Below are 72,089 nucleotides of genomic sequence, written 5' to 3' on the forward strand. Positions count from 1 at the left end.
CCGCTAGATTTCTTTGTACATCTAACATAATCACCCATTATTCAAAGTGCGTAGGTGATACATGATCATTTAGAGTGTGCGCTTCTACATTCTTGTTCCCAGATTATCCTCAACAGGAATGGTATCCCTTCGTTCACTCAGAAAATTCTCTGCTGTTAGAGCTAGTGAAGCATGTGGGGTGACCTCAGTTGCTTTTAGTATGAGTTCGGTGTCCTGATCCTGTTCTGGCTACTCCATCTCCATATTCATCTGTTCTAATATCGGTTCATCCTGCGGAAAAGGTTCCTCTTCCTACGACTGCTCACACGTTTCATCCTCTGTTGCTAGTTCAAATTCTTCAAGCTATATCGGTGTGTCTTTTGTTGTTTGTGCACTTACACGTCCTCCTTTTCCTATTCCTATTCATGTTGCACTTCCTTCTCTCGTCTATGCAAATCTTGTTCTTCTTTGAGCTTCTAATCTACTTCCTAGAACTTCCTTTCTGCTTCTTCTAGTCTTTTCTTCTCCCTCTTTCTTTGCACTACTCTCCTGTTGCACTGTCGCCTGTTTTCATCTATCTCCAAAGATACTCTTTCAACAAGTGGGTCTTCCTTAAACATGTAGCTATGCTTCGTCTCTATGATTTTGGTAATATTCCTCTTGCCTTTGTCTTGCAGAGGTTTGTTTCTTGTTGTTGCTTTTGTTGTTGCTCCATGTGGTGCCGCTTCCTTAAGTTCTGCTAGCTACTCTACTGCCATGCTGACCAGTTCATTGAACCTAAAGGATTTATAACAATATATCCATGGGTATTCCTCTGGCTAATGACATTCCTTGTGCATCAAAGAATAGTACACTCTCGCACAGTAGTCTCTACATAAGCCATGTGTATCATACAAATTGAAAATTTTGGTGCCGAACTTAAACTTCTTGAAGTCCTTGACCTCGACATCAACTTCTTTCACATTGTCGATCACCTATAACCCAATCCACAAAGGAATCATAGGCCATGTTTCCTTCTTCTTTCTATGAAATCCAACTGATAATCCTGTCGAGATGTGGTATGCAACCTCCTTCATGACTAGCTTGTCCTTAGTGAACCACGACAGCACATGTAGAGCCTTCTCTGTGGCATACATTATGACGAAGGTGCCATTGGCTGAGGCGTAGAAATTTGCAATGTTTGACAACTCCTCCATTCCTGCCTCGGACATACAAGGCGGATCTTGTTCAAAGATCATCGTGTATAGAGGGGCGATGAAATGGTTAGATAGTCTATCCATGACTCCTCGATAACTATAGTCTGATAGCAACTTGCAGTATATGTTCACAACATTCTTTGAGGGTGTGCATGCCCAACCCATGCCAGGAAACTGATCATGGGCATAGATTGCATCGAGCAGGTAGGAAGACATGAAGAATCCTGCTTGTTGATCCTTAGGCAAACTCCTTGCATTGCATACATGCAATTTCAACTATAGAGCCAACATGTTAGACCAGTTGAAAGGGTTTCCTTCACTTATGAGTTGATCCAACATAGCAACCCAACTCTGTAGGAAGGTCTCCATACTCCCTTCGCCATACAAGCATAATACAAAGATGACAAAGAATTCGTAAGCCTTCCTAAGTGTCTTTGTCTTGTATATCTAGTTGGGTGTCGTCCTGAACTTTGATGGCTCCCTTACCCAACACTTCAACATATCTCTTCAGTTTGTGCTACTTTTGGGAGTGTAGAATGGTGCATCCATATTAATCACTTTTGTGGGAAATGGGACATCTGCTGATAATATTTCATCCTGTTAGCGTTCCGTAATTTGAAGAAAAAACCATGGTGGCAACATCAAAACCACTTTCAATTTTAGGATCTAGCCCTCCTAAACATAGGGAGGGATCTTTCTGTGAGATTTAGATTTGTTTACTGGGAATTTAAGGCTAGTTATTGGGCTCAGAGTTTGATTTTGAAAATGGTTTGGTTGGAACAGCAAGAGGAATCCATTAGGTAATGGAGTTAATAAAACTAAGTGGATTTGTATCAGACATTAAAAAGAGTAATCATATGGAAATTTAGTTACATTTACTGGATCTTTTAAAGCGAATCATGAATTGGAGAAAAAGTGTGTTTCAGTAGTGATTGAAAACTGCTTAAGAATTTTTCAATAAAACCTCAGAAGAAAATATACAGATTGTAAAAACAGTCCAAATAAGGTGTTCAATAACATATCTTATTTTTTGCATCTCCCCTTTTACAACTAAATTTGATATGAGAAACATACATAGAATAATAGTGGAAACAACAATTACAATAAGAAAAGCATCACCAGTAAAGTGTAGCACAAGAATCCTCTGAAAAGTCTTTGTATTAATGATCAGTCCATTTGAGCTCAATGAACAGCTTGACATTGGAACAGAGATTTCTTCATAGAAACCCAAACCCTTTATTACCTCAAATGATGAAGTATTTATACAAATTCGAAACTAAAATATCTTGATAAAAATCTCACGATCTTTTTACAAATATCCTAATTTTTTTTTACAAAAATAGAAATGAAATGTACGATATTAAAAACTAATGTATCTACTTCCCACTATCATTATGGAATTTTTTTGACAAAGAAGATAAATTCGAATTTTGTTGCAACTCTTAGTTGACGAGGTGGGTAACTATCTTTGACCATTTTCCTCCCGAAATTCTGCAAAATAGGGTCCAGTCATCCATTTGTATATCTCAATCCGAGATAGCTTTGTAAAACATGAGACACATTATTGTAGATAAATATGTTCTTAAGATAAATGTCTCTCAATTTCCCAAAATTTAGCTCTAGCTGTTCATAATATTATCTCCGGAAACATGACTGAAACAGTACTTTACAAAGTCCAAAAATAGGCTATAAAGATGTAAATGTATCTCTGATTCTGTAATATATATGTAAATTATTAAGAATTTTATTTTATTGTGGCATTTTAGGAACACAAACCTCATCCATTTTCCCAAGAATCATCTCTGATTGGCCACAATATGTTATGCAAAAGTATGACTAAACAAGAAAATTTGGGAAAATATGTTTGTAAAGCTTCATCTGTATATCCTAAACCATAATAGTTATTATAAGATTGAGAGAGGTTTTTGTACAAGAGGATGTTGGCAGAAAACACCTCTTTTAGTTCTTGCAAATTCGTCCTCATTGGTTTGGAAACCCTGTTTGAAATCAATGTGGAGTATAGGAAAGAGCATAGTTTCAACTAATCGTGAGACAAATGAATGACATGGATGCTAGAGGTGACATGGATGTCAGGGAATGGAGGGTATCATAACCAGCAGTGCATGGGAAATATTGTGGGAAAGGAGAGTGGTAAGTAGGAAGGTGGTAAGCAGTTTTCAGAGGGGGGTCGAAGTGGTAGGAGGTAACGTGGGGGGGGGGGGGGGGGGGGGGGTGGTGGTGGTCGCAAAATGTAGGGGAGCGAGCATGTAGCCATGCGACCCAGTGGGGAATACAACCTTTTCAGACTCTCCCCCAGTGGTAAGGCTAGGATGGAGAGGGGGGGCCAAAATGGATGAGGTCCATTGATCAAGAGCAGGATTACATCCTGATGCCTTCTATGTTGTTATACTTTAACCATAAGTGACAAAAGATCTTTGTCCGCTTATGCCTTTTGATTCTTGATTTGAACTTAGGATAAAGGTTTAGAAATATAAAATATGTGCAATAATTTATCTATTCGTTGATTTCTGCTTTTTAGATTGTCACTAAAACTTTGGATAAAATGGCATATAAGCATATTTTTTTATTTTCTCAAGGTTTTCACCATTTTTGAAAATAATTTACAACACGGAATATTATTTACAACATCTGAAATATCATAATGATGAGTTATAATAAAGAAATCCTTTAACTTTTATAGGACCCTAACAGTGCCTGTATCTACGGATGGAACTTCCAGGTGAAGTGTCAAGAACACTGTAGACTAGTAGCCTGATCTATTGGGTTGATCCCAAAACCTGCAACATGTTCTGCGATAAAACCTCTGCTACTGAAAAACTCTCAAACTGAAATCAAAACCATTCTGCACAAAGAAATCTGAAACACACTGAACTGAAACTGAAACTGGAAAGAATGCTTGGAAAAATTCTCAAAGTACTGAGCTTATTTGCACACTGCTACCTACCCTACACTATTGAAAATCATGCTGACTGAAATAGTACAAAAATGCCAATGAAGCCAGTCAAGTAGTTGCTGAAACAAGTGGACTGCTTGACTGCCTGTTAGAAAAAAAAATGGATAGCTTGACCTTTTGTCCCCAAAATCAAGGCTGTAATATGTAATGGAAACTACAGGATCAATTAAGGCATGATTAACTAGTTTACTTTGCAGGCCTTCAATGACCAGTAGATCATGGATGATCTCATCTATTATATCATCAAGGTTGAACCTTGATTCTAATATATTTTTTTATCAATTTGCAAATTAAAAGGCAATAGAGACTCCTCTTGTTTTGGGGATGGAATATTTTCCAAGAATTTTTGAGGATCTTGGAAACTATTGGACTGAATTTGAAGATCCAAAAGTTCAATATCCTTCTCAAATCTTTCAAAAGCTAACTCAAGATAACAAATTTTACTTTCAAATGGATAATTTCTTGATTTTAAACGATGAAACATGTTCATTAAAAAGGCTTCATCAATTTGAAATTTTGCTAACTTGTTCCTGATTCCTTTTAAGGCTTCACAAGATTGAAGGTTTTCCACACACCCTGTCATCTTGTTTAGCCATAAATCTTATGTGTAGTGAAGTTGCCATGAATTCTCTAAAATCTGGATTCTTTGACAGTGAAGTCACCCTGAAAACTTTGAAGCTTTGGATACTTTGAACATGGAGCCGCCAGGCGAATAATTTAGCCTTCTTGTGTCTGATCAATGTTCACCATCAGCAATCAGATCTGGAACTTGATACACTTTTCTAAGGAAGATAAAATGTCATCCCCAGTATGGTCACCACTATGTTAGCATTCCGTAATTTCAAGGCCGAAGAACAAACCATGGACGAGTCATCAAAACCACTTTCGAGTTTAGGATCTATCCCTCCTAAACTCAGAGAGGGATTTCTTTGTGAGATTTAGCTTTGTTTACTAGGAATTTCAGGCTAGTTATTGGGCTCAAAATTTGAATTTGAAAATGGTTTGGTTGGAACAGCAAGGGGAATCCACTGGGCAATGGAGCCAATAAAAGTAAGTGGATATGTATCAGTGTTTAAAAGGATTAGTCACACGAAAATCTAGTTATATTTACTGGATCCTTTAAAGTAAATTATGAAATGGAGAAAAAGTGTGTTTTAGTAGGGATTGAAAATCATTTAAGAATTTTTCAATCAGACTTTAGAAGAAAACATAGAGATTGTAAAAATAGTCCAAATAAGGTGTTCAATAACATATCTTATTTTTTAAATCTCTTGTTTTACAATTAGATTTCAGATGAGAAACATACATAGAATAACACTGGAAACAATAGTTACAATAAGAAAAAACATTATGAGTAAAGTGTAGCACAAGAATCATGTGAAAAGTCTTTGTATTAATGATCAATCCATTTGAGCTCAATGAAGAAATTTACATTGGAGACTAGATTTCTTCGTAGAAACCCCAATACTTTCTTACTTAAAATGATGAAGTATTTATACAAATTCTAATCTAAAATATCTAAGTAGTTTCCAGAGGGGGGTCAGAGTTGTAGGCAGTATCGTGAGAGGAGGTGCGAAATGTAGTGGAGCAGACACGTAGCCATGGACCTGGTGGTGAATACCAGCTTTTTAGACAACGCCCAACGCCCCCCCCCCCCCCCCCCCCCTTTTCCCCACCCCAACCCACCAAGTGGTAAAGCTAGGATGGAGATGGGGGGGGGGGGGGGAAGCAGATGAGGTCCATTGATTAAGAGCAGGACGACATCCCGATGCCTTCATTGTTGTTGTACTTTAACCATAAGCGAAAAAAGAGCTTTTTCCACGTGTGCCTTTTGATTCTTTCTTTGAACTTAAGGTAAAGGTTTAGATATATAAAATATGTCCCATACTTTATCCATTCATGCCTTTCTGTTTTTTATATTATCACTAAAACTTTGGATAAAATGGCATATAAGCATATTTTTTTATTTTCTCAAGGTTTTGACCTTTTTTTAAAATAATTTACAACATGGAATATTATTTGCAACATATGGAATATAATAATGATTAGCTATAATCAAGCAATCTTACAAAAATTATAGGACCCTAACACATATCGAAGGAAGCAAACTCTACTCCACTGGCACTGCTCAATATCGTCATCTCGGGATCAATGTGTGAGACAATCCAGTGGATCACTTCTGCACATCGGAAGGTGGGATACCTACATGCAACCTTGTACAATTCCGACTTATGAATATTGACATAGACTTGAGGGTCCCCTAGATTCTCCTTAAAACTACCTACAAATATAGTTTTGGTGTCTTTCCATGTGATCTTGATGTGTTTCTCAATGAATAGGTGTGTGCCTGTGTACACGGGAAATCTCATAGACCCCTGCTCAACCACGTCTCCGACACTTCTTTCAACTGTCTCTTTTGATCCAACTATATTGGAGGCCATGATACCTGTACTGCTGAGAAGTTGCTCAAAAACCTATGGTACCTAGAGATAGAGAAGACACTCAGGGAAAGACAATGTCAACTAAAAACTTGTAGCAGCTTGAGAATCAATCGGACAACAAACAAGTGACTTTTGAGCAAGATTGCACAACATTGGCTCTAAGAGGTTGGGAGACTATCAACTGTAACTACACATTATGCAGTCTTAGCTACTAGTGAGGTTCACTACTGATTGGAACTGTGTAATGCGCAATCTGGTGAGGCTCACTATTGATTGCAATTGTAGGATGCTCAAATCAATTAGGTTGGATTGCTAACTGGAACTGCGTAATGCGAAGTTCTAGTGGGCAGGGCTGGGGAACTGCCTCCCAAGATTTCACAAAGCGGAGCTAGGAGCCAGTGTGGGTAGCCTCTGCAGAATTCCGAGAGGCAAGGTAGAGTCTTGATTGCTAAGAGTGCATAGTGCATGTTGGGAGAAGCAAGATCTAGGCCAAGACAACTCGTATCTTCCCAATGGAAACCTGAAAACAAAAAGGAATGAATGTGTGTGCAAAGAAGGTGCAAATATGAGTGAATCAACATGCATCTAATTTAGCCAAGTGCAAAAATCAATGAAATAGCAAAACCATGAAGCTCATGAAGTGAGTCATCGCAATGACGACTGTTAGTGTAGAAAAAATCTTATGCTAGAGACACTAAGGAAAGGTAATGAAAAAGTTGAAACAACACTTCTAAAAGTTAAAACGCATTGAAACACCAATGATCATTCAATAAAACAAAGGAAATAACACTGATACAAGACCAAAATAAAAAGCGACAGAAAAAGCAGCAAAAGGCATGAAAAGTAAAACTTACCCAGAAACATTGTGTTGACTGTGCTGAAGGTTCCTATATGCCTCACGAATGCCAAAGTGCCAAGACCAAACGTGAAGAATGAGCTTTGAGGCATCGTTCAAATACATTTGGTGAAATTAGGGTTTATGATGCGCATGTCACAAATCTAGGAAAAAGTGACACTTGGCAGGGACTTTCTAAAATCGACTTTTCATGTAACTCGCATTGCTAAAAATATATCCCTAAAATCTAGGGATTCTTTTTCACTTTTTATTTTTTATTTTTGGGAAACTTTTCTTGGCATGAAAGGGAGGATTGCGCAGTTCTGGAGGGAACTAAACAACCTACCAACATATGCAACAGATAGTCACTGAGGGAAAATTTATGTTATTTCTGGGTTGACTAGCCCTAGCTAGCTAGCTAGCTCTATGTAATTTTTTAGAGTAGTCCTGCTGTCGAGTTCTGTGCATTTTTGCAGAGAGGTGCAACTGGCCTTGGTTGCTTTGCACATTTCTGGAGAGTAGTGTCGGTTGGCCTAGTCTTCTCATTTCTCGAGAGCAGTGGTGACTGGCCTACTCTGCACAATTTTGAGAGCAAGGCTGGTTGGCCTACTCTGGACAATTTTTGAGTACAGGGCAGCGGTTGGGCTTCTCTATGCAATTCCTAAGGACAAGACAGACTGCCCTCCAGGATTTCGCAGTGTTGCCTGACAACCAATTGACCGGATGTGAACCAAGTGTTGGGTCAGCTTGTGCTTGGCCGACTAGACAAGTGAGTGAACGCAAGCTCTTAAGCGTCAGATGCAATCAAATAAATACAAGTACTTGATCAATGCAAGATAACTTCTATGATCTCGTGAGGGAGGCTAAAAAATTAAGCAAAGGAAAATTTTTTGAAGTGTTATTTTTGCTGCATCTCTGTATTTATTGTTATATTTGTAATATGTTGTGTTCCTCTTTAAATCTAGATCAAGATCCGATCACTATTTTTATTTAGACATGGGGATTTCATAATACAACATACTAGATATCGTTTTTGCGATTAATTGCTTAGATTAAATCATTAAACTATCAACATATGCATGAAAAATAGTCTCAAATAACCAAAATTTTCATGATTTTAGATACCCATATAACACTCATTGCATCGAGCGATTCTCATAGAGGCGAAGAAGTGGGATTGATACGAGTGAAATAAAGCACATAGCATCAATCATCGTCTTTACTGCTTGCACCTAATAATTAGGACTTCTAAATAGGTCTCCCATTGCAAGACTCCTTTGACTCAAGCATGCTTAACTATGTAGTTTTTCCCATAATCAACCCACTTAGCTTGCTACCCATTTTCAAAATATTATCAAGTATTATGCCATATAAATTATTCAATTAGATCTCTTGCAATTTAATGATTAACTTTACTCAACCCATGCTTAAATGAAAATAGTTCTCTCTTTTATATGTAAAATTAATGAAAACTAGAGATATCTAAATAAACTCACTTATACATTTAATAAATAATTTTACAAATACTTTCTTTTCAAATATCATTTTGATAAAACTAAGCATAAAAATAGTTATTTCCTTATTAGTCCCTGCCATCTGGCAATGGCCAGGGACTATAGTAATCGGAATGGGTCATTTTAGCATTAGTTTGTGTGATCTTTTATGACTTATATGACTTATAGCTTAATGTTTTTTTTGAGTCGAGTTTTTATAGCCAATGAAATTCCAGTTTCAATTTGCATCGTCTTATTTGGCCTCATACCGAGGCATATGAGGCCAGAGCTTATGGTAAAATAGATATTAAAGCACCATTTGAAACGGTATGAATTAATGTTAGCATTAAATCTTAAACATATTATGCTAAAGCACATATACCACTGCTATAATACAATAGCATATGTACCCTTGCTACAGCGTGTACGCCTGCCACCGCATGTACCACCGTTACATGTATCCCTGCTACAGCATGTACACCTGCGACCTCATGTGCCACCGTTACATGTACGCCTGCCACCACATCTATGCCTTTTGTGGGCATGTAACAGGTATTTCTTTGGTTAAAGCGCTGCAATAAAATTCAAATTCATTCACTTGAATGGGTAGAGAACTCACCAGATTAACCAGGCACCAGGCGCAGGGCGAGAGCAGCCATCGATTCCATAACAATTCTTCATTACCAGGGAGGAAGCTCCCATGGTTGTAATTTTTTAACTGGGCTGAGAGCCAATGCGTTGATAGCAGATTTGTGTCTCTCAAGCATTGCAACCAGAGAATGCTTTATCCTGTGTAAGCAAAACCATCTGCCGAAACCACAAGCGCATTGATGGCATCATTGTGGGCTCTGAAAGATTCAACTTGGCATGTAACACGTATTTCTTTGCTTAAAGCACCGCAATAAAATTCAAATTCATTCACTTGAATGGGTAGAGAACTCACCGGATTAACCAGGCACCAGCTTAGGGGATTGATGCTAGACTGCTATCTGAAGAAATACTAAATTCTGATTGCAGGCTTGTCACAAGCCTTTTGCTGTAATCAGACTGTGAGGCGTAATCTTCAGAAGTAGACTAACCGCGAATTGGGGCTCCTGAGCTTCTGCGCCGCTTGCTGCGAGCCCGCCCGGACACTGCCCTCTGTGACCTGGGAGTCTCCTTTATAGGCGGTATTTCAGGGATTATCGCTTCATCGGTTGCGTACTGGTTCTGCTACTACTGGTGCTGCTGGACTGCTATAACCATGGAAAAGCTGAGTCAGGTTTCGTTTCTAGTACTTAGTAATATATGTCTTGTGAGATACACCACGTGTCACATTACATGCCACCATGCCAGCAAACCACGTGGTATCTGCATGTACTGGCCATGTGCATGAAGATGCCGACTTGGCCGCCCTAGAATAGGCTCTGCAACGGACATATATGCTCTGGGAAATGGAATTTTCTGTTGTGGTATAGGCTCTACAACTAGGCAATGGATGTTCCATTAAATAATTACATTTTCCCTGCTATGCAGATTTTAGATTTTCCCTGCTATTCAAATTTTAGATTTGTTGTGCAAGTTCATATTTTAGATTTGCTATGAAGGTACAAGATAAGGTTTTAACAAAAGTAAGCTCTAGTCACTCAACATCCTTTTTCCTGCCATTCTGGAGCAACAAAGAACATGTGAACAACAGGTAAACAACAAACATAACATTTTTTAAGTGCTTCGGATGCACTTATATGCCTTTCTATAAGTTCTTCGGCTATATTTCATGGTATAGAAATTGATTAAATATATAAACATACATGTAGCTACAGACAGGTATAGAGCCTGCTTTTTATTCAACTTAAGCTTCCTCCTCAGCTCAGTCTGCATCCCGGCTCTATCTGCATCACCATATACAGGTAAACTTACTATTATTTTTTTATTGCATCACCATATAGGAAATCTTGATTATTCTCATAGTAGCCAACTCATTAAGGATTCAGGTAGATATATCAATAATCAAAATTCATAATAGAATTCATATTTCCTAAATGTAGGGTTCAAAAGGAGGAATTTAGATGTCCTAAAAGTTGTAGTGTATATTAAAAATAGGAAAGCAGTTTACCACGTAACAAAGCGCTCAAATGTGTCAATAAAAAGGTATTTTTTCTGGAATTTTACCCGAGGAAAACTAATTTGTATTTCAATATCTTCAGAAAAAACAAACACACAGAATACTTTCCTTCAACAACAAATCACATGAGTGTCTAATCCTCCTACAAGATTAGAATGAAAATCTGGGCCAATATTACAATTTACAGTTACAACATAGTGATAAATGTGAAGTCTATCCCAGAATGTGGACATATAAAGGTTATGTTTATAATGCATTTAATTCCAGTATGCATAACTGAATCAAGAACCCAACATGGAAGGCGATACTTTGGGGAGAAACAATACCATCCTTATTCTTATCATACTTTTCCATCTGGTGCATTATATCCCTAAGAGCTTGTTCGACATGCCAATATTTAAGCAACTCCAGGAGACTCAGAAACCCATTGGCAAGGTTGACATCCACTTTAGGAAACAATGTAATTAACCTGTAGGAGACATTAAAGTGATCATCTTCATTGACATAATCCTATGCATTCATGTAATCTTCCCATTTCGGCTGAGACTCGGCTGCAGGAGCCAACTTATGCTCCCACTGTTGTTGCTCTAGATAATGCCTTTCCCATTCTCTGTCATCCCTGCGACATTCAATTTCTATGATCAAGGAATTTCCCTTGCAGATGACGGTGGGCTAACTCGTATCTTTCAACAATGGTTATCTCTCCAACGACTGACCCATATTCCAGAAGATGCATTGATTGATCGAATTGATTGTTTCACTCGATAATAGATTCCGAGAAAATTCTATCCACCTGTTTCAACGACCTATATTTGGCCTTCATCGAACGTGACAGAAAAGCCTCCCAATCTGGACATTTGGTATGCATGCACCCCATATCCGGAAGAAGGCATTTGATATGCATGTAGGTTAGCGCTCTTGGCATGAGAGATACGTGGCTGTGTTGAGGCTTTTTTATAAAACACGTGTATCAGTGACCATTTCATGCGTTGATATAACGTTGGTTAGATATAACATGGCCTAGACTATGTGTAATCTTGTTCATTATTATTCATAGCGATAGGCAATATGATAAAGTTAATGAGAGTGCAGTATAATTCGATATATAGGACAACAGATACACCAACAGCTAACGCAGGCAACCATGTTATAAAACCACTAAATAATGCCCCACTAGAAATGCCATCATACTCCATTGACATGTTCCTCGCTTAGGATTATTGAATCACGTCATATCAGTGTGATGGCGAATTGCACTGGGCGCGCGAAATGCGATGGTTCCTGTGGCAACCCAAATGGCAACAGATTGGATACCATAAAGTTGTCGCGCATAAGACAAGCGCTGGAGTATGTGAATAGCAAGCCCGTGGCAAGCGAAAGGGTATAACAAGTACGACGATGACACATACACAAAAGGTGGTTTACAGGCCGTTATCCATTTTCCCGAAAACAAACTTAATTGTGCAGGTTTTAGAAAGTAACGCCCCCTTAAATCATGTCTTTGGCATAGTTTCCTAGCTTTCAATGAAAATTACATGCAACAATTATTGAACGTATACGTAACTCTAAATGTTTCAAGGAAATGACATATAACGTTGGATCAAAATAAAGTACATTGTTAAGGATTCTCTTGAGGGGCCACTGTAAGGGACCCGTGGAAGACTAACGATTAGAGACTGTAACAAACTTCAGAGATCAAGATGAGTTGACACTCGATGATATTTCAAACGTTCATACAATGGTGATAGGAGTCGCACAAAGCTTTCCATTTGTTTTTTTGTAAGGAAACCTTTCAAAGGGATTGAAAAATTGAATAATTGATCCGATACTTGTCACTTAGTTTATTAGAGTGTATAACGAGCTTTAGTACTAAACACGTGATCCCGAGCAGGATTAGCAGTTTGTTAACTATGTTGACCATGTCATAAGCTATGTTGAATAATAATATTTCGCAACGGGCCATTTGCATGTTATAAGTTTTAGGGACATTTGAACCAATCTATGAAATGACATAAATTCACGACTATGTTACACGCCTGGATAACAGAGAACTCAATTTATCGACCATGATAACGTTTTCTTAGTAACACGTAAATCATGTTCTGGTAATGAAACTAACCACTCTTGTCTTACCATGATTACGCATTAAGTAAAAGCATGTACGCACTGTCTACTATCAAGAGCGTAGTAATATAACCCATTAATTTCTATTCGTGAAGAGCTGCTAGCCAGAAATCAAGCTATTACGTGTGATTGAATTAACTGTAAAACAGATTGCTTAAAGAACGAGAAGAATATTTAATCACCTGAAAAGTCACATGCATCACTATTCCTTACAATGTAAATCATGGAAACAATAAGAATTTACAACCTGGAATCAATACCAAACAATACCATGTTAATATTCTGATGGTTGATGGCGTCTGCGAGGGCAACATTTCTTCCCAAGCATCTCTCTGCGGGACTGGGACTGCATTCTTGGCAAGCATGCAGAAGAACTGTTCCTCTAAGGGCATTAAATTTCACTGTACTATTCCTCTACAGGAAACTCCAGCTGCCTCAAAAGTAACTTGTAAATCCTTCCAGGTTAAGGCATTGTAAAGCCTTCCACGGGTAGGGACTTGCTGCGATGCAGCTTCCCTTGTTTTATTCTACACATTGTAATTATTTATCCTTTAGCATCACAATAAATAAGCCACAACAATCTATCATATGAATGTCAAATTTTTCCAAATAATTTACTTAATTACTTTGGTTATGGATAATTACGAAATGAATTTATATATAATCATATTTTAAATTTGAGTGTTAATTTTTTTTTGCATTATGAGAACGTTTTCCATTCAATTGATTATATATTAACAAATCCTCGATGGGGGTGATAATACTAGAACTGATTTCTCGCAGAGGTATTAACGACAACGGCGTTAAATATGGTGTCGAAAATCTCTCATAACTCCATTTTTCCAATCGTCATTATAATTTACATGCACGTTTTTTTGTATGGGCAAAGGATCGGTGACCCTGAGTGTTAGAGACACTTCGCCTTACATGAAATGTGCGTTACGTCTCCACACTCCATGTACTTTAGATCACCTACCGAGGTCGCCTCAAATAAATTAGGTATTTGCAAATGGTGTTTGGAGCTTTCATTTGCTTTGGGGTCATGGGTAAGGTCATTTCTTCTGTTTTCTTAGATATAGTGTGCTCCTTCCATGGTGAATTGGTTGCAGGAAGAGAACTCTTTGATAGGTAGGTAATGCTCATTTATAAGTTCATTATGCAACATTTCTTTCAGATGGTTGAGCTATGTTTTAAAGTGTAGCCTTGGCCCTTGTTGTGTAGGTTGTATGGCATTCACCTCATTCATCGTACTTGTCTCATCATGTATGCAATTTATTATATATGCTTTAAGCTGCTCAGAAGGTGGCGAAAAGGTGGTCATTCTATTGTGGTGGTGGTCGTTCGTCACCTAGAGGCTCATGTGTCTCTATACAAATGGTGCCTAAAGGATATGGTCTTAAGAGAATTTTAAGGTTAGTTATCATTTAATACCCTCAATTGGTTGCACTAGGACTCTGCCAAGGTTGTTCTCCTCGCTCGGTTTTACATTGTTTTGTTGTCATTTGCAGTCACAACCTCAGGAGTAGTCAAGTCTTTTTCTTTTTCAGTGTTCTTTTTTATTTTTTTACACAACTCGGGGATTGGTGCATTCTTCAAATTGGACGTGGTTTTACCCTTGATATCTATCCAAACCTCTAACCCCAATGGGACTTCATTTAAATTTCAATTGCTTGTTTGTGGGGTTTGGTACTTCGACACCATTTCCAATTGGTTCTAAAACTAATAGTGGTCTTTCTCAATCTTTGCTTTTGTAAATTGTGTAAATTCTAGTTACTTCACGTTCACAAATATTTATCGTCTTTGGGTAGCTTGTAAAATCATTAGATTGGTCTTAGGATGGGTATCAATTACTCCTTCTCTGCTTCCCTACATATTCCTTTTATTCTACATTTAAGTTTTCTTTCTAAATCTTGGTGGGATTGCACTCTTGGCATGTCACTTGTGAGGTTGTTATTTGTTTCTATGTGTCTGTTATGAAGTGGTTTGTTTGCAAGTACTACATGGCTCCATGCCAAAGATTACCCGTCTGGTGGGGTGGTGCCCCTGAACCGTCTTCCTCAAGGCATAGGCATCTTTTTGGGTGGGAATCGACGGCGAATTATTTTGATGTTACCCCTCTTGAGGTTAGATAGGAAATTCTAAATATGGAAGCTAAGGAATTTGGAGATCGCAAATATCTCTTTGATTCAGAGATAGGTGGAGGCAATTTAAAATGGGTGTCAGATCCAGGAAAATTTTCGAGAAGGAGAATTTATTTTCTTCACTCCATCACCAACTTTGTCAAATGGAGATGCTGCTCAACATGGTCATCCGTGGAAAGGAAAGGATAACTACAAACTCTTTGCTAGCTAAGAGAAGATTAAGGTAATATTACAGAATATCAGATATAATCTTGATGATATAGTGGTAAGGCTGAGTCGTTTGGAAGGTTTTATAGTTTCAGATTTAGACACTGATTCAAATGACCATCGGTGATCATTATCACTTCGTCTCTCAACACTATTCATGTAAACTATGATCTGCCTATGAGCACCACCTATGCAAACTCTTCTATGCATTTGTCGGTCACCATATTGGACTAAAATGTCCACCAAGCATGTAGTTTTAATCTTGAAGTTTGAAAGAATTTACTTTATATAGTTATGGTAGTTTATCTTACCATTTTTGTATGGTTTTTGTAGGTCTATAGTCCATAGTCATATCATTTTTTGTATGTCTAAGAACCATAGTCTTCTTAATATGTTGTGAGGTAGTTACTTTTTGATAAGTTTGTTGATGGTAGTCTACTCTATGGATCTTGCATTACTAGTGGACTCATAATTCTCGAGGTCTGATGGAATGAAAGCCCTCACTGTAACATCTTTTGTAAATTTTTTTGCTATCAATAAAAATACATGGATGAAATTTACAAGAAAAAAAATTATATCTCAATATAAAAATAAAAAACAAAGTAATTGTGAAGAGAGGAAAGTATATTTAAAGTAATTTCTAAGATTTATGGAAGAGATGTTGTAAGGTTATATTATGTGGTGTAAACATTTTGAGTAGAAAAGATAATTAAAAATGCAATTAAACAAAAATAAAATAAAATTAATAATATAGTTATTAATTAAAACATTTTGACAAAGTAAAACTACATAAAAGTAGAAATAAAATAAATAATTATAATTACTAATTATTATTATTAATTAAACCAATTTTGATCCATCTTAACTCTTCATCTACCAAATTCTAAAAGGAATCAAATCTCAAATTTCTTCCAATCTAAACCCATTTTAAAGTGAAAAGAGATTTAATCTCTAAAAACAACCTAAATTAAGAGTATAAATAGGTATATGAAAATGTAAAACACCTAATTCGCAATTACTCATTTATAATTAGTGTCATATCCACCATCAATGTAAGTGACTGGTTTTATGAAATCTTGCAATGTTATCAGGTGCCCTATCATTCATCGACGTTTGGAAGATGACGTTCTGCTAGAGTACTGAAAAATCTTGATTGTCATGGTCTGTCATGAAACCATGACCAGAGCGAAAAAGATCATGCTTCCAAATGGTACATACTACAGACTATGACCACCATTTGTATGGTCTGAGATGAAACCGTGACCATATCGAAAAAAATCTTGCTTCGAGATGGTACAGACTATGAGAAGTACTAACACCGGCCTGTCATGTTGAATTATTGAGCGCATATGCTTTTATGGTATCATGTGCGGCAGAAGTCATTGAAGTTGGGAAGAGGACGTGCGTCTGAAAACAGTAATGAAGAAGGACCTGAACGAGAAAAAACTTTTTTCAAGATGGGACATGACGAAAGAAATCACCATGGCCTGCCAATTGAATTATTAAGCGTGTATGCTTTTCGTTTGTCTTTCCATATGCTTTTTCGTTTGTTTGTATTATATCCTATGTTAATTCACTTTGGCATAAATGGCGTTGGGCAGAAATGGAATATAAAGCACAATAGCGTGCTTTCATATTCAATCTTATTGTCATCACTCTCCTGAACAAATGGCAAAGTCCGATGGCAACTGGACTAATATGAGAGCATGTGCCTCGAAAATAAGGAAGAAACAATGATGGATGGCATCATGGTCATCACTCTCAACAAATGGCAAAATCCGATAGGAAGTGGACTAAAATGAGAGCATGTGCCTTTCAAGACAAGGACGAAACAATGATGGATGGTACGATTTTGTGCCTTAAAAATAAGGAAGAAACAATGTTGTATTGTATGATTTGTGAGGAAAACTCAACATCGAATTATCCTAGAGTATATGTTTACTCAATTATATTATGATTTTTAAAAATAAACATTTTCAGTAATATATTTGATATTTTTTCTTTATTTGAGATTTTTTTTTTTTAATTTTAACTTTATTTTAATATATATATTTAGTTCTATAGATGTTTAAAAACAAAATTATTTTTTAAATTTATTCAGAAAATATTAATGTAAATTAATTTTAAATTCAAATTTATTATGTGATGATAAATATAATTTTTTAAATAATAAAATATTGAGGAAGGATTTACATATTAATGGATGACTGAATATTATGATATATTTAAATTTAACATTAATCTACCTTAATTTTATAACTATGTGGTAAAAGCTTGAGAGGATTTAATGGTTAAGAGTATTTTTTTACTTACATAGTTCAATTCATGTTATAAGGTAGGTTCCTTGTACTACAAACAAAAGGTTTTCATACACCAATTAGGCACAATTAGTTTTGTCTTTGTGAGACAAACAAATGGGTCTTATAACTATGCAGTTTTCCCCTACAATCAAACCCACTTAACTTAAAAGAGAATCAAAGAAATAAAAATCAATAACCTGCACTAGAAAGGAATCAAGATAAAGCTTACAAAAGAGCTGAACCATCGAGAAGATTACCTCCATCTAGGTATTCTAGAATACTCCTTGGTTATTTTTATTCATGTACTAACTTTGGGCACATTTTTAAGGATTGAAGAGCTTATAACATGAATAGATATCCAAGGCATTATCGAAAACTGTTGGCTTTTAGGGCCTGATCTAGGTATGGAGTTAATTAGCCAATCAAATATTGGTACTACTGGCTCTTTCGACAATAGTCCATGGAGCGCGGACTGAGGTATCACCTGAAGTAGTATGGGGGGGTGCTCGAACCAGGTTTCTGCACCCTTCAGATGTCTCAAGGGTTGATTTGGTCCAACTGTGAGTCTCTTCGCCTTTGCGTAGCCCTAACGAGGGGTTGTGGGGCTTTCACGCTACTGGAGCAACGATCTACACTATTTCCCTAAGTCACACCCAAGATCTTACTTATCTTCTTATAACAGTTAGTTATCTTCACGTAACTAGATACCTTACATTATATTTACTTATTCAACACATTCATACGAGTTCACACTGTAAATAAACAGTAAAATTGTAGTTCATACCCAATAATACATAAAATAGGAAAAGATACATGGAAATATGGTAAAACTTCTCTTTTATTAATTCTTCCGAGTGTTACAGACTCAATCTGCCTTGCGAACTCAGCTGCAGGGGTCCCCACACTCAGCTGTGGACTAGTAGGCCTCTGTGCACTTAGCTGTAGAGCCTTCTCCTATTCTATGACCCAAAGACATGATCCTACACTTCGACTCAATGCTTCTATTCCTTTTTTATCAATCCATGTTTAGCTTATTAGTTGCTTTCTACACTTAGAGTGTTGCTCAATTTATACAATCCCATGGTCCATGGACCATGTGTAGATCTTTCAAGCCGACATTAAATTACAAAAAAAATGGCGGACAACCCTATAAATATTACAACTTCGCGCTCCGTGCACACAAATCATGAAGTCTTTACAATGGACTTAGTCAAAACTTGGGCTTTAAGCTCGAAAACATGTTTTGGGGGGATGCCATGCCCAACAGACGTCCAACACAAACATCATGGCTCGCCCTCGAGTCACTCTGTCAGTGCAAAGATATTTATGTAAAGACCCTCCAACTCTGCTCAAACAGCTGCAAGGTTGGCAGCGCACTGAACGACTATCTACTGAATCTCCTGTACACATTGTTCCAAGACCGCGGTGTTGGAACTGCTTCCCTGGATCTGTTCCTGCATCCCCTACATCTGTTGATAGTCCTGTGCCTTCTTTTCGCTCCCTGAGGCATGATGACTATGCTTTTGTCAGCTAATCAGATAGCTGGGCCACCGGTGTAGGGCTTCAGCTGACTGCCATTCAATTTGCCTGGGAGAGGTTCTCCATTTAGCTTGACTAGTTGCACCATGCCTCTGTCTGTAACTTCCTTAACAATGTATAGGCCCAGCCAATGCATCTAGAACTTCCCCAGGAATTTATCAAACTTACTATCATATAGTAACACTAAATCATTTACCTTGAAGGTGCACAACTTAATATGTCAATCATGCCAGGCCTTTTTGCGCTACTTTTGTACCTGCTGATGGAAGCCAGCCATAAACCATTCCTCTTCGAGTTCCTGCAGCTGTGTGAGCCTTTCCTCCAGGGCTCCATGGTCCGTCATACCTGTGATCACTGTTATGTTTAGACTAGGCACAATATAATCAATTAGCATGACAACTTCCACTCCATAGACCAACCGGAAAAGTTTCTGTCCCGTCAATTTCTTACGTTGTCCTATAAGCCCATAGTACTACAGGCACGTGTAGGTCCTAATCACTCCACTATGCATTACAGGCTTTGGTCAACCCAGTCTCCAGTATTTTGTTAAATGCTTCTATTGTCCCATTGGCTTGGGGTGATACGGTGTACTTTTTTGATGATACATCTGAAACTCTTCTGTCAATGCGCTGATTGTTTCGTTCAATAAATGTGTACCAAGATTGCTCATCAGGATCTTCGGACATCCAAATCATGTCAATAGGTGTTCAAACAAAAAATTCATGGTTGTGGTGTTCGTGCAATCTTTTACGAGTTGTGCCTCTGCCCAATGAGTCAGGTACTCTGTCACAGTGATAATGTATCTCGTGCCCATCATTCCCTGAGGTTTTATAGGTCCTATGAAGTCGATCACCCACTTTTCAAAGGGCTACAACATCATCTGCAGATTCAAAGGCATCTTGTCCCTCCGTGACAACTTACCTTTCTTTGACATACATCACAAGCCTTGCAATGTGCTTTTGAATCTTGAAGAAGGGTTTCCCGCCACAACCCTGTGCGGAGGATCTCCTGCACGGTTGTTCGCCCTACATCATGTCCTCCTGCAGTGCCCTCATGTGTGTCTGCAAGGATTTGGCTTTGTTCAAATTCAAGTACATACCTTCGCAGTATTTCATCATTGCCCATCCTATATAGGTGCCTCGCAATGACAGAAAATGTTGAAAAGTGTGCAACAAGAAATGCTTGTTGAGAGTGCAACAAGATGATGGAGCTTAGTGAAAAGAGTCGCCTTCACTAAGTGGGCCCGCAGGCTATTTTTGGCGCAAGTCTATTTTTAGACTATGTCTATTTTTAGACATATGGATCATGTCTATGGATGATTGATCAAGTTGGGAAAAATAGATGGACTTCTATTTTTGATGAAAGTGTGAGTGATCACAGTGTGAGTGATTACAGTGTGAGTGATCACAGTGTGAGTGATCAAAGTCAAAAATAGAAAAGTCAAATATTATTATCTCACAATAATATTTGGACTATAAACTTAATCTTATTCTCTTGGAGCACTTCAGTTTGAGCTACGGAAGTGGCACATGCAGCTGTCAGAAGGAAATTCGTTTTTCTTATGAGTCAGTTGAGTTGTTGCATGCATGACTTCAGTTAGAACTCAAGTGAGTTGAGTTTAGTGGACTGGAGGTACAGTTGATGGAGTTGTGTTCAGTTTAGCTTTGTTAAACTGGTTGTATTTAGTCTAACTGATCAATAGACTAAAGATGAGTTGGGTGAATTAGTTATTAATTAATTCACAAGTTATTAACTCATAATGCAACTATAGAATACATCAGTTAACTTAGTTGCATGTCAGTGCATGTTCAGTTCAGCAGGGACAGGTGTTAGAGGATCAGATTGCTATCAGTTGTGACTATAGCTGTGCATGATGATTTGCACAATCAAAGGATTGAGTATGCCAATGAGTTTGCTCACGTATCTTCATGATATTATAGCTGTTGCTCACGTCCAACATAGTGTGAGTGACTATTTTGCAGGTGAAAAACGAGTTTGGGAAGCTATTTCTCATCAGTTCTTGAGCAGGTATTGAGCAGTGGAGGCAGGCAAGCAGCGAGGGAGATTTGGAGATCAAATCTGAGCTGTATTGTGTGTAACAGGTGGAGATACTTGTGAGAAGTATTATGCTTTGTAATGTTACATGATTCAATCAATATAATATACAGATAGTTGGGGTTTTTAGCGAGATGCTTTCCCCGGGATACATACTGTGTTTATGAGTTTGATTGATGCTTCTATGTGTGCCTGTGAATGTTTCTGCTTCTGTAAATTGATGATCAACGTAGAGGAGATTATGTATTATACATGTTCCGCTTAAATTGTATGATCAGGATAATCTCTGTTGAATATGTGTCATATTATTCAAAATTTCTACATGGTATCAGAGCTAGATGATTTGTAGAAAAAGTTTCTACATGGTATCGGAGCGAGCTAGATAATTGTAGAAAAAGTTTCTACATGGTATCGGAGCAGCTTGATTTGTAGAAGAGATTTTTACAGGACATCAAGCGAGGATTGATCATCAGATCTATTATTCAGGAAGTGTTTACATTATATTTCTCTAGGCAAGGCCTGTAATCGGGCCAGGTAGCCTCTGGATTCATCCTTCCTTTGGAAGGTGAAATATCCGGTGAAAGCCCATACAGTCAATCTCTGTACGAGAAATATTTTGTTCTCACGAATTCTAGATCAGAAGCGGTTGAGTTGTGTGCTGGTGGAATTCGTTTATTCCAAAGCAAGAGATAAACTCAGAAACATTCAGTGTGAGAATGGAGACAATATGCCCAGGTATCTCACGAAGTTCATCCAATGCCGGGATGAGCTAGGAAGTGTGGGGGTGATTGTCGGATGAGGATGGTGAGTCTAGGACTCCTTGACCTTCCTAAGAGTTGGCATAGCTACCAGGACTCGGTGAATGGAAGGGAGAAACTGCCAAATTGGGAACGACTATGGTCGGATTTGATGCAAGAGGAGATTAGACGGAGCACTAGAGACAGTTCTTCATCCATGCAGGATGAGGAGAACTATGCCTTAGCGAGTAAGGTGAAGAAGGGGAAGGAGAAGGTTTCTCTTTCCAAATCTTGTTCTTCCAGTGATGGGAAGAAGGTTGACAAGTCGAAGGTGAGATGCTTTCGTTGTCATGAGATTGGTTCATGGGTCAGGAACCTGTATGGTCTTGAGATTCAAGATGCATGCAAAGCCTTGAGTAGCGAGGCAACTGATGGAGACTTGGTGGTTGAGAGGGAGCGTATATTACCTCTCAACATGCAGAGCCAGAAGAAGTCTCAGACGATTGTGGAGGAGCCACAATTGGTGCAGCAGCTTCAGGAGGTTGTGGAGCAGCCACAACAAGGGAAGCTGAGAGGAGATCGAGTAGAGACATCTACTCATCCAGAGACCTCCAGTAGGGGGAAACTTCAAGCCAGGTGGGCTGAGGGATCGCATGCATCCATACCTCCAGGTAGGAGGTGGGGTGATGTGGATTGATTGTCCCAAGGAGGAGGGGCAAGATCCTTGAGGTACCCAACCTCTTGGATGAGACCTTGCTACGGGAGCCCCGATGCATGGTAGCAGGAACTGACTGATTGGGTAGAGACAAATGCGGATGGAGCGGCAGAGAGAGCGACAGTGCAGGGAATCCCAGGACAGCGCATAGCTAGCAGGCTATAGCAATGCGAGAGGCACAAGTGTTTTGCACAATGCTAGGTGGCACAGAGAGGTGTGCAATGGTGCGAGATGCATGGAGATGTTGCAGTAGCGCAGATGTCAGAGAGGGAGCACTTGTCAGCAGCAGGTAGAGCTTCAGCATCAGAGGATGTTTCTATCCCAACAGGGAGGTCAGTTGGGAGGTGCAGTGCGGATGCAATGCTGGGAGATAGAACCAGCAGCAGCACGGATGCAGTCAGAGATCAAAGTGACAGAGGCTAGAGCAGTCAGATACTGAAGAGCACATAGATGCAGAGTTTCAGTTGACAGAGGCAATAGCAGTCAGAGACTTTGATGACAGAGCAAGTGGACCGGCCAAATGTGTTGCATGGAGAACATTCCAGAGTTACAGGATCGGGTTTGAGAGGAAGCCTTTCTTGTTGAGAGGGAGTGTTGAAAAGTGTGCAACAAGAAATGCTTGTTGAGAGTGCAACAAGATGATGGAGCTTAGTGAAAAGAGTCGCCTTCACTAAGTGGGCCCGCAGGCTATTTTTGGCGCAAGTCTATTTTTAGACTATGTCTATTTTTAGACATATGGATCATGTCTATGGATGATTGATCGAGTTGGGAAAAATAGATGGACTTCTATTTTTGATGAAAGTGTGAGTGATCACAGTGTGAGTGATTACAGTGTGAGTGATCACAGTGTGAGTGATCAAAGTCAAAAATAGAAAAGTCAAATATTATTATCTCACAATAATATTTGGACTATAAACTTAATCTTATTCTCTTGGAGCACTTCAGTTTGAGCTACGGAAGTGGCACATGCAGCTGTCAGAAGGAAATTCGTTTTTCTTATGAGTCAGTTGAGTTGTTGCATGCATGACTTCAGTTAGAACTCAAGTGAGTTGAGTTTAGTGGACTGGAGGTACAGTTGATGGAGTTGTGTTCAGTTTAGCTTTGTTAAACTGGTTGTATTTAGTCTAACTGATCAATAGACTAAAGATGAGTTGGGTGAATTAGTTATTAATTAATTCACAAGTTATTAACTCATAATGCAACTATAGAATACATCAGTTAACTTAGTTGCATGTCAGTGCATGTTCAGTTCAGCAGGGACAGGTGTTAGAGGATCAGATTGCTATCAGTTGTGACTATAGCTGTGCATGATGATTTGCACAATCAAAGGATTGAGTATGCCAATGAGTTTGCTCACGTATCTTCATGATATTATAGCTGTTGCTCACGTCCAACATAGTGTGAGTGACTATTTTGCAGGTGAAAAACGAGTTTGGGAAGCTATTTCTCATCAGTTCTTGAGCAGGTATTGAGCAGTGGAGGCAGGCAAGCAGCGGGGGAGATTTGGAGATCAAATCTGAGCTGTATTGTGTGTAACAGGTGGAGATACTTGTGAGAAGTATTATGCTTTGTAATGTTACATGATTCAATCAATATAATATACAGATAGTTGGGGTTTTTAGCGAGATGCTTTCCCCGGGATACATACTGTGTTTATGAGTTTGATTGATGCTTCTATGTGTGCTTGTGAATGTTTCTGCTTCTGTAAATTGATGATCAACGTAGAGGAGATTATGTATTATACATGTTCCGCTTAAATTGTATGATCAGGATAATCTCTGTTGAATATGTGTCATATTATTCAAAATTTCTACAGAAAATTCTATCTTGTGCACGACCAATTCCTTCTTCTTCTAGATGGAGTATTCTTTTGGCAAAGCTCCTGTCGTTAGAAAGTGGATTATATCTCCAAAGTTTCCATCCACTATGCGCACAAAAAAGAGTTGTGTGTCAGGTAATCCTTCCTCCAAACTAGGATGTTCCTCTCCCATCTCAATGTGTGACAAGTGATCCGTTCCCGTGTTTAGGCGTCATGGCTTCAAAACAACCTCAAAATCATATTCTTGGAACAATAAGAGCCACCTGCATATGCGCCACCCCTAAGCATATTCTTGTTTACCAAGTGTTTCAACGTGGAGTTATTTGTATACATCTTGAAGTGTACCCCTAGCAGATAGTGCCGATATTTTTGGAGCGCGTACGCTATAGTCAATCCCTCGCATACAATGGTGGAATAGCTCTTTTCTGCTTTAAACAATCCGTGACTCACAAATGTGATAAGGTGATCCAAACCCTCTCCACGCTTCTGTGTTAGTACCGCTCCTAACATTACACATGATGCGTCAACATGGACATGAAACTCCTTGTCTCATTTCGGGAAGACTAGGATCAATGCAGAGGGAAATTTTTCTTTTAGTACATCTAGGCTCTTCATGCAGTCACCATTCTAGTAGAGCACGACATCTTTTTTCAACAACTTCTCCATCGGCGTGGTGATCTGGGCATAGCTTTTGATGAGCTTCCTGTAATACCCCATATGTCCCAATGTAGAGCGCAACTATTTGACACTTCACTGTGCTTCCAAATTTAGAATCACTGCAATCTTTGTGGGATCTACCATAAATCCCTATTTGCAAACCACATGTCCCAACAAGTTCCCAAAGGGAATGAGGAACGTACACCTCTTGAGGTTCAACGTGATTTGGTGTCATCAGCAGGTATCCAACATCAAGTGTAAGCTCTCTACATGGTTCTTAACCAATCCAAATATAGTCCAATCATGAAGATAAACCTCTAGGAACTTGTGGATATATTCCTTGAATGCTGCAACAACTATGCGCGAAAAAATGGTCGTTGCATTCGTCAACCCAAATGGAATAATAGTGTATTGAAAGCAGCCCCATTTAGTTGTGAAGGTTATCTTACTCCTATCTTCCGACCTGATTTTGATCTAGAGGTACCCTGAGAATCCATTCATGAAAGAATATGCTTCCTGCCCACTGACATTTTCCAATACTTTGTCTGTGATTGAAGTTGGGAATGGGTCACGTACACATGCGTCATTCAATTTTCTGAGGACCACGCCTATTCTTTTCTTGCCCTTCTGCTTCTTTTCCTGCACTACCATAGTGCTTACCCAATCGGATTCTTCCACCGGATCAATGATTCCAGCTGCAAGCATCTTGTCTAGCTCTATGAAGACCTTTTCATTGTACTTCGGATTCAAGCAATAAGGCCTTTGCATAACTAGCTTCACGTCGGGCTTTAATGTGATCCACATCATTACTAAATCTTTGGTTATTCCTTTTAAGTCTATGATGTTGGTTAGGAAGAGGTCCTAGTACTCGCAGAGTAACTCAGAGACCTTATCCATCGTCGCGTCATCCAAGTAGTCATCGATCGTTCCATACTTTGGTTCAACTTCCATACCAATGTTCACATGATTTGTCTTTACCGACGTGGTTATCTCAGGGTCTTCAATCAGTGGCCCTTGAACCTCACAATAGCCTTCAGTTCCTGGAATGATAACTTTTCGCGGGTCCTCGTCGTCTTCTTCAGTTTTTATGTTATAACACTCCACCGCGCAACTCAACTGAGTTAGCCAGTCAGGATGAATCAATTCTGTTGGATCCTGGGGTATTTTAATGATAGCTTATTTTATTGCTTGTAGCGCGTCATCAATAGTATTCCAAAAATGATCCTCAAACGTGAAGGTTAACATGAACCCTTCGTGCAAGATATCCCATTCACTCATGCCATGGCGAAGCTCCATCTCTATATACCAGTTCATGGGTATGAAATCTAGGCTATGATAGAACAAGTGCACCCACTCAGGTTGTGTCTCTTCCGCATAGACCTTTTTCCACTTGGTGAGGTTCACGCACGGATCATCATGTCTGTCATACTTGTCTGTTAGTCGCATTTGAGGCTTCCCAAGCCGTATGCACATCATTTTCTTGCATTCGCACCAGTCCTCAAAGCTTCCTTAGTGTGCCCCACCACCTCGCAGGTGTAGCACACAGTATCCATTTCAAAGCCTCGAAATGTTGTTGTTCTAGCACTTCTCTTTCGAATCTGTTCAGGAAAGCATATACCTTGCTTAACCCATCATAATTAGGTAGATCCCTTACTTTTTTTGAAATTTATTTAGTTTCATCTCTGTTGTTGCTCCCTACCAACAGGCCTAGATAATACCATGATCGAGTCATGTAGGGACACAATCATCACTCTATTGCCAACGAGCCTGTTCAATACCCTAGAGGAGTTACTTGCATCACCTCTCTGCACAAGAAGCCTTTCTCTTCTTTCACCTTGTTTATTTTCTTCATTTTTTTATATTTTCAAAGAACTGTGCATAGGCACTTATTTATTTTAGAGGTGAGAGGCATCCTAACTTATTGAGAGAAGAAGAGGTTGTCCCTTCAGAGAATTATGCTATATATACCTCTAACAATACTTTTTAAGGTTTTTCGCCTCACCTTACTCTAATTGACTAAGCCAATAATGGTTAAACCAAAGTAATAGATTAGAGTAGGAGGTACTAGTTAAGAGTGCAAGCGTTGTGTTTTCACCAAGACTCACTCTAAAAAAAAACATATTTTCCATTAGGGTGTCAGCGACTGAAGACAACAAGATCTTCATAAAGAGAGAGAGAAATAGATAGCCAAGTGTTGATAGATTTACAAGTCCCCTTATATTTTACCCTGCTTATCTTGAGAGCCACACACGGTCTCATGCAAAACTAAACCTATGGGTGCAAGATGAGAAAATAAATAGGAAAGCAAAGGACATAAGTAAATGAAAGAAAAGAAAACAAACAAGCAATGTAAACAAAGAAATCATGGAAACAAATAGAAAAAAGAAAGCAAACACTACTCCTACTCCTAAACTAAACAGTGCATGGGCCTCCTCATGTAAAGTGATATTTCCAATGCAGCCGTCATCGCATTTGTTGACCCATGTTGGTGAAGGTGTGGTTTATGAGAAAGGTAAGCATGTAAACCGACAAATAAGAAATATATAATAGTGAAGAATAGCATGCTTCAAGTTAAAAAATATCCACATAAAATAAAAGAATAAAAGCTTAAGATAAGAATTCTACGAACATATCATGGTTATGCATCACACTATGCACGGACGATCAACAAGCACACTCTTTTGACTGAGACAAATGAGAAAACATAGGAAATAATTACAACTTATGTTTAGCAAGAGTGCTTGTTGTATATGATTCCTCCAATGCATGAGCGATGGGATCATGTGGCTTAGGTGGAGGATGTGAATTCTGTGAACTAGTTTTAACTTCAATGTAAACAAGAGAGTGATGAGTACCCTTTGGTGTTTCATCAAATTTATGATATGAAGTGAAATAGACCTCAAAACTGTGAGGGCCTGACATAACCATCAACTCGAGATGAATTGTCTCAATAACTTGTGGGGTTTCACTTCATCACAGGAGTCTTATAAAGGTCAACAACGATTGAATTGACATCGTGATTGAATGAAGCAGTAAAGAGGCCAAGATATCCATGATCATAAAATTTGAAAAATTCATCGACATCCTCATCATGTGATGAATCATATAGAGGGGTTGATGAGAAGAAAGAATGTTCACCCCCTACATTTCTGGAAATGAGAGATGAAATATGGAGTGGATTTTCAAACATACATGTGTCCTCTCCACTATGCAATGACATACTGACATCCAGTGTATTCTGTGAATGATCAGAAGTAGATGCATCGGGAATGAATTATCACACGAAAAATTAACAATGGCAGAATCACCAAAGATGTTAGGGAAAAGAAGATGAGGTGCAGAAAGAAGGATGTCATCCTTCACCGTGGTTTCTTCTTCAAATTCCCACACACACTCATCATAAAATATAGCACAGCTTGGAACCTCAACACGAACTCTTTCAACAACTTGATCCTCATGAACAACAAGTAGGGAGTCTAGAACGAGAGAGAAAAACACATTTCAATCTGGAGGATCAACAAAACGCGGGGAGTGAGGTTGAGGGAACAAGTTCATGTGACAACCAACATCCTTGAAAGCCAAATCTACGCATAAATTGAGAGCAGGTGGGGTGGGAGAATGAGACAGTTCAACATATGGATGTGCACCTTCTCCAACCTCACACTAAGGGACTAGAGATATTAGATGAGATGAGGACGGACAATCACTTGTGACAACAACCTTGTCTGCCTTGGATTTAACATCTCTAACATTGAGGTATGTTGGGATGGGTTTGAATGATTCTAACACTTGTGGATTTTCAGATATGTGAAGAAGATAGCGAAATCTTTCATGAAGCAATTTCCAATCAATTTCATCCTCTAGGAGTTGAAATGCAATATTATAAAAGCATTTGAGAAATTGCAACAAATTCATTAGGAGCTTTATGTAATCCCATAATTTTTTTGTTAAGTGCTTTACAGTCAAAATGATGAAAAGCACGATTTATCTCTTCAACGAATTGGTGGAAAGAGTGAATAAATTTATCATGCAGTGTGTCACACCATTGCAATGGGTTCCCTTGAAGCGTGAATGTGAACAATGAGCAGGCCACATAATCCTCAGGGTCTTCCAAGGTATCATGTAAATCTTCGAAAGCATCTCTATGCCTAGGCCAATTTGTTTCACCTTCACCTTCATATGCGTATTGTGATGAGAGATCCCAGAACTGCCTCGAGACTTCAAAAACGTTTCCATAAGACATACATCATAGAGGTTGAACTGTAACATAAGTCATGATAGATGTGCAGGGATTCAAAACAGATTTTGAGGACTCAACTTGTCATCTGACCCTCCTTCTATCATGGACATGTTGATAGTTCTAGACCTACCAACATGTCAGGAGATATCCTTGGTAAGCAGCCCCAACTAGACCTCAGACTATTTGGAGTAGAAGTCCCAGCAGTGGGTAGTAAATCTATGCCTTGAATATGATAGCCTGTAGAGGTAAGCATGATATCCTTGACGAAAGCAAGTCTGTGACCTTTCATCAAGTTAAGAGAGATGCATGGGGAGGTTCTAACACACAGGGGGAAAAGGAAGTCTGCCCTTAGAAGTCTGTAATAGTACGCAGCTTGAAAGGAACGCACGAGCTGAATGACATCACAAGATGGATATAATAATAGTCGACAATCCAAAGTGATGGGTTATACCAAGAACACGAATTGGACAAGATTCATACAATCATATACGGAATAGTTCATACACAAATTTGTAATTTATAGAAGATACATTGCTAAAGTAACCATAATAGTCAAACTATAATAACAACATGTGCATGAAAATGTGGCGGCTCTATTATATTATATAAAAGTGAAATTTCCATCCATACATACAACCTTGACAATCACTAGCCCCAATAGTGGAATGTTACAGTCAACACCGCCTGCTCCTCGAAAGAGATGTACTTTCTCTACACTATGGAGAATCCAACTCTCAACACAATACTCTCCAAGCCATCTCTAACTAATGCCTAGAAAAAGCTTGGCTCCCAAAATCTTGTTCTATGAGCTATGAGGTTCTATTTATAAAAGAGGGTGGGGTGACCCTTGACATTCCCCTTTATGACTCTTGGACTACACTCATGACTATTCAACTTCATTACATAACTCTTTAGATTACATATGACTGTTTTCATTCCACTAATGACACTTGGAATTTCACTTTAGATCATGTTGACAATAATAATACATTTTCCACATATACCCATGTGGGACAAAAATAGGCTTGAATTAGCCAGACAAGACAACATTAAGACTCAGATGGTTGTAGAAGGACCAGCTCATCAACATCATCTCTATGATCCTCGGTGATGAACTGATGCCATTCTTGATAGTGTGCAATGGTTTCTGCTTACTCTTTGATGATGTCTTCCTGGAAACAAACTCTTTCCTCCATTGCTTTCGGGTATACTGATTTGGAACCTATGTTCAACTCGTTATGTAACATGCGCATCTTGGTCCTGAGCAAGGCCAGACCAACGATGTACATCTGTATGTTATCTACGTTGATCAAACTACAGGTCAAGCTCCAGTTTGACTTGGTTCTTCTCTTTGTCCACAGTGAGTGGTGGGCTCCAGTATTGTAGCAATAATGCTACAACTCCTGGAGCCTCCTATCTCTAATTTTATCAACCCGGTAGTTCGTAACAAACTTGGAAGCGACGGTGCTGTATGCACAAGTACTAGCTCTTGTCGCAGCTGTCACTTGGTCAGCTGGCACAAGTCCGCTAGGGCTCAAGCCAACTTCTATATGCTCTCAGAAGAAGCTTTCTAAATGATGAACGAAGGCTATCTTAAAGGAAATTAACCTACTTTGCAAGAATGAACTGAAAGCCAACCAAACATGGAAACCCTAGTAAACCCTAATCTGACTAGTTTAATCTCTATGATGCAATGGTGGGAGTGCAAACTTCTAGAAATGATGCCATTACTTCTAGTGATATGAGATGCATGAATTTAAACTACTTTCATTGAAGAGAACACATTTTTGTATTTTTGCTTAAGTGGTTGGAGTTATTATGACTTTGTTTCTTATTAGGTTTTGACTGTGCAGGGGTAGTTCGGAGGGAAGGAAGGCTGGAAAAAGGTCATGAAGGCTAGGAGAGGTTCCAGGGGATCTCCAACATCATTCCACGGAAGTCCACAACGTTCAGGTGCTTGGCAACCGAGGTTGCAGGCTTCTACAGGATGTCTGCAGGGGATCCTACAGGAAACTCAGGATTTCTACAGGAAGTCTGCTAACTTCTACAGGATGTTCTGCAGTTGGAGTTTTTGGTGATGGAGGAGTGTAGGAGCGGTATGGGTGGATAGGTAGGATGAAGAGGGAGCTAGTGATGGCTCAGGGACAGAGAGATGGGATGGAGAGAGAGTGGGTAAAGTTGGTTGGTGGATAGAAGGGTGGAAGCAATGAAAAGTCAAAAAGATGGAGCTACGTGAACAGTAGAAGGGTTGGAAAGCAAACGAGCTGAACAGAGGTTGGGTAGGTGGCTCTAGGTGCGGTTGAGAAGAAGAAGAAGATAACAGAGTGATACTACGCAGTGTAAATGAAACAAATCTGCACAAAACCGAGAATTCATCAACCTATCCTAACTGTGTTATTAAACCAACGAGCAGCAATGTAAATTGTGGAGAGAAATCGTGCATGGTGTTGGAACGAAAAAGTATTTCTGAAGATCAGAATGCATGGAAGGTTCTATGATTGAAACGAATTTGTTGCAGCTTGCATGAACATATAAGACTGAGTTTTTTGGTGGTTGGTACGGTCTACACCCCCAATCTCTAAACAGAGATGGCAGTGAGTGCACTGTCAACCTTTTCTTGGAGCTCTAATGAATGCTAATCCTCGTACTCTAATCTAAGCTATTGAAAGCACTTTAACCATAAACTAATCCTACTCAATCAAATTAAAGGAACTAAATCAACAGACTGTGTTTTTCAAATGCATGTCAAAGCAAAGAAATTAAGTGCTGAAAGGAAAGACAAGTAACAATACAAGGAAAAGGAGGTCTATTGCTCTCAGGTTGGGCCCTAACCTGAGAGCTATAGCTCCCTTAAAAACTCAGAATTGAATCCAAAGCTGCCTGCCTTTATTAAATAATCATGAGTCTAACAACATGCCAAAACTGGCTTACAAAGAGCAAAAACCGAGCTATAGCTCGTGCTTAGAAATTGCAACAGTAGTTCAAAAGTTCAAAAAGCTCCTATCAAAGGCTACGACCTCAATATTTATACATGATGAGGATCAAGCTGGCTTCCTCAATTAGTGGAGCTTGGCTGCCTAACTGAAAGTGAACTGCTGTTCCTGTAGAATCTGTTGGCTGCCTTTCAGCTCGGTGGGGATAGCTGTTGGAGCTTGGAGTTAGGGTGGAGATCACGAGGGAAGTCATTCAAGACTGTGGACAACCTCCCTATAAACCTGCAATGCCACCTTTGCTGTCTCCTTGTCTCCTTCTGCGTGGTCTTTGCTCCATTTAATGCCAAAAAAAACATGAAATCATCATGTAATAGCCACATAGATATAATGCCTGCCCTTCTTCCTACAAATAACACGAATATACTAATAAATGATGCATAAGTGATAAAAGATGAAGGGTTGAGCAAGGTTAGTAGGCCAAATGAGCCCAAATTGTTACCAAAAATTGGGGCTCATCAGTGAGCGTACCAATTTGATGGGGTTCCATACTTTCATACCAGGACATTCAAACTTCTGAATAACTATGTGTGCAGAGCCTCAATGCTGGTGATGAGCAACAAGAGTTCTTCATCATTCTGGATCAGACTCCTTATGCATGCTTTGTCCAAATCTACCTGTGGCTTAATCATCTTGTGAAAGTGAACAAGGGCTCCCCTATACCTCATTGTCCACATTTGTACATGATCAACAATGACATGTATATCTGTGAGTGTTCACGCTATCTTGGTGCAGCACTGCTGATGACCATGTAGATGGAAAACTTCCTTGTGCGCAGTGAGGAACCTATCATATATTCTCCACGTGATTGTCTCAAGAGTCGATACTTCAGAAAGTATCACTTACTTCATCTCTGCTTTGGTGGATCATCTTGATTATTCCTCTCTCTGCCTGGCTTCTTGCAACTGCTTAGACATGCACTCATTTTCTACTATCAAGAACTTCACACTCGATCTTGTGGCTTATATATAAGCCTTTGTAGCATCAGCCAAGGAAACTGGATGTCTTTGTACATCTGACATAATCACCTATTCTTCAAAGTGCATAGGTGATGCATGCTCATCCGGGGTGTGCGTTCTACATGCTTGTACAACTCTGTGTTGTGACTCATCAAAGGCTATGTTGTACACATTTGTTCCCAGATTATCCTCAAGGAGAATGGTATCCCCTTATTCACTTGGGACTTGCTCTACTACTGGAGCTGGTGAAGCCTGTGGGCTGACCTCAATTTCTTTTAGCATGAGGCCAGTGTCCCGATCCTATTCCGACTAGTCCATATACATGTCCATTTTTTCTACTATCGGTTCATCTCGCTGAACAAGTTCCTCTTCCTATGGTTGCTCACCCTTTTCCTCATCTGCTGCTAGTTAAAATTATTCAATCTATATTGGTGTGGTTTATGCTGCCTATGTACCTTTCACGTCCTCCTCTTCCTATTCCTATTCATGCTGAACTTCCATCTCTATTTTGTGTAGCTCTTGTTCTTCTTTGAGCTTCTGCTCTACTTCCTAGAACTTCCTTTCTGATACTTCCATTCTTTTCTTCTCCCTCTTTCTTGGAACTACTCTCCTGTCGCATTTTCACCTCTTTGCATCTATATCCAAAGATACTATTTGCACAAGTGGGTCTTCCTTAAAATTGTATCTATGCTCTGTCTCTGTGCTTTCGGTAACCTTCCTCTTGCCTTTGTCTTGCACAATTTTCTTTCTTGTTGTTGCTCCCTATGTTGCTTCTTCCTTGAGTTCTCCTAGCCACTCTACTGCCATGTTGACTGGTTCGTTGAGCCTAGAAGAGTTATAACAATATCTTCATGGGTATTCCTCTAGCAAATGACATATCCCATGGATCCAAGAATAGTACAGTCTCGCATAGTGGTCCCTGCATAAGCCATGTGGATCATACGGATTGAAAATTTTCATGCCGAACTTAAACTTCTTGAAGTCCTCGACCTCGACATACAGTTCTTTAAAACTATCAATCACATACATCCCAATTTGAAAAGGAATCATAGGCCATGTTTCCTTCTTCTTCCTCTGCAATCTAGTTGATAATCTTGTCGAGGTGTGGTATGCAACCTTCTGCATGACTAGCTTGTCCTTAGAAAACCTCGAAACCACATGCAGATCCTTCTTTGTGTTGTACATATTAACGAAGGTGCCATCGGGTGAGGCATATAAATATGTAATTTTTGGTAACTCCTTCATTCCTTCTTGGGACATGCAAGGTAGATATTGTTCAAAGATCATCGTGTATAGAGGGGCGATGAAATTGTTAGATAGTCCATCCATGACTCCTCAGTAGTTGTAGTCTGAGAACAACCTACAACATATGTTAACAACTTTCTCTAAAGGTTTCCATGCCCAACCCATGCCAAGAAATTAATGATGGGCATAGATTACATCGAGCAGGTAGGCAGACATGAAGAATCTTGCTTGTTGATACTTGGGCAAACTTCGGGAATTGGATACATGCAATTTCAGTTAGAGAGCCAACATGTCGGACCAATTGAGAGGTTTTCCTTCACTTTCGATTCGATCCAACATAGCAACCCAAACCTGCAAGAAGGTCTCCATACTCCCTTCACCATACAAGTAACATGCGAAGATGACCAAGAATTAATAACCCTTTTTGAGTGTGTTAGTCTTGTATATCTGGTTGGGTGTCATCCTAAACTTTGATAGCTTCCTTACCCAACACTACAAGATATCTCTTGTGTTCACACTGCTGTTGGGAGTGTAGAATGGTGCATCCATCTTGTTCACCAATTATGGAAAATGGTACATCTGCTGATAATCTTTCATCCTGAAGTAAGCAAGCTCTACTCCACTGACATTTCTTAGTTTCATCATCTTAGGATCAGTGTGTGAGAGAATCCACTGGATCACGTCTGTGCACGGGAAGGTGGGATACCTGCATGAAACCTTGTACAATCCTAATTTATGAATATTGACATAAAATTGATGCTCCTCCAAATTCTCCTCAAAGCTATCTGGGAATATAGTGTTGATGTCTTGTCATGTGATCTTGATGTCTTTCTGAATCAACAAGTGTGTGTTTGTGTACATGGACAAGATCATAGACCCTTGCTCAACCACATCTCCAGTACTGCTTTCAACTGTGTCTTTCGATCCATCTCTCTTGGAGGCCATGATACATCTACTGCTGAGAAGCTTCTCAAAAATTTGTGGTACCTAGGGATAGAGAAGACACTCACGGAAAGACAATTTCATCTAAAAACACGAAGCATCTCGAGCATCAATTGAGCAACAAACTGGTGACTGCTAGGAAAGATTCCACAACATTTACTCTGGGAGGTTGGGAGACTCCTAGCTAGAATTTCACATTGCACTGCCTCAACTACCAGTGACGTAAACTGCTAACTGGAACTGTGTAATGCACAGTCTAGTGAGGTGCACTACTCATTGCAATTGTGTGATGTGCAGATCAGTTAGGTTGGGTTGATGGCTGGAACTGCGCAATGCGCAGTTCTAGTGGGTAAGGCTGGCACACTACCTCCCAGAATTGTGCACAACATAGCTAGGAGCCAATGTGGGTAGCCTCTGTACAATTCTTGGAGGCTAGGCAAAGCCTTGATTGCCAAGAATGTGTAGTGCATGCTGGAGAAACAATATATGGGCCAAGACAACCCATATCTTCCTAATGGAAACCTAAAAATTGCAAGGACTGAAAGTATGCGCAAAGAAGAAGAAAATATGAGTGAATAGACATGCATGCAATTCAGGTAAGTGCAAAAATCAGTCAAATAGCAAAACCATGAAGCTCATGAAGAGAGTTGTCACAACGATGACTATTAGTATAGAAACAATGTTATACTAGCAACACTAATGAAATGTAATGCAAAACTTGAAACAACACTTCTACAAATTAAAACACATTGAAACATCAATGATCATTCAATAAAACAAAGGAAACAACACTCATACTAGACAAAAGGTAAAAAGCGATAGAAAAATGACAAAAGGCATGAAAAGTAAAACTTACCCAAAAATATTTTGTTGGCTATGTTGAAGGTTCTTAGATGTCTTAGGAATTCCAAAATGCCAAGATTGAATGTGAAGAATGAGATATGAGGTTTCGTTTAAATAGATTTGGTGAAATTAGGGTTTATGACATGCAAGCCACAAATCTAGGAAAAAGAAACACTTGGCAGGGAGTTTCAAAAATTGAATTTTCATATAACTCCCACTACTAAAAATAGATCCCTAAAATCTAGGGATTTTTTTCACTCATTTTATTTTCTTCTTTTTCAGGAAAAGCTTTTCGGCATGAAAGGAAGGATTGCGCAGTTCCAGAGGGAACCGAGAAAATTCTGTGTAGTTTCTGGGTTGAGTGGCCCTGACTGGACAACCAACTCTGTGCAATTTTCTATAGCAGTCCTACTGGTGAGTTTTGCATATTTTTGGAGAGAAGTGCAGCTGGCCTCAGTTTCTATGTGCATTTTTGGAGAGCAGTGTCGGCTGGACTTCTATTCACATTTCTGGAGAGCAGTGTCGACTGGCCTACTCTGCGCAATTTTCAGAGCAAGGCTGGTTGACTTTCTCTACACAATTTTTGAGTGCAAGGCAGTTGTTGGGCTGCTATGTTGAATTCCTGAGGAGAAGACAAATTTCCCTCCACGATGGCGCAGTTTTTCCCGACAACCAATTGACCGGATGTAAACCAAGTGTTTGGTCAGCTTGTGGTTGACTAACGAGACAAGTGATTGAACACAAGCTCTTAAGCATCATATGCAATCAAATAAATACAACTACATGATCAATGCATGATAAATTCTATGATCTTGTGGAGGGATGCTCTAAAACGAAGCAAATGAAAAATGTTTCAAGTGTTATTTCTGGTTCATCTTTGTATTTATCACTATATCTGTAATTTGTTGCGTTCCTCTTTAAATCCAGATAAAGCTCCACTCACTATTTTTATTTAAACATGGGGATTTCATAATACAACAAACTAGATATCATTTTGGGGATTAACCACTTAGAGTAGATCATTAAAATATCAACATATGCATGAAAAATAGTCTCATCTAACCAAAATTCTCATGATTTTAGATACCCATATAACACTCATTGCATCAAGTGATGGTCATAGAGGCAAAGAAGTCGGATTGATACTAGTGAAATAAATCACATAGCATCAATCATCACCTCTATGACTTGCACCCAATAACTAGGACTTCCAAATAGGTCTCCCATCACAAGACTCCTTTGGCTCAAAAGTTCTTAACTATGTAATTTTTCCCACAATCAACCCACTTAGCTTGCTACCCCATTTTCAAAACATTATCAAGTATTATGCCATATAAATTATTCAATTAAATCTCTCACAATTTAATGACTAACTTTACTCAAACCATGCTTAAATGAAAATAGTTCTCTTTTTTATATGTAAATTTAATGAAAACTAGAAATATCTAAATAAACTCACTTGTAAATTTAATAAATAATTTCACAAATACATTCCTTTCAAGTATCATTTTTATAAAACTAAATATATAAATAGTTATTTCCTTATTTTATTCTACATGTTGTAATTATTTATCCTTTAACATTACAATAAATAAGCCACAACAATCTATCATGTGAATGTCAAAATTTTCCTTATAATTTACTTAATTACTTTGGTTTTGTATAATTACGAAATGAATTTATATATAATCATATTTTAGGTTTGAGTGTTAAATTTTTTACATTATGAGAACGTTTGCCATTCAATTGATTATATCTTAACATATCCTCGATGGGGGGTGATAGTACGACAACTAATTTCTCGTAGGTGTATTAACGACAACGATGTTAAATGTGGTGTTGAAAATCTCTCATAACCCTATTTTTCCAATCATCATTATAATTGATATGTGTGTTTTTGTATGGTGAAAGTATCGATGACCCTCAGTTCTAGAGCTAGGCTCTACACTTGGGCTTGCATGGAATGCACGTTGTGTCTCCACACTCCATGTACTTTAGATCACCTATCAAGGTCCTCTCAGATTAATTATTTGCAACTGGTGTCTAGTGGTTTTATTTGCTCTGGGAGCACGGGTAAGGTCACTCTTATTATTTGCTTAGATATAGCATGCTCCTTCCATGATTGCTTGGTTAGAGGAAGAGAACTCTTTGAAACATAGATAATGCTCATTTATGAGCTCATCATGCAACATTTCCTTGGGATGGTTGAGCTATGGTTTAACCTATAGCCTTGGACTTTGTTTTGTAGGTTGTATGGTGTTCACTTCATTCATCGTACTTATCTCATCATGTCTGCAATGCATTATATATGCTTTAAGTTACTCACAAGGTAGCGAAAAAGTGGTCATTTTGTTGTGGTGGTGGTCATTCATCGCTTGGAGGCTCATGCGTCTCTATACAAATGGTGCCTAAAGGATATGGTCTTAAGAGCACTTGAAGGTCAGTTATCACTCAATACCCTCAATTGGTTGCACTAGGACTCTGCTAAGGTTGTTCTCATCAATGGGTTTCACATTGTGTTTTTATCATTTGCAGGCACAACCTCAGGACTATTCAAGCCTTTTTCTTTCTCAATGTTCTTTTTTCCTCTTTTACACAACTCGGGGATTGGTGCATTCTTCAAATTGGACGTAATTTTACCCTTGAAATCTATCCAAACCTCTGACCGTGTTGGGATTTCATTTAAATGTTTAGTGCTTGTCTGTGGGGTTTGGTACTTAGACACATTTTCCAATTGGTTCTAAAATTGATTACGGTCTTCTCAATCTTTGTTTTTACAAATTGTGTCAATTCTAGTTACTTCACGTTCACAATTATTTAGGGTCTTTGGGCATCTTATACAGTCATTAGATTGGGCTTATGATAGGTATCAATTACTCATGCTCTGCTTCCGTACATATTCCTTTTATTCTATGGTTAAGTTTTCTTTCTAAATCTTGGTGGGATTGCACTCTTGGCATGCCACTTGTCAGGTTGTTATTTGTTTATCTGTGTCTATTAGGAAGCCGTTTTTTTGTAGGTATTACATGGCTCCATGCCAAATATTACCCATCTGGTGGGGTGGTACTCCTGAGGTGTCTTCCTCAAGACGCATGCATCTTACTCAAGACACAGACATATTTTTGGGTGGGAATCAACTGCATTTTGATGCTACCCCTCTTAAGGTTAGTTAGGAAATTCTAAATCTAGAAGCTAGCCTATTTGGAGATCACAAATATTTCTCTGATTTAGAGATAGGTGGAAGAAATTTAAAATGGGTGTTGGATCGAGGAAAGTTTAGGAGAAGGAAACTTTATTTTCTTCACTCCATCACCCACATTTGTCAAATGGAGACGCTGCTCAGCATTATCATCTATGGAAAGCAAATGATAACTACAAACTCTTTGCTAGCTAAGAGAATATTAAAATAATATTGCAGAATATCAGATATAATCTTGATGATATAGAGGTAAGGCTGAGTCATTTGGAAGGTTTTATGGTTTTAGATTTAGACACTAATTGAAATGACCATCAGACAGATGCAGTAATCATTATTGCTTCGTCTCTCAACACTATTCATGTAAACTATGATCTCCCTATGAACACTACCTATGCAAACTCTTCTCTGCATTTGTGAGTCACCATTCTAGACTAAAATGTCCACCAAGCAATTAGTTTTAGTCTTGAAGTTTGTAGGAATTTACCTTATATAGTTATTGTAGTTTATCTTACTATTTTTGTATGGTTTTTGTAAGTCTATAGTCCATAATCATATGATTTTTTGTATGTCTACGAACCATAGTCTTCTCGATATTTTGTCAAGTAGTTACTTTTAGATAAGTTTGTTGATGGTAGTCTACTCTATGGATCTTGTATTACTAGTGGACTCATAATTCTCAAGGTCTAATGGAATGAAGAGCTCTCACTTTCACATGTGACATCTTCTGTAATATTTTTTGCTATCGATAGAAATACATGGATGAAATTTACAAGAAAGAAATAATATCTCAATATAAAAATAAAAAATAAAGTAATAGTGAAGAAAAGAAAGTATATTTAAAGTAATTTATGATATTTATGGAAGAGTGGTGAGTGCCAGTATTGCAACAAGAACGCTGCAACTCCTAGCTACCAACTTTACTTTTAACAACTCGGTAGTTCATAAAAAACTTGGAAGCGTCAGTGTTATATGCACAAGTACTAGTTCTCACTGCAAGTTGTCACTTGGTCAGCCGGTGCGAGATCACTAAGAGCTTAAGCCAACTTCTATAGATTTCAGAAGAAGCTTTATGTGTGATGAAAGAAAATAAAGATTACTTTACAGATGCTATTCTAACTGTAGAAAGGAGAAAGACTGGAATGTAAAGAAAAACTTAATAAACCTTAATTAACAAGATAATTGTACTTTTGCCAAAAACACTATGAAAACCATGAAAGGAATGCCATTACCTACTCAAGGAAGTAAACAACATCTAACTATTCTATTTCTGGAAGTAAATAAGCAAAAAATATATTTTTGGATTCTTATGTGTTTTTATGTGAATTTAACATGCATCTAATTTATTGTGTGTGAGTGTGGCATCAAACAGGTGGCATTAGAGGGCGGTTTTGGAGCTTGGGAGGATGTAGGATGGTGTGGATGGGTCCTAGGAGGTATTAGGTGGTCTTTTGGAGGTTTTTCCCACACTCGGCCTTCAAAAGAAAGCCTACAGGAAAAACTACAGGAGGACACAGAAAAACTACGGGAGGAAAACAAGGAAACTACAAGAGGCCTACAAGAGGAGGTTGAGGGAAATTTTCGTTGTTTTGAGGGTGTGAGAGTGGGTGGAAAAGGTGGATGAAGGTTGGAATGAGGTGTAAGGGAACCTAAGGTCTACCATGAATCACCAGGAGAGAGAAAAATGATTGGGTTTGCTCAAGGAGAGAGGAAGAAGTTCAATGAAAATGAAGGAAACTAGGGCAGAATTGAGGTGAGATCTAGGAGACCTATAGGGCATGGATCAGATGGAGGGTGTGATTTCTGGTAAGCTTACCTACTGCTGGAAGAGGTATGCTGCATAGAAACTAACAGTCAACCAAGAAAATCAAGCAACCAATGAAATAAGTGCATCCTAGGAAAAATAGAGTTTTGCATTAAAATGGCCTAAACTATGATGTATAGAAGGAAATGCTGGGAAATGATGTAAGAAAGGAAAGAATGCAAAAGGATTACTACAAATCAAGAAGTGAATATGATTTGGAAGATCTAAAGCAAAGAAAAATTGGATTATCAACCTACTAGAGAGATGCAAACACTAGAAGTCCTAAGAATAAGGAAAATCTGTGTTTTTGGGGTAGCAAGAGAATGTTTGCCTCAAATCATGGTCCCAGAGGCAGGAAGAGAGGCCAAGGCATTGTTGCTAGCCTTTTGAATCTTCTCTGATCACTGCTTAACTTGCTACAGAAAGAACAAATGGAATCAAGATATTAAATCATTAAAAGAAACCTATTCTTCACCATAAGATAAATACAACTAACAACAAACTAATCTACAAACTAAAGTAAAGCATATAAATACAAATAAAGAGAAGCTTGACTACTTTTATTGGGCCCTAACCCAATCAGCCCTCTAAGGTAACTCAGTGCTAGCTCAAAAAGGATTCTATCTTCAGTATCAAAAATTAGCAAGATTACATAAAATTGTCATAAAATAATAAGCTCGAAATTTGAGCAGAGTTTATACAAGCAAAAAAAAAGTCGACCCTAGTGAGGCCCTAGGTCTCTCTACTTATATATCTGAAGCTACCAACAGCTTCCTTAAAACCAAGGAGGCTTAGCTCCCAAAACTCAAGATAACTATCAATCATCTTCCACTTGCTCAGCTGCCTTCCAGTGCATGATTTGGCTGCTTGTACTCTGAGCTGAATGAAGGGGAATTCGAAGTGAGGAGCAATAAATGAGGGGGATTTCCTACTATAAGTCCTCTCCTATATCTACTTCAAGTTATTGCTGCAGTTTGACCACTAGATCCTTGACTTTGACCTCGAAATCCATCAATAATCTGCATTAAATACATGTTAGACCACATGGTATAATAGCTAAATAAACTCACCCTATAAGCATAAATATAATCAGAAAATCATACAATAAGTTAAGAGAATGGTTGATTTGACTAGGTTAGGAGGTAAAAAGAGCCCATATAAAAGAGAATGGTTGATTTGACTATGTTAGGAGGTAAAACGAGCCCATATAATTACCCATTTATGAGGCTCATCAAAAAGATGTTGTAAGGTTATATTCAGTGGTGTAAACATTTTGACTAGGTCACGTAACATAAAAAATAATTTAAAATACAATAAAAAAATAAAAAATCTAAATAAAATTAATAATATAGTTATTAACTAAAAAAATTTGACGAGATTAAATTACATAAAAATAAAAATAAAATAAATATTTATAATTATTAATTAACTCAGTTTTGATACATGTTAACTCTTCACCTATCAAATTTTAAGAGAGACCAAGTCTCAAATTTATTGAGATGTAAACCTCTTTTAGAATAAAAAGAGATTTGATTTCTCTAAAACTTTGGTAGATTCTGAGTTAAAATACATATAAACCGGTGAATAAAAATGTAAAACACCTAACACAATTGATAATTATTCATTTATAATTAGTGTCACATCCACCCTCAAATCAAATGTAAGTGACAGGCTTTTATGAAATCTTGAAATGTTATCACGTGCCCTATAATTCATCGACGTTTGGAAGATGACGTTCTGCAAGAGTTCTGAAAAATCTTGATTGTCATGGTCTGAGATGAAAGCATGACCCGATCGGAAAAAAGCTGGCTTCCAGATGGTACAGACTATGACAAATAATAACACTGGCCTGTCAGGTTGAATTATTGAACGTATATGCTTTTATGGTATCATGTGCGGCAGAATTAATTGACGTTGGGAAGACGACGTGCGACTGAAAACTGTAATGAACAAAGATGGAAGAAAAAACTTATTTCAAGATGGAAGATGAGGAAAGCAATTGCCATGGCCTGCCAATTGAATTATTAAGAGTCTATCTTTTTCGTTTGTTTTTCTATATGTTTTTTCGTTTGCTTGTACTATATCTTATGTTAATTCACTTGGTCAGAAATGGCGTTTGGCAAGCATGGAATAAAATATAAATCACAATACTGTGCTTTCATATTTAATCTCATTGTCATCATTCCCTGAACAAATGACAAAATCCGATGGGAGGAGGACTAATATGAGAGCGCGTGCCTTGAAAATAAGAAAGATACAATGATGGATGGTATCATTGTCACCACTCTCAACAAATGGCAAAATCCGATAGCAGGTGAACTAAAATGAGAGCATGCTCCTTGTAAATCAAGGAAGAAACAATGAAGGATGGTATGATTTTGTGCCTTGAAAAATAAGGAAGAAACAATGTTGCAATGTATGATTTTGTGAGGAAAACTCAACATCGAATTATCCTAGAGTATATGTTTAGTTTAGTCAATTATATTATGATTTTTAAAAATAAATATTTTCAGTATTATATTTGATATTTTTTTCTTTATTTTATATTATGTTTTTTATTTTAATTGTATTTTAATATATGTATTTAGTTTTAAAGAGGTTTAAAATAAAAACATTTTTAAATTTCATTCAGAATATATTATGTAAATTATTTTTAATTTCAAATTTACTACGTGATGATTAATAATTTTTTATTTGAAATGTTATTTTTTTTAAATAATAAAATATTAAGGAGAGATTTATATATTAATGAATAAAGACCATGATATATTTAAATTTAACATGAATTTATCATAATTTTACAATTATGTGGTGAAGGCTTGAAAGGATTTGATGGTTAAGATTATTTCTTGACTTAAATAATTCAATTTTTGTTATAGGGTAGGTCTTTTGTACTACAAACAAAGGAGTTTCATATACCAATCAATCACAATTAATTTGGTTCTTATGAGACAAACAAATAGGTCTCATAACTATGCAGTTTTCCCCTACAATCAAACCCACTTAGCTTGCTACTACATTTGCAAAACCTTACCGACTATTATACCATAAAAATTATTCATTTAAGTTTTTCCCAATTTAATGAATTACTTTACTCCACTCATATTCAAATGAAAAAAACTATCTCTTTTATACATAAATTTAACTGAAACTGAAATATATAAATAAACTCACTTATAAATTTAATAAATCTTTAACAAATACTTCATTTTTAAATGTCTTTTAGATAAAACTAACTATAAAAATAGTTATTTCCTCATTTTTTCTACAAGTTATAATTATGTAGCTTTAACATTACAGTAGAAAACAGTCTATGGTATATCCTATGAATGTCAATTTTTCCCTAATAATTCACTTAATTACTTTTGGTTATGTATAATTACTAAGTGAATTTATATAATCATATTTTAGATGGTATGATACATCTTATGAATGTCAATTTTTTCCTAACAATTCAATTAATTACTTTTGGTTATGTATACTTACGAAGTGAATTTATATAATCATATTTTAGATTGAGTGTTAATTTTTTGCATCAGAAGAATTTTTGCCATCCAATCGATCATATCTCGACATAAAAATAAAAAATATAGTAGCAATGAGGAGATCAAAGTATATTTGAAGTAATTTGTGAGATTTATTTTATCTACTATGACAGCGTATTTACACCTAAGACAACTGGTAATTAGTCATTTATGCTTAGTGTCATATCCACCATCAAATGATAAAGTAACTTCACCATAAGTGAGGAGCTTTTATGAAATCTTGAAATGATATCATGTGCCCTATAATTCATCGACTTTTGGAAGATGTTCTACTAAAGTACAGAAAATTCTTTATTGTCATGGTCTGAGATGAAACCATGACCAGATCTAAAAAGTTCCTGCTTCCAGATGGCATAGTATAGACTATGAGAAGTATTTTCTTAGGGCCAGATGGAGAGTTGAAATTGAAATTTTAAGCAGACTTACTTGTTAAATTTTACTGTTTTCACACTTTTTCAGGACTATTTACAGTTTAACTAAAATGTTTTGATGGTTTTGCAATTTCTTTAACTATATTGGACTAGCAAAAAAATTGGTACTATATCTTACGTTAATTCACTTTGGTAGAAATGGCGTTCCATAAGTATGGAAGATATAAATCGCAATGTTTTGCTTTTATAGTCAAACTCAGTATCATCACTCTGTGAACAAACGATAAAATCCAATGGCAAGCGGACTAATATGAAAGCATGTGCCTTGCAAAATAAAGAAGAAATATGGATGGTATGATTGTTTTCAGGGAAAGTCGTTTGCACCAGTTGGTATTGTTAATTCTTTGGTAGAAATGGCGCTTAGGCAGTATGGAATAACATATAAATCACAATAGTGAGATTTTATATTCAATATCATTGTCATCACTCTATGAACAAATGGCATCGAATGGCAAAATCCGATGGCAGGTGGACTAATATGAGAACACGTGCATTGAAATACAAGGAAGAAACAATGACTGATGGTATGATTCTGTGAGGAAAACACAACATCGGATCATGACACAGTATATTTTTACTCAAATATATTATGATTTTAAAAGTAAACATGTTTTTATAAATGTTTTATTATTACGTTTATATTTTTTCTATTGGTTTATTTTCTATTATAATTTTTGCTTGAATTATATTCTAATATATGTATTTAGCTTTAAGGATGTTTTAATAATTTTTTTTAAAGTTTGTTTTTAAACTATTATTAGTAAATGGATGGTGATTCGAAACTCCATAGTGGTCTAGGTAGGATGAGTGTTATTCCCAGCCATAAAATAAATTCTACAAAATAGTCCATTTGTACTATATCCCCACATCTTTAAGAAGTGATTTTTAAGAAAGAGTAGGATCAAAAGGCCGCAACATAATTACTTGTCGGTATCGAGTTGCATGTATGATTTCCTTGCTAGTTTTGGTATGCATGATACATGCATGAGTATATTTGGTTCTCTTGATGTCATTGGCATGAGTTTTCCACGTGTGATAATGGTCTGAGCTTTGTATTTCCATTTTCAGATAGCCATGGTGTGATGGGTTTCTTTCATTTGGTTGAGCTTTGGATTTTCCAATGGTTTTGAAACTGGGTGAGGTGGTCTGAGGAAAATTCCCAAGGGCTTAAGACTCCCTTGACTGACAATGACGTTATTGTGATAAAACGTGAGGGTGGAGACAGGAAAATTACTCAAGGTATTAGCGAAGAAATCTAGGAGGATCCAAGCTTGTTTAAGGCTTAGTGAACCCTTGATCGATCTTGGTAGGATTGCGGTAAATCCTGGTAGTGTATGTTTTTGTTTGGGCCTAGGAATTCCTTGACTCATAATGGCAGGATTGTGGTAAAGCCTGGTTGTGTAGGTGCTTATTTTGGGCATAGGAATCCCTTTATCGGTTTTGATGGCATTGTGGTAAAGACTGAGCATGTCTAGTTATTTCATTGCGAGTCCCACATTCATGTTTGGAATATGGCACAAGGGTGATTGGCTGAAAGAAATATTTGGTTCAATCCAATCTATGGTTGGATCATATGTCGAAGTCCCTGACTTGGTTGGATTTTTCATATGTTGTTAAGAGCTCTTTTCCTCTTGTATTTTATGAGTAAATATAATTGTTATGATGTGGATTTCATGGTTTTTTATCATTGTTATTTTTCTAGTTATATGTTGGGTATAGACATGGTTTCATGGTAGATTATAGTTATGGGTCTTAATATTTTTTGATTGGTAAATGAATGGTCATTGAATGCATGAATTAATAGATGCTATTGCAGCTATTGTACTAAGAGGGAATTAGACCTTCTTAATGATTTTCAAATAAGCATGAGACCTATATGTTCAGATGTGACTTCTTGATCTGTAGATTACATGTGCACAATGTGTTTGACGAAATATATGTCATAGTTAGGCCTAGTTAGGTCAAGTTCTTCGCTACGTTTTGCATTAATGGATTTGTCCTTGTGACATTCATAATTCCATAAATTTATATCAAGTTCTTGGTAGAGGTCTGGATACTAGCCCTAAAAAAGTGGCTTAGATTCTAGGATCGCATGCTCAAAATTGGGAAATATGGACTACAGTAATTGGGAGGCAAGGTTATCCATGTCACTGTAGGGTTACACTCATTAGATTTCCTTGTTATGCAAGCGACTGAGAATCGATGTCGCTAAAAAGGCAAGTTAACTCAAGGTTTGGGCACCTAGAGTGGTGTTTAATCTCCTGTGGGTCCTCTAATTCTTGAGGAAGGTCAATAAGGTTTATTTTTGTCAATTCCATTCCTTAATGTAATCTAGGAGGTCAATTCATGTCATAGTATCCCTCGGCTCATGTTTACCATAGACAGCCGATGAAAGTGGGTAGATATAGGAGGAGTGGTTATAGATTGGTATTAGAGCTCCCAGGTTTAACACTTGGATTGGATGGGCATAATGTGTTAGTCACACATGCATGTTAATTGTATATGTGATTGTTATGCATGTATTGCAATAGACATTATTATAGTTTGTGTCATCATTATGATAATTTGTTGGCTAAGATGGAGTAGGAGATGAAAATTATTAGAGCAACGTTGCAGCACTAGAGCTCGAAGTAAGAGTAAATTGTCATACAAGTTTGTATGTTGGGCATGTTGGTATGATGATTAATGGTTGTATATGCATTGTGGCTATATACATGTCTATAATTGTATTGTAGTTATGGTTATATGCATGATAGATGCTAGTTGTTTAGTGTGGTCATATGCATGCATGATGAATATTCCTGAATGGTAGTAACTTATTGTTATATGCATTGTAGTCATATGCATGATGATTATGGTCATTACATTCAAGATATTGATGTTATACCTATCTTGTTAATCTATATTGGTCTGCGAATATGGAGTTTGAGCTGATATATTTGTGATATTGTGTAGTGCTAATCCGGATTGATTTGTGCAGATGTGATAGCCTCCCTTGAGATACATTGACGTATAAGTTTTATTATGTTGTCTATTTGGCTGATATTACAAGATATGTTTATAGTTTCTTTGAACCAAAGGCAGGCAAGTGGCACCAAAGTCTGCTCCCCAAAACCCACCGTTGATCTGTCTCCTTCCTATCCATCAGTCAAAAATCAACATGCGTGGAGGTGAAGCCCGCAGAAAATCCCTTACGCTGCTCGATCAACATTGATCGTTGATCTTTTCCTTCTGATCCAACAGCTGGTGTCCATATCGCTCAGCTTAAAAGCCCTTTGAATACTGTGCGATGAAGGCCGTTTGCTTTTCCCATCCTCTACCACATGTTTCTTCCTAAGTGGAACTGCTGGCTTTTCATAAAAACCATCTTTGATTTGGATGGTGCCTGATGAAGGTGGTAAACCATTAGTAGTTTTATCCTTTCAGGCCCACCAACTTGCACGCCAAAAGGTGGTTGTTGATCTTCCCCCTCGGAATTTGACGGCCACAATCCAAATTGGACCGCAGATTACCCAACAATGAAGGCGGTAATCACTTTTCATCCACCACCATGCATCGCTTGCTAAATGGCATCGCTTGTCCTCCGAGAAAACCACTCCCGGGTCAGAGGGCGCCCGATGCAGGTGGTATATCTCGAGTAGTTTTTGACCTTGGTTTTCTTTTCCTTTGACCTCCAATGCATTGCACGAGGAAGACATATCTGGAAGGGTGGCCTCTTGCATGGAATGCCTTAGGATTGGTGTTGGCGCTCTGTGGCATTCATCTTGGTAGCACATTCTCTCATCACTTCTACTTTTGCGTAGATTTCGCTTGTATTGATTTATGCCTGTGTTCCTGCTTCCAGAAGCACCCTTAGAGAACCAACAATGCATATCCTCTGATAAACTGTCTGATGTGAACTTATTCTTCATTGACATGAAGTAAAATTTTGTCTCTTGATTTGTTTTGATACTGTTGTCTGTCAATGAGGGCCTGAGATGAGAATTCCTCCTTCATCCTATCATTTGTTACCTCCTCCCACCAGTAGCACAAGTCGATATGCTTGTTTCAAACCCCCTCATTAGAAAGCCAGTCCACTACTTTGTTGGCTTCCCTGCGGAAATGTACCAACCTAAGAGTTATTAGCACTCTTAGGTGTGATTGGATTCTTTGGTAGACTTACAGAAGCCGCCAGTGTCTTGAGATTTTCTATGGTGTTGCTCCAACGTTTATCCTCTTCAACAAATTAATGACTAATTCCAGGTCAGCCTCAATGATGACATTATGTATGTTGTACTTGAGTTTTATTTTTGAGAATAATTCCATCGCCATGAGGTTAGCCATATTGTTGGTTTCTTTTCCTAGATAACTGTGGAAGATGACCTGTATGTTTCCTTCCTCATCCCTCATGACCCCTCCATAACCTGCTTCTCTCGGATTTCCTTTCAAGGCTCCATCTATGTTAAATTTTAAAAAACCTAGTGAAGGGGGTTGCCAGAAAGCCTTTTCAGATGAGGTATTCTTGTGATCTGCATAGAACACCATGGGAGATGAACCTTAAGCTATAACTTCTCCAGGATTCTGGCTTCTCTTTGTCTTATGAGTTTTCTGGTGGCGTCACCTCTAAGGATATGAACAGTCTCTTTGAGTTGCTTAAGGGTTAGCTTTAGGATGCTGCTTGTCGGGCTTGCTTTATCCTTGAAAATCCTGTTGTTTCACTCCTTCCAAACATTCCAGATTAGTAACCTTGGGGTCAACACCCAGGTGGAGTTTACTATCTCATTATCTAAAAAAAATTCCACCAATTTTTCAATGTAGCAATGATGTCATTTACATGTCTGTCTGTTTTCTCAAAGACATCTCCAACCTAGTTCCAAAGTGTTGTAGTGAATGAGCATCTATTCAAGAGATGATTAGTGGTTTCTTCCTATTGTCCACATAGGTGACATCTTGAGGGGCCAATAAAGCCTCTTTTCCTTAGGTTATCCCGTGTCAGAACCTTGCCCTGTTGAACCAGCCACTTGAACAATTCTGCTTTCATCCAATGAGGATTATCCCAGAGTTCTTCCCATGTCTTATTAGTGTTTGGAAAGCTACACCCTTTGTCTATCATTTTGGCCTCATTAAGCATGAAGAGACCCGCCTTATTCTTTCCAAAAGACCGTTAAGGGCTATAGTTTGATTATTCATCATGCCCATTTCAATGTAATCTGGAAGTTTCCATATTTTCCATTTCCCATTATTCCTTGATTGATCCCAATAGTCACTTACCCTCCTTAATCCTTTGTTGATGGTATCTATGTGAATGTCTACTAATTCTTCACTGTAGAGATTGTCCTCCTACTGCCAATTTTCCTCCCAGAACTAGGCCAAATTTTTGTTTCTGATCTCCCTGAAACTATATTTTTGGGATAGGGCCCTGTTCTCCCATGCCCTATTCCAAATTGGTGAACCTTTTACTTGTCCCGTCATTCTTATGAGCTTCTTCTCCTGCCAATCCCTTGCATACTTTTGCTTACATAGTTTTGCCTAGGGGGCTTGTATTTCCTTTAGCCATCTCCACCAGACTTTGCCTCCTAGAACTCTGTTAAGAATTCTTGGGTCATGAAGACCCAAGCCACCATGGGATTTTGGTTTACATACCTTGTCACGTGCCACTAGGGCCAATTTCTTCTTTTCTTCACCTTTCCCCCAGAGAAAGTCTCTCTGAAGGTTTCTTATTTTAATAATTACACCAGTTGGTGCCAGAATGGTTGAGAGCATATAGAAAGGGGTGGTTTGGAGGATAGCCTTAGTTAGAATCAACCTCCCTACTAGATTTAGGGCTCTATTTTTTCGTTTGCTAATCTTATCTTTTAGCTTATTTAGAACGGGATCCCAGATTTCCTTGTGTAATGGTTTGTCAGTGAGGAGAACTCCCAGGTACTTCGAGGGAAATGACTCTCTTTGGAAGCCCAAAATTCTGGAAATATTTCTTTGAATCGAAATATCCGTATTGAAAAAGAAAATCTTTGATTTCATAAGACTTACCTCTATGCCTGCTGCCATAGAAAACTCACTCAGAATTTACTTAAATGCTTTGGCTTCCTTGACTGTGGGTGTGCCTTGAAGCATAGTATCATCCGCAAATTGTTGATGTGTCATCGTGTCCCCACCTTGAGTGAGTCTCAAACCCTGAATTCTTCGTTCCTCCTTACCGGCTCTGATTACGCTCCCTAAGCCTTCCATCATTAGAATGAAAAAGAAAGGAGAAAGAGGATCACCTTGCCTGAGACCTCTAGTAGGCTTGAAGGTTTTGGAGGGAGAGCCATTGAGAAGAATTGAACAGTTGGCAATGGTAACTAGCGCCATGACCCACTTAATCCAATTGTAATCAAAGCCATAGGCTTTTAGTACTGCTCTTATGTATGACCAGCTAAGTTTCTCATAGGCCTTTGCTATGTCCAGTTGAATTATCATCCCTGCCTGTTTATTGGTAATGAGTGAATGAACCGCTTCAAGTGCTTGAATTATGTTATTAAGAATTTGTCTTCCATCCACATAGCCCGTTTGCTCCTCTGATACTAGGGTAGGGAGGAGGGGTTTGAGACGGTTGGTAATTACTTTGGATATTATTTTGTACACCACATTGCATAATGCTATAGGTCTAAATCTATCTAGAGAGGTGGCCTTTTCCTGTTTGGGGATTAAGGTTATGAAAGATTCATTGAGCACGTTCAAGGCTATTTTAAATCTTCAAGAGTCTTCAACTACCTCCAGAATATCCTGTTTTACTATCCTCCAACATGTTTTGAAAAAGTCCACATTGAAGCCATCTGGGCCTGGTGCTTTCCTGTTGTGCATCTCTGTAATGACTTCGTCAATCTCTTCTTCTGTTACTGGTCTACTGAGATTGTAATTGTCTTCTCTAGATACCATTTAGTAATGTACTGAGTAAATCTTTTCGTAAACTGATATCTATCTACTGTGGTTTCCTCAGCAATTCTCTGAAAATGCTGGACTAGAACCTCTTCCATCTCTTCATGAGTGTTTCTTTCTATTCCATGTTGATCTATAAGTTTCAAAATTTTGTTATTGTTTTTGTGAGCTATGGTGGATCTGTGAAAGAATTTGGTGTTTCTCTCCCCTTCCTTAATCCATTGTACTCTGGATTTCTATCTCTAGAATATTTCCTCTTGTAGACATCTGTTTTCCCATTCATCCTGAAGTGACACTACCATCTCTTTCCTTTCATCTTTATAGCCTTCTGGGATAAGAATTTGGTTTATTTCCTTAAGTTTCTTTTCCACTTCTCCTTTAGCTTTGACGATATTGCCAAATTCCTTTTTATTGCACTCTTTGAGTCTAGCTTTAATGTGTTGGAGCCTGTAGTGTAGAAGGTACATCTTTGTATCTTGAGAGTGTAGCTCTTCCTTCGACCATTCTTCAATATTTCTGAGGAAATCTGAATGTTTGAGCAAAGTGTTCTCAAACCTGAAGGGGTTGTTCCTCCGTTTAACAAATAGAGAAGCTTTCAATTGAATGGGCCAGTGATCTGAACCTCCAAAAGGTAGGATGAGTGCAGTCAGGCTACTTCCCATGAGAAGAAGTTCCTCTGAGATAATAACTCTGTCTAATTTTGATGCTACTTGCGTAGATCCCCCCCTTTTGTTATTCCAAGTGAAGATTCCATTGCTGGTTTCCATATCTACTAGTTTCATATTGGTGATGAAGTTTTGGAAGGCAACTGAATCCATACCAAGTGTTCTAGTTCCTCCTTTATTCTCTGCGAGTGATTTTGTCATGTTAAAATCACCTCCTAGAATTCAGAGTAGAGCTGGGTATCTCTTCTTCATATCCCCCAGTGTTGTGAGGAGTCGAATTTTTTCCTCCATTGGCTGAGGACCATAGACATTGGTGATCATGTAACATTTCCTGTCACCCACCGTTTGCATAATCAAAGAAAGGTGGTGTCTGGATGCCTCCGCATCAAACACACCAAATTTCTGTGGATCCCATAGAGTGAGAATTCCACTAGTAGATTTATTTTCCTTAACCTCAAGGCATTCATATCTATTTAACCATTTGCTATGTTTTCCTCTGATCTTCTCCACTGAGCATTTTGTTTCTTGTATGAATACTATGTCAGGTTTTTCCTCTCTGACCCTATTACCTAGATTCCTCTGTTTTCTTCTACTCCCTAGTCCTCTAATGTTCTAGGTTGTGATTTTCATTGAGGCGGGGTTTTGAAGGAGTAACTGGAAAGGTCTTTCATCCTTCCTCAGTCAATCATGAGTTTTCAAAACTCTAGCAGCAGTTCTTTCTGTATTTTTCTTCCCCTCCTCTTGCCTAAGTTTTTTCTTAATTTTCCTGTTATTAATCCTATTGAGGAAGTCCCTTTATTTTCCTGGTTATCATGTCCTCTTTTGACTCCTGCAGTTGTTTTTTGTGACTTGTTAAGGAATATTTGTTGTACCTTTTCCACATCCTCCTGAGGTATGGAATTTATTCCCAGGTTTTCTCCTTATTATAGAAAATTTTCCAGCTCTAGGTTCTCCCTTTCCAGGATTTCCTGCCAGTCTTGGTCCTCTATGCCACTTTCACTTTGAGTCATTTCATGGTATTTTTCTATTTCCATGGTACTCAAAGTATTTTTCATGTGTTCATTATGTTCCTGTGAGAACTCCATGCTGGTCTCTTTTCCTTTCCCCCTTGCTGCCTGATTCTCTGTACTCTTTTGATCACCTCCATCTACTTCTTTTTCTCCTAAGATATCAAAACTGTTGTAACTTCTTGTTTTGTTATCATTCTCAGTAGGGTTCTTTTTTGTCTTTGTTCCCCCTCCTTTTCCTTTTCCTCCTACTTTAGTTAAACCTGTCTGATATTTCCCTTTGCTAGTGTTTAGGTATTCCTCCCTTTTATTAAGAGGACAATCTCTAGATAGGTGCCCATGCTCATGACATTTGTGAAATTTGAATGGGATATGATCATAGTCAACTTTTTAGACCCATTCATCATCATAGACTTCTAGACTGACCTCATCTAGAAGGGCTCCTGATAGGTCCATTTCCAAACATATACGGGCATAGGAGATATATTTTCCTCGTAGAGCTGCCTCTGAAATCTTTAAGAAATGACCTAATTTATTGCCTATAGATTTTAAAGAATATAGCATCTAGTAATCTAAAGGTAAGGAGTAGAGCCTAATCCATACCAGTACCGAAGTGAAGGTTTCTCGTTCTGGCACAAAGTTCATCATCCATGGCCACGTGTAGAGACCAACAGCTACAAAGAAGTGTGGTCCTCCTTCAAAAATCCTGTCTCTATCATCCATGTTCATGAACACCACTGTAAAAAAGCTTTTGGATCCAAGATGTATATTTAACTCGCCCTTTGGTTTCTAGTTTTATTTTATCCAAGTGTACAATGCTTTCTCTGACGGCCAGATTTCCATAAAGTTACATATAAGGTCATAGTTTTCCATGTGATCCCTGTGCTCTTGTAGAGCTAGATCATTCAATATAACCTGCGGTTTAGTTATGGTCTTGGGTTTACAATGCCCCATCTTGGTTCTATTCTCTGTTCCCTAACCTTTGTCTTCTACTTTCTCCTCCTGTCGGTCTTCCTCGTGGGTCCCTTGTTCTGCATGGGTTTTGCTGCCTTCTGCCTTCTGAGTTTCAGTGTTTTTTGTCTTGACCTCCAAGGATTGTGGAGGCTTGTTCTTATTCCATGCTCTTCCTCTGTTTGAAACCACATTACTGTAGGAGAGAGTGGAGCTCCCTCCTCCCTGTGCCTCCATGGTTACTTGTTTCCCTCTGTCACTCTCTTTGTTGAACCCTAGAACCTCGATCACATCCCTTTCAATGCTTTGTTATCCATTTACGCTTGATCTTTAGTTATTTTATGTTTGGTTCATGGCCATGCCACTTTTTCTGTGGTGTTTTATTGTTATTAAACTGGTGATGTACATCTGCATGTTATCTATGCTGACTTGCAAGTCTCTGCTGGTGACCATGTGAATTAACTGATCAAAATATCCGTCGAGATCTAGTCTGACTTGATTCTTCTCTTTGGCCTCGTTGAGATTACCAATTCATGGGGTCCCGTACTTTCTTACCATGACATCCAAACTTCTGAACAACCATGTGTGCGAAGCCTCAACCCTGGTGATAAGCGGTGGGAGTTCTTCATAGTTCCGGATCAAAATCTAGATGCATGATTTGTGAAACCTTACCTGTGGTTTTTTCTTCATCATCTTGTGCAAGTGAAGGGGCGATTCCTTATACCTCATTGTCCATGCCTGTACATGATCGACAAGAACATGTAGATTTGTAGTTATTCGCGCTATCTTGGTGCGGCACTGTTGATGACCATGTAGATGGATAACTCCCTTGTGCATGTGACGAACTTGTCATAGAGTCTCCTCATGACTATATCAAGAGATGATACTTCAAAAAGTATCACTTTCTTCATCTCTTATTTGGTGGATGTTGTTGATTGTTCCTCTCTCTGCCTTGCTACTTGCAACTCCTTAGCCACGTGATGATTTTTTGCTATCAAGTACTTCACAACTGAGATCGTGGCTTTGGCATAAGCTTTTGTAGCATCAGCCAAGGTAGCTGGATGTCTTCACACATATAACAAAATCACCCATTCTTCAAAGTGTGTAGGTGATCCATTATCATCTAGGGTGTGCACTATGCTTTCTTGTACAACTCTCTGTTGTGACTCATCAAAGGCTATTTTGTACACATCTATTCCCAGATTATCTTCAAGGAGAATGGTATCCCCTGGTTCACTCGGGACTTTCACTATTGCTAGGGCTAGTGAAGCTTATGGAGTGACCTCGGCTGTCTTTGGCATAAGGTCAGTGTCCCAATCCTATTCTAACTGCTCCATCTCCATGTCCATATGCTCTACTATCGGTTCATCCTATAAAGTAAGTTTATGTTCCTGCGGTTGCTCACCTTGTTCCTCATCTATTGTTGGTTCAAAGTAATCAACCTATATCAGCATGGTTTGCGATGTCTATGTGCCTCGCACTTCCTCCTGTTCCTTTTCCTATTCATTCTGCACTTCCTTCTCTCTTATGCGCAACTCTTGTTCTTCTTTGAGCTTCTTATCTACTTCCTGCAACTTCCTTTTTGCTTCCTCTAGTATTTTCTTCTACCTCTTTCTTTGCACTACTCTCCTATCCTGTTGTCACCTCTTCACATCTATCTCCGAAGCTACTATTTCCACAAGTGGATCTTCCTTAAAGTTGTATATTTTCTCCATCTTTGTGCTTTTGGCAATCTTCCTCTTGCCTTTGTCTTGCATAATTTTGTTGCTTGTTGTTGCTACTCCCTGTGGTGCTTTTTCCTTGAGTGTTTCTAGGCACTATACAACCATGTTGACTGATTCATTGAGCCTAGAGGACTTATAACAATATCTCCATGGGTCTTCCTCTAGCCAATGACATGCCTCGTGGATCCAAGAATAGTAAACTCTCACACAATGGTCCCTGCATAAGCCATGTGGATCATACAGATTGAAATTTTTTGTGTCAAACTTGATCCCCTTCAAGTCCTTGACCTCATTAGCTGCATCCTTCAAACTTTGGATCACGTACAACCAAATTCACAAATGAAGCATAGGCCATGGTGCCTTCTTCTTCCTATGCAATCCAATTGATAACCATTTTGAGATGTGGTATGTAACCTCCTGCATGACCAAATTGTCCATGGAAAACGTTGACAACACATATCGAACCTTCTCTACGTTGTACGTCCTGATGAAGGTTCCATCAAGTGAGGTGTACCAATTTGCAATGTTCAATAATGCCTCCATTTCTTCTTGGGAAACACAAGGCTAATCTTGTTCAAAGATCATTGTGTATAGAGGGGAAATTAAATGGTTCGATAGTCTATCCATGACTTCTTGGTATCGGCAGTCTGGGAGCAACTTGCAATATACATTCACAACATTCTTTAAACGTGTCCATTCCCAACCCATGCTAGCAAACTGTTGATGGGCACAAATTCCATTGAGAAAGCAAGAAGACATGAAGAGTCTTGCATACTGATCCTTGGGTAGACTCCAGGCATTGGATACATGCACTTTTAGCTGGAGAGCCAACATTTCACACTAGTTGAAAGGTTTTCCTTCACTTCCTAGTTGATCTAGCATAGCAACCTAACTCTAGGGGAAGGTCTCTGTACTCCCTTGGCCAACAAGCGACATGCGAAGATGACCAAGAATTTGTAAGCCTTCCTAAGTTTCTTGTTCTTGTATATCTGGTTGCGTGTTGTCTTGAATTTTGATAGATCCCTTACCAAACACTTCAAGATATCTCATGTGTTCATGCTCTTGTTGGGAGTGTAGAATGGTGCATCCATCTTATTCACCGGTTGTGGGAAATGGTACGCCTACTGATAATATTTCGTCCTTAAGTAAGCAAGCTCTACTCCACTGAAACTACTCAGTATCATCTTCTCAGGACCAGTGTGTAAGACAATCCAATGGATCATGTCTATGCACAGGAAGGTGGGATACCTGCATGCAACCATGTACAATCCTGACTTATGAATATTGACATAGAATTGATGGTCGTCTAGATTCTCCTCAAAGCTATCTAGGAATGTAGTGTTGATGTCTTGCCATGTGATCTTGATGTCTTTCTCAATCAGCAAGTGTGTGTCAATGTACATGGACAAGCTTGTAGACCCTTGCTCAATCACATGTCCATTACTTCTTTCAACTGTGCCTTTTGATCCTTCTCTCTTGGAGGCCATGATACCTGTACTACTAAGAAGCTTCTCAAAAACCCGTGGTACCTAGAGATAGAGAAGACACTCACGGAAAGACAATGTTAGCTAAAAACATGGAGCATCTTGAAAATCAACTAGGAAACAAACTAGTGACTATTGTGAAAGATTTTGCAACATTAACTCCAGGAGGTTGCGAGACTCCCAACTAGAATTGTGCATTGATCTATCTCAGTTGCCTGTGACACTCACTGTTGACTAGAACTGATGCACAATCTAGTGAGGTTCATTGCTGACTGAAACTACAAAATGTGCATATTAGTTAGGCTGGGTTGTTGGTTGGAACTACGAAATGCACAGTTCAAGTGGGAAGGACTGGGGCACTACCTCCCAAGAATATGCAGAGCACAACTGGGATCAAGTGTAGGCAACCTTTGTACAATTCCTGGAGGCAAGGCAAAGCCTTGATTGCCAGAAATGAATAGTGGATGTTGGGAGAAACAATATCTGGGTGAAGATAGCTCGGATCTGCCCAATTGCAACCTAGAAATGTGAAGGACTGGATGTGTGTACAAATCTAGTGCAGATTTGAGTGAATAGACATGCATGAAATTTAGGAAAGTACAGAAATCAATCAAACGACAAAAACATCAAGCCCATGAATGGAATCGCCGCAAGAGCGACTGTCAGCGAAGAACAAATGTTATGCATGCGACAATAAGGAAAGGTAATGCAAAAATTCAAACAACACTTCTACAAGTAAAAAACACATTGAAATGCTAGCGGCTACTCAATAAAACAAAGGAAATATCAATCATAGAAGCCGAAAAATAAAAAGCGACGAGAATGCAACAAAATGCATGAAAAGAGAAACTTATCGAGAAAAGATGTGCTCACTGTGTCGAAGGTTCCTAGATTCCTCAAGAATGTCAGTGCTCCAAGAGCGAATCTAAAGAATGAGCTCGGAGGCATCATTTAAATAGATTTGGTGAAATTGGGGTTTATGATGTGCATGCCACAAATCTAGGAGAAAGTGACACTTCGTACGGAGTTTCTAAAATCAATGTTACATGCAACTCTTGCTCCTAAAAATATAGCCCTAAAATCTAGGGATGCTTTTTCTCTTTTTTCCTTTTTTCTTTTTTTGGAAAAATTGCTCGGCGGGAAATGAAGGATTGCACAGTTCTATAGGGAATTGGGAAACCTATCGGCACATGAAGAAGATAGTCACTAAGGGAAAACTTCTATGATATTTCTCGGCTGAGTGGCCCTGGTTGGCTGGCCAGCTCTGTGTAGTTTTCCATATAAGTGTTGCTAGTGATTTTTTCGCATTTCTGGAGAGAAGTGTAGCTGGCCTGGGTTTCTCTCCGCATTTCTAGTGATTAGTGCTAGTTGTCCTGCTGTGCGCATTTCTGGAGAGGAGTGTTGGTTGGCTTGCTCAGTAGAATTTTCAGAGCAATTGGCTGGCCTGCTTTATGCAATTTTTAGTGTTGGGAAACTACTGGCCTACTCTGCACAATTCCTGAGGGGAAGATGGATTACCCTCTAGGATTACAAAGTTTTTCTTAACACCCCATTGACCAGATGTGAACCAAGTACTGGGTCATCTTGTGGTTGACTGATAGTAGAAGTGAATGAACACAAGATATTAAGCATCATATGGAATCAAATATAAACAACTACCTGATCAGTTCACGATAACTAATATGATTTCGAGGAGGGATGCTCCAAATTGAAGCAAAGGAAAATTTTTGGATGGTGGTTGTAGTCACTACAACATTGGTGACACAATGGTAAAACTCCAACTCTTTATAGAATCTTGTTCGTGAAAGGCGAGTCTAACTCCTCGGGAAGTATTGCTCAATTCTTTGATCATCATGGCTTCAACACTAAGCTTGAGTTAAAGATATATTCTTACCCATTCTATTGATCAGTCAACACACATACCAAGCCAAGTAAACTATGTTGTTTCAATTCAGGATGAGGGGTATATTGGTGCACAACTAATATAGATGATAGAGTTTTAGTTTCATCTTTGGTGTTACTCCACTACCAGAAGGCCTGGACAGTATTGTAATCGAGTCATGTAATGACACAAGCATCACTTTATTGCCAACGAGCCTGGTTAGTACCTCAGAAGAGTTACTTGCATCACCTCTCTGCACAGGAATCCTTTCTCTTCTTTCATCGTGTTTATTTTCTTCATTTTTTTATTTTTTTCAAAGAAGTGTGCATAGGCACTTATTTATTTCAACGACAGGTGAGGGATCTTGACTTACTAAGAGAAGAAGAGGTTGTCGCTTTAGAGAATTATTTTATGTATACCTGTGACAATACTTGTTAAGGTTTTCCCCCTCACCTTACTCTAATTGACTAATCTGACAAGGGTTAAACCAAAGGAATATATTAGAGTAGGTGGTACTAGTTAAGAGTGAAAGTGTTGTGTTTTCACTGAGACTCACTCTGAAAAAAACATATTTTCCATTAGGGTGTCATCGACTAAAGAAAACAAGCTCTCCATAAAGAGAGAGGGCAAAAAATAACCAAGTGTTGATAGATTTACATGTCCGCTTATACTTTACCCTGCTTATCTCGAGAGCCACACATGGTTTCATGTAAAACTAAACCTATGGGTGCAAGAGAAGAAAATAAACAAGAAAGAAAAGGAAAGAAGTAAATGAAATCAAAGCAAGAAAGATAAGAAAATGAACAAGCAATGTAAATAAGGCAAGCATGCAGACAAAGTAAAACAAGAAAGAAAACACCACTGCTACTCCTAAATTAAACAGTGCATGGACCTCCTCACGTGAAGTGATATTTCGAATGTAGCTGTCAGTGCATTGGCTGACCCATGTTGGTGAAGGTGTGGTTTATGAGAAAGGTAATCACATAAATCAACAAATAAGAAAGCTATAATGGGGAAGACCAGCACACTATGAGTTTAAAAATATCCACGGAAAAGAAAAGAACAAAAGCATAAGATAAGAATTTTGCAGACATATTATGGTTATGCATCACACTATGCACAAACGATAAATATGCACACTCTTTAGCAAGAGTGCTTGTTGTATATAATTCCTCCAATGCATGAGTGTCGGTATCATGTGGTTCAGGAGGAGGATGTGACTTCTGGGAACTAGATTGATATTCAATGTAAAGAGGAGAGTGATGAGGAGCCTTTTGTGTTTCATCAGATTTCTAATATAAAGTGAAATCGACTTCAAGATTGTGAGGGCCTGACATAAGCATCATCTTGGGTTGAAGTGCCTTGACAACCTATGGGGTTTCCACTTCAACACGGGTGTCTTAGAAATGCCAACAACGATTGAATTAACATCATGATCAAATGAAGGAGTAAAGAGATCAGGACAACCACGATCATAAAATTTGAAAAATTCATCAACATCCTCATCATGTGATGAACCATACAAAGGGGTTGATGAGAAGAAATAATTTTCGTCCTCTGCATTTTCAGAAATCAAAGATGAAATATTGAGTGGATTTTCAAACATAGATGTGTTCTCTCCACTATCTAATGACAAACTGACATCTGGTGTATTATGTGAATGATTGGAATTAGATGCATCTGGAAATGAAATTTCACACGAAAAATTAACAATGGAAGAATTGCCAAAGATGTTAGGGAAAATAGGATGAGGTGCAGACAGAAGGAGGTCATCCTTAACCATGGGTTTTTCAAATTCTGACACATACTCATCATAAATGATAACGCAGGTTGGATGCTCAACATGAACTCCGTCAACAACTTGATCATTGTGAACGATAAGTGGGGAGTCTAGAATGGGAGAACACAACACAATACAATCTAGAGGATCAAAAAAATGGGGGGACAAAGCTTAAGGAGACAAGTCCACATGACAACCAATAGTCTTGAAAGCCAAATCTGCACAGAAATCAAGAGCAGTCGGGGTGGGAGGATGAGACAATTCAATAGATGGATGTGCACCTTCTCCGACCTCGTACTAAAAGACTAAAGATATTAGATAAGATGAGGATGGATAGTCACTTGTGACAAAAACCTTGTCCTCCTTGGATTTAGTAACTCTAACACCGAGGTATGTTGGGATGGGTTTGAATGATTCTAACACTTGCGGATTTTCAAATATGTGAAGAATATAGTGAAATCTTTCACGAACAAATTTCCAATCAATTTCATCCTCTGGGAATTGAAATGAGAGATTACGAAAGAATTCCGAAAATTGCAACAAGCATTCATCATGAGGTTTCTGTAATTCCATAAAAAAATTAAGTGCTTTATAGTCAAAATGATGAAAAGCATGGTTTATCTCTTCAATGAACTGGTTGAAAGAGTGAATAGATTTATCAGGCAGTGTCACACACCATTGCAATGGGTGCCCCTGAAGTGTGAACAGGAACAATGAATAGGACACATAATCCTTAGGGTCTTCTAAGATATAGAAATCTTCGAAAGCAACTCTATGCCTAGACCATGTTGTTTCGCCTTCACCTTCATATGTATATTGTGAGGAGATATCCCAGAAGCCTTTCAAAACTTCAAAAACATTTCCATAAGACGTACATCTCGAAGGGTGGACTGTAAGATAAGTCATTATAGATGTGCAGGGATTCAAAATAGATTTTGAGGACTCAACATGTCATCTTTCCCTCCTTCTAGCGCTAGAAATGTTGATAGTTCTAGACCTATCAACATTTCAAGGGATATCCCTAGTAAGAAGTACAAACTAGACCTCAAACTGTTTGGAGTAGGAGTCCCAGTAGTGGGTAGTAAAGCTATGCCTTGACTGTAATAGCACGTAGAGGTAAGAGTGATATTCTTATCAAAAGCAAGTCTATGACCTTGCATCAAGTCAAGAGAGATGCATGGGGAGGTTCTAACACACGAGAGAGAAAGGAATTGTGCTCCTTAGAAGCCTCTAATAGTATGCAACGTGAAAGGAACACATGAGCTGAATGACATCACAAGCTGGAAAGAAGAATAGTCGACAATATAAAGTGACGGGTTAGACCAATAACACAACTTCAACAAGATTCATACAATCATATATGAAATAGTTCATAAACAAATGCATCCACATTGCTAAAGTAACCAAAATAGTCGAACTACAATAACAACATATAAATGAATATGTGTCGTCTCTATTATATTACATAAAAGTGAAAGCTCCATCCATACATACAACCTTGACAACCACTAGCCCCAATAGTGGAACATTACACTCAACAAAACCTACTCCTCAAAAGAGATGTACTTGATCTACACTGTGGAGAATCCAATGCTTGTCACAATACTCTGCAAGCCCTCCCTAAGTAATGCCTAGAAACATCTTGGCTCTCAAGATCCTTTTATATGAGTTATGAGGTACTATTTATAAAAAAGGGTCGAGTGACCTTTGACATTTCCCTTCGTGACTCTTGGACTACCCTCATGACTCTTCAGCTTCATTACATAGCCCTTTACATTACATATGACTATTTCGTTCCACTAATGACACTTGGAATTTCAATTTACATCATGTTTACAATAATAATACATTTTCCACATAGACCCATGTGGGAAAAAAATAGGCGTGAGTCATCCAGACAAGACAACACTAAGACTCGAACGACTGTAGAAACACCAACTCATCAACATCCTCTCTGTGATCCTCTATGACGAACTGATTCCATGCTTGATATTGCATAATGGTGTTTGCATACTCTTTGATGATGTCTTCCTGGAAACAAACTCTGGCCTCTATTTCTTCCGGGTATACTAGTTTGGAACCTCTGTCGAATGAATCTTGTAACATCCTTAGCTTGGTCCTAAGCAAGGCCAGACCGATGATGTACATATGCATGTTATTTGTGCTAACTTGCAAGTCTATGTTGGTGGCCATGATCATAAACTGATCGAAATAAATGTCGAGATCCAATTTGACTTGGTTATTCTCTTTATCCTTAGTGAGCATACCAATTTACGAGGTGTAATAGTTTCTTACCACAATATCCAAACTTTTGAAAACTATGCTTGCGAAGACTCAACACTGGTGATGAGGCGTAGGAGTTCCTCATAGTTCTAGATCAAACTCCTGATCTACCTATGGCTTAATCATCTTGTGCAAGTGAAGTGTGGCTTTGTTATACCTCATTGTCCATGTCTGTACATGATCAACAACGACATGTATATCTGTGAGTGTTCACGTTATCTTAGTGCAGCAATGTTGATGACCATGTAGATGGAAAACGACCTTATGGATGGTGACAAACCTGTCATATAGTCTCCACGTGACTGTCTCAAGAGTTGATACTTCAACATCAGCCAGGGCAGCTGGATTTCTTTGTACGTCTGACATAATCACCCATTCTTCAAAGTGTGTAGGTGATGCATGATAATTCAAGGTGTGCACTCTACATTCTTGTTCCCAGATTATCCTCAACAGGAATGGTATCCCTTCGTTCACTCAGAACATTCTATGCTGTTAGAGCTAGTGAAGCATGTGGGGTGGCCTCAGTTTCTTTTAGCATGAGTTTGGTGTCCTGATCCCGTTCTAGCTACCCCATATCCATATTCATCTGTTCTAATATCAGTTCATCTTGCGGAAAAAGTTCCTCTTCCTGCGACTGCTCACCCTTTTCGTCCTTTGTTGCTAGTTCAAATTCTTCAAGCTGTATCAGCGTGGCTTTTGTTGTTTGTGCACTTAAACGTCCTCCTTTTCCTGTTCCTATTCATGTTGCACTTCCTTATTTCTTCTATGCAAATCTTGTTCTTCTTTGAGCTTCTGATCTACTTCGTAGAACTTCCTTTCTGATTCTTCTAGTCTTTTCTTCTCCCTCTTTCTTTTCTCTACTCTCTTGTTGCATTGTCGCTTGTTTTCATCTATCTCCAAAGCTACTCTTTCAACAAGTGGGTCTTCCTTAAACATGTAGCTATGCTTTGTCTCTATGCTTTTGGTAATATTCCTCTTTCCTTTGTGTTGTAGAGGTTTGTTTCTTGTTGTTGCTTTTGTTGTTGCTCCGTGTGATGTTGCTTCCTGAAGTTCTGCTAGCTACTCTACTGCCATGCTGACCAGTTCGTTGAACATAAAGGATTTATAACAATATATCCATGGGTATTCCTCTGGCTAATGACATGCCCCATGCATCAAAGAATAGTACACTCTTGCATAGTGGTCTCTACATAAGCCATGTGTATAATACAGATTGAAAATTTTGGTGCCGAACTTAAACTTCTTGAAGTCCTTGACCTCGACATCCACTTCTTTCACACTGTCAATCACCTAAAACCCAATTCACAAAGGAATCATAGGCCATGTTTCCTTCTTCTTCCTATGCAATCTAGCTGATAATCGTGTCGAGATGTGGTATGCAACCTCCTCCATGACTAGTTTTTCCTTAGTGAACCTCGACAACACATGTAGAGCCTTCTCAGTGGTATACATTGTGACGAAGGTGCCATCGGCTGAGGTGTAGAAATCTGCAATGTTCGACAACTCCTCCATTCCTGCCTGGGACATACAAGGGAGATCTTGTTCAAAGATCATTGTGTATAGAGGGTTGATGAAATGGTTAGATAGTCTATCCATGACTCCTCGATAACTATAGTCTGATAACAACTTGCAATATATGTTCACAACATTCTTTGAAGGTGTCCATGCCCAACCCATGCCAGGAAACTGATCATGGGCATATATTGCATAGAGCAAGTAGGAAGACATGAAGAATCATGCTTATTGATACTTGGGCAGACTCCTGGCATTACATACATGCAATTTCAGCTATAGAGCCAACATGTCAGACCAGTTGAAAGGGTTTCCTTCACTTGTGAGCTGATCCAACATAGCAACCCAACTCTGTATGAAGGTCTCCATACTCACTTCGCCATACAAGCAGCATGCAAAGATGACAAAGAATTCGTAAGCCTTCCTGAGTGTCTTTGTCTTGTATATCTAGTTGGGTGTCTTCCTGAACTTTGATGGCTCCCTTACCCAACACTTTAACATATCTCTTGAGTTTGTGCTACTGTTGGGAGTGTATAATGGTGCATCCATATTATTCACTTTTGTGGGAAATGGGACATCTGCTGATAAAATTTCATCCTGTTAGCATTCCGTAATTTTAAGGTTGAATAAAAAACCATGGTGGCAACATAGAAACCACTTTCGAGTTTATGATCTAGCCCTCCTAAACATAGAGAGGGATCTTTCTGTGAGATTTAGCTTTGTTTAATAGGAATTTCAGAATAGTTATTTGGCTCAGAGTTTGATTTTGAAAATGGTTTGGTTGGAATAGAAAGAGGAGTCCATTGGGTAATGGAGTTAATAAAACTAAGTGGATCTTTATCAGACATTAAAAAGAGTAATCACAAGGCAATTTAGTTACATTTACTGGATATTTTAAAGCGAATTATGAATTGGAGAAAAAGTGTGTTTCAGTAGTGATTGAAAACCGTTTAGGAATTTTTCAATAAAACCTCAGAAGAAAATATACAGATTGTAAAAAAAATCCAAATAAGGTGTTCAATAACATATCTTATTTTTTGCATCTCCCCTTTTACAATTAGATTTCATATGAGAAACATACATAGAATAATAGTGGAAACAATAGTTATAATAAGAAAACCATTGCCAGTAAAGTGTAGCACAAGAATCCTCTGAAAAGTCTTTGTATTAATTATCAGTCCATTTGAGTTCAATGAACAACTTGACATTAGAACATAGATTTCTTCATACAAACCCAAACCCTTTCTTACCTCAAATGATGAAGTATTTATACAAATTCTAAACTAAAATATCTTGATAAAAATCTCATGATCTTTTTACAAATATCCTATTTTTTTTTACAAAAATAGAAATGAAATGTACGATATTAAAAACTAATGTATCTACTTCCCACTATCATTGTGGATTTTTTTTTGACAAAGAAGATAAATTCGAATTTTGTTGCAACTCTTAGTTGACGAGGTGGGTAACTATCTTTGACCATTTTCCTCCCGAAATTCTCCAAAATAGGGTCCAGTCATCCATTTTTATATCTCAATCCAAGATAGATTTGTAAAACATGAGACATATTATTGTAGATAAACATGTTCTTAAGATAAATGTCTCTCAGTTTCCCAAAATTTAGCTCTAGTTGTTCCTAATATTATCTCTAGAAACATGACTGAAACTGGACTTTACAAAGTCCAAAAATAGGCTGTAAAGATGTAAATGTATCTCTCATTCTGTAATACATATGTAAATTATTAAGAATTTATTTTACTGTGGCATTTTAAGGACACAAACCTCCTCCATTTTCCCAAGAGTCATCTCTGATTGGCCACAATACGTTATGCAAAAGTATAACTAAACAAGAAAATTTGGGAAAATATGTTTGTAAAGCTTCATTTGTATATCCCAAACCATAATAGTTATTATAATATTAAGAGAGGTTTTTGTACAAGAGGATGTTGGAAGAAAACACCTCTTTTAGTTCTTGAAAATTCGTCCTCATTGGTTTGGAAACCCTGTTTGAAATCAATGTGGATTATAGGAAAAAACATAGTTTCAACTAATCATGAGACAGATGAATGACGTGGATGTGAGAGGTGACATGGAAGTTAGGGAATAGAGGGTATCATAACCAGCAGTGCATGGGAAATATTATGGGAAAGGAGAGTGGTAAGTAGGAAGGTGGTAAGCAGTTTTCGGAGGGGGGTCGAAGTGGTAGGAGGTAACGTGGGGGGGGGGGGGGGGGGGGGGGGGGGGGTCGCGAAATGTAGGGGAGCGAGCACGTAGCCATCCAAACCAGTGGGGAATACGACCTTTTAAGAATCTCCCCTAGTGGTAAGGCTAGGATGGAGAGGGGGGGACAAAATGGATGAGGTCCATTGATCAAGAGCGGGATTACATCCTAATGCCTTCTATGTTGTTATACTTTAACCATAAGTGACAAAAGATCTTTGTCTGCTTGTGCCTTTTGAATCTTTCTTTGAACTTAGGATAAAGTTTTAGAAATATAAAATATGTCCAATAATTTATCTATTCGTTCCTTTCTGCTTTTTAGACTGTCACTAAAACTTTGGATAAAATGGCATATAAACATATTTTTTTATTTTCTCAAGGTTTTCGCCTTTTTTGAAAATAATTTACAACAGGGAATATTATTTACAACATATGAAATATCATAATGATCAGTTATAATAAAGTAATCCTATAACTGTTATAGGACCCTAACAGTGCCTGTAGCTAGGGATGGAACTTCCTGGTGAAGTGTCAAGAACACTGTAGACTAGTAGCCTGATCTATTGGGTTGATCCCAAAACCTGCAACCTGTTCTACCATAAAATCTCTGCTACTGAAAAACTCTCAAACTGAAATGAAAACCATTCTACACAATGAAATCTGAAACACACTAAACTGAAATTGAAACTGGAAAGAATGCTTGGAAAAATTCTCAAAGTACTGATCTTATTTGCACACTGCTACCTACCCTACACTACTAAAAATCATGCTGACTGAAATAGTACAAAAATGCCAATGAAGTCAATCAAGTAGTTGTTGAAACAAGTGGACTGCTTGACTGCCTGTTAGAAAAAAAATGGACAGCTTAACTTTTTGTCGCCAAAATCAAGGTTTTAATATGTAATGGAAACTGCAGATGGATCTTGTTCTTATAATGAAAACATGGTTGAACACTTAAGATGAGAAGAACCTTTGTAGTCTACTATAGGATCAATGAAGGCATGATGAACTAGTTTACTTTGCAGGCCTTCAATGACCAGTAGATCATGGATGATGTCATCCATTATATCGTCATGGTTGAACCCTGATTCTAATTTTTTTTTTATCAATTTTCAAATAAAAAGGCAATAGAGACTCCTCTTGTTTTGGGGATGGAATATTTTCCAAGAATTTTTTAGGATCTTGGAAACTACTGGACAAAATGTGAAGATCCAAAAGTTCAATATCCTTCTCAAATATTTCAAAAACTAACTCAAGAAAACAAATTTTACTTTCAAATGTATAATCTCTTAATTTCAAACGATGAAACACGGTCGTTGAAAAGGCTTCATCAATTTGAAATTTTGCTAACTCGTTCCTAATTCCTTTTAAGGCTTCACAAGATTGAAGGTTTTCCACATACCTTGTCATCTTGTTTAGCCATAAATCTTATGTGTAGTGAAGTCGCTATGAATTCTCTCAAATCCATATTCTTTGACAGTGAAGTCACCTTGAAAACTTTGAAGCTCTGGATACTTTGAACATGGAGCCGCTAGGCGAATAATTTAGCCTTCTTGTGTCTGATCAATGTTCACCATCAGCAATCAGATCTAGAACTTGATACAATTTTCTAAGGAAGATAAAATGTACTCCCTAGTATGGTCGCCACTATCTTAGCATTCCGTAATTTAAAGGCCGAAGAAAAAACCATGGACGAGTCATCAAAACCACTTTCGAGTTTAGGATCTATCCCTCCTAAACTCAGAGAGGGATCTCTCTATGAGATTTAGCTTTGTTTACTAGGAATTTCAAGCTAGTTATTGGGCTCAGAGTTTGAATTTGAAAATGGTTTGGTTGGAACAACAAGAGGAATCCATTGGGCAATGGAGCCAATAAAAGTAAGTGGATCTGTATCAGACTTTAAAAGGATTAGTCACATGAAAATCTAGTTATATTTACTAGATCCTTTAAAGTAAATTATGAATTGGAGAAAAAGTGTGTTTTAGTAGTGATTGAAAAGCATTTAAGAATTTTTCAATCATACTTTAGAAGAAAACATATAGATTGTAAAAATAGGCCAAATAAGGTGTTCAATAACATATCTTATTTTTCAAATCTCTTGTTTTACAATTAGATTTCAGATGAGAAACATACATATAATAACACTGGAAACAATAGTTACAATAAGAAAAACATTATGAGTAAACTGTAGCACAAGAATCCTGTGAAAAGTATTTGTATTAATGATCAATCCATTTGAGCTCAATGAAGAAATTTACATTGGACAATAGATTTCTTCGTAGAAACCCCAATACTTTCTTACTTAAAATGATGAAGTATTTATACAAATTCTAATCTAAAATATCTTGATAAAAATCTCAAGATATATTTACAAATATCCTAAACTGTTTTACACAAATACATATGAAATGTAGGACACTCAATACTAATGTATCTGCTTGGAGCTATCACTATGGACTTTTGTTGAAAAGAAGAGAAATTCAAATTTGATTGCAACTCTTAGTTGATGTGGTGGGTAACTATCTTTGAGCATTTTCCTCCTGAAATTATGCAAAATAGGGTCCAATAGTGTAACATTGCATTTTCAGAACATAAACCTCCTCCAGTTTCTGAAGAGTCATCTCTAATTGGCCATAATATGTTATACAAATGTATGACTAAACAGGTAAATTTTGGAAAATATGTCTATAAAACTTCATCTGTATATCACAAACCATAATAGATGTTAGAAAATTGAGAGAGTTTTTTGTACATGAGGATGTTGGAAATAGAAACCTCTTTCAGGTTCTAAAAATTATTCCTAATTGGTTTGGAAATCCTCTTTGAAATCAATGTGGCATATAGGAAAAAGCATAGTTTCAACTGATCATGAGACATATGAGTGACATGGATGCGGGAGGTGACATAGAAGTTAGGAAATGGAGGGTATCATAACTAGGAGTGCACGGGAAATATGGTGGGAAAGGATAGTGGTAAGGAGGAAGATGGTAAGTAGTTTTCAGAGGGGGGTCAGAGTCGTAGGCAGTATTGTGACAGGGGGTGCCAGATGTAGTGGAGCGGACATGTAGCCATGGACCCAGTGGGGAATACCAAATTTTCAGACACCCCCCATCCCCCCAACCCACCAAGTGGTAAAGCTAGGATGGAGACGGGGGGGGTACCAGATGAGGTCCATTGATCAAGAGTGGGATGACATCCCGATGCCTTCATTGTTATTGTACTTTAACCATAAGTGACAAAAGATCTTTGTCCACTTGCACCTTTTGATTCTTCCTTTGAACTTAGGATAAAGGTTTAAAATATAAAATATGTCCTATACTTTATGCCTTCATGCCTTTCTGTTTTTTATATTGTCATTAAAACTTTGGATAAAATGGCATATAGGCATATTTTTTTATTTTCTTAAGGTTTTGACCTTTTTTTAAAATAATTTACAACATGGAATGTTATTTGAAACATATGGAATATAATAATGATTAGCTATAATCAATAAATCTTACAAAAATTATAGGACCTTAACACATCCCGAAGGAAGCAAACTCTACTCCACTGACACTGCTCAATATCATCGTCTCGGGATCAATGTGTGAGACAATCCAGTGGATCACTTCTGCACATGGGAAGGTGGGATACCTACATGCAACCTTGTACAGTTCCGACTTATGAATATTGACATAGACTTGAAGGTCCCCTAGATTCTCCTCAAAGCTACCTACAAATATAGTTTTGGTGTCTTTCCATGTGATCTTGATGTGTTTCTCAATGAATAGGTGTGTGTTTGTGTACACGGGAAATCTCATAGACCCCTGCTCAACCACATCTCTGATACTTCTTTCAACTGTCTCTTTTGATCCAACTCTATTGGAGGCCATGATACCTGTACTGCTGAGAAGTTGCTCAAAAACCTATGGTACCTGGAGATAGAAAAGACACTCAGGGAAGGACAATGTCAACTAAAAACATGAAGCAGCTTGAGAATCAATCGGGCAACAAATAAGTGACTTTTGAGCAAGATTGCACAACATTGGCTCTAAGAGGTTGGGAGACTATCAACTGTAACTACACATTATGCAGTCTTAGCTGCCAGTGAGGTTCACTACTGACTGGAACTTTGTAATGCACAATCTGGTGAGGCTCACTACTAATTGCAATTGTGCAATGCTTAAATCAATT

This window comes from Pinus tabuliformis, chromosome 7, assembly GCF_031772625.1.
Source record: "Pinus tabuliformis cultivar Carrire ecotype Pingquan chromosome 7, CPIR1, whole genome shotgun sequence".
Classification (NCBI taxonomy): Eukaryota; Viridiplantae; Streptophyta; class Pinopsida; order Pinales; family Pinaceae; genus Pinus; species Pinus tabuliformis.